A 68,301-nucleotide genomic window follows, 5' to 3' on the forward strand; every position below is an offset into this window, starting at 1 on the left:
GCTTACTGGACCCAGGACGACCTGTGACCAGAACAGCTGGGAAGGGGGGGTGGGGGCTTTGGGGCATCTCCACCTGGGATGCGCTGACACTGCAGGCCAGGGGTAGATCCAGGAGCAGCGCCAGGGTTTTTCCCGCCCTAGGCAGGGGTCCTTCCGCACTCCCGGTCTTTGGCGGCAAGTCTGCGGCGGGGGGTCCTGCCGCGCTCCTGGTCTTCAGGGCACTTCAGCGGTGGGTCTCGGAGCGAGCAAAGGACCCGCCGCAGAATTGCCACCAAAGACCCGGAGTGTGGAAGGACCCCACGCCGCAGAATTGCCGCCAAGTGCGGCAAAATGCCGCCTCCCAAATCCTGCTGCCCTAGGCGACCGCCTAGGTTGTCTAAATGGAAGCGTTGGCCCTGGGTAGACCCGGCCTTGTCTCCAATGGGGGTAGGGGCAGGCCCGGGGAGGGGAGAGCCAGGACACATGCAGGCAATTGCATCCAGCCTTCTGCACTGTCACTAACCACTCAGGACTCCTCTTTGGAACGTTCCCATTCAGTGAGTAATTTGGCAGGCTGCTAGGGAACGTGAGCGAGAAAAGGGAAGAGACATTTATAGCTTGGCCAGACCAGAATGGGGTTTCCTTGGACAAAGCAAAGACAGCTCCCTAACCTGGGGACCGTCTCCCAACCACGTTCCAAAGGTCTGTCACAATGGAACTATGCAGAGCTGCGTGCAGGCTCAGGCAGATGGCCCTGCCTTGGATCTGCTCTGTTCCCATGGGGAGAGGGGGAGGGCAGCTGCTGCTCCTGGAGCCCAAAGTCAAGCAACTTGTCCACATCCAAACAGCTGGTCAGTCGCTAATTGCAGTGCAGAACGGCGACAGCACACACACAGGAAGGCTCCTGCAAGCCCCACCATTCAGCACATGTACAACCAGTCAGGACAAAGCCATGGAGCACATCGCATTGGAGATAACCCAGCCCAATGGGACCTTGGGCATCTAATACTGGAGACAGCCCCTAGAAGACAGGGAGGTGAGGGAAGATGCTGCACCAGGGCACTTGCCTCCAACCCTGAGATCAGGCCAAAAGAGAGCAGCCCAGAAGCAAAGGGGGTCAACACACGACCTCATGGTAGAGGATTTTATTAGATAGTTCAAGCAAGAGCTTGGCTAGGCCAGGACACAGACATGCAGAGGACATGCCTCCAGGGGAGGTGGGGATGCATTTACTGCAAGATTTTTCCACACACTGCCAGTTGGACTTAGCAGAGTCTCAGTGGAGCATGGCTTCACCTCCTCACGAATACTGCATCTGAGCAGGACGTGTGACAACACACAGTAGAGACCGGAAAAGCCACATAGTCCAGCCCGGTCCCAGTGGGAGGGGACCGTGGAGTCAGACAGCACCGGGGCAATCCCAGGGGCTCATTCCTGGAGCGGGAATGCACTGTGCTCTCCAGCGGGTCAGCCCATCCCTCTCTCCAGAGGCTCCATAATCCTGCTGGCCCAGGTCCCACCATCCTCTCCTGGAGTGCTGCCAGCCAGTGCAAGGGCTCCATCTTCCTGCCTCTCTCGCTACCAATTCAAAACACCACAAGGTGAAACCCATCCTCTCAGTACCAAGCTTGCATGCCTGACACTGGCCTCAAACCCCTGCACTGCTCATGCAACACTGCACCTTTCTCTGGCATGTCCTAGCCGAGCAGCTCAAAGCACTTTACTCTTAACTCAGCCTCACCGCCCTCTCGTACAGGTGGGGAAACTGAGGCACAGCAAAGGGAAGGGACTTGCTCAAGCTAGTTTCCCTTTGAGCCTCTTCCCCAGAAGGGCTGTGAGGATTAGTTAACGAGCAGTGCAAAGCCCCCCCACCACCCTGAGAGAGCAGACAGCAGGTTACTCTATTTGCTGTTAACCCCCTGCATCATATCTGCAGCTCCCTTTGCCCAACATGCCTGGAGTTCTCCAAGGAGGGCAGTTGACCGCAGCCGTGCCAGTGCATCCCCGACAGCCCCTTGGTGGTGACTTGCATCCCCCCTCCCCTGGAGGTGTGTAAAGGTGTGTCGGGAGGGGGGGGTGTCCTTCCCCCACTCCAGGCCATGCTCCTCTCTCCCTCAATCCAGCTTGGGGGGCATGAAGTGCTGTCACTGCTGAGCTGCACGCAGGAGCCGCTCTTCATGCTTCTTCCGCATCCTCTCCTTGAAATCTTCCAGCTCCTTCCTCTGAGGCACAGACAGAGGGGAAGGGTCAGGGTCAGTAAGCATTACTGTTCACCTGCTTCATGCCCCCATAGCACAGCCCCACAGGTACCATCTCCCTCCCAGATCTCCTTAGAGCCAGATGCACAGCTGGTGGAGGCGTGAGAGATCCTGCTACCCTCTAGTGGTTAGAGGGTGACTCAAGAAATCAGCCCTGATGCTGCTGCAGCTAATGGAGCCAGGTTAGCATTAATCTCTTACTGGTGGGGAAGGAAGGACACACAGAGCCCCTCATGTTCATCCCAAACCTCCAGGGGCTGGACAAGTTGCTTCTTCAAACCCCAGATGAGTCCTGGGATGGGCTCAGACTGGGACAGCTACAGAGCACCTGGAGACACCAGATAACTTCCTGGTCGCGCACCACAGCTGGGGAAGGGTCGAAGCAGCTGGGTCTTTGCCAGACAATGCTCTGAAGGCAATGGGGAGGAGAGCTCTATCCTTCTGCTCTGCTAGAGACAACCTATCCCAGCAAGGCCTTGCAGGTGATGGCACATGGCTGCGTGTCACCTAGGGGTGTAGATGCAACCCCCCAATGGCTGTTAATCCCAATGACCTGCAGTGGGCAGGATAGCTGATGTCACGCGAGAGAGGGGCTCAGCAAAGCCTCCACAGCTGGGACATGTCCTCAGCAAGGTTCATGGGGGGGCAGTACACTCACCTGGTGGTCATCATCAGGTGGGTAGATCTCCCTCTGTGGAAACAGAAATGCAGGCACCTGTGAGGATTACCAGCTGGGGGGGTGCCAGGGCCAGTCTTACCCAGCAGGGGAGCTAGTGCCATTACTGGCACAGATGACAAGGAGAAATGGATGCAACAGACCCTGCTGGGATGTCTGCCATCTCCACCCCCCTTAGCAACAGCTCCTAGGCAGGTCTCTCGCCTATCAGAGGTGGGGAAGGAGCAGGGCATGGCAAACCAAGCCAATGCAGCTGTTTGGTCAGCTCTAGAAAATGCCCTCTACAGATGTCACTTCCAACTCCTCCCCATGAGCTCTGACTGAACCCCTCCGTTGTTCTAACCACTAGCCCACACTACCCTCCTAGAGCTGGAAACAACCCGAGAGTCCTCCCCTCACAGTACCTGCATGAATCACTAGCTTGCACTCTCCTCTCAGAGCAGAACACCATGCTCACCTTCCTTTTGATGACATATTCTTCGAAGTACTCTGCTTGGTTGGAGATCCAGAACATGGCAACAGGGAAGGACAAATACAGAACCATCTGCAGAGGAAGAGAGGAGAGGGGGAACATGTGGCCCAAATTAAGGGGAACACTGAATTGAGCTTAAACAAGGATGGCCTTGCATGAAATCCCAGGTACTACACAGCCCAATTAAGCAAAGCTCCTGCAAAGCACATGGCAGTGATGAACTCAGTGCAGCTTCACTTCAGCTATGTCCACACTACAGACTCTAGGCCAGCATAGCTCCAAGCGTAGATGGAACATACAGCGACAGGACTTTTTCTGCTGGTGTTGGAACACCAACTCCCCAGACAACATTAGCTCTGCTGACAGAGGTGCTCTTCCATCGACATAGCTGCCTCTACATTGGGGGTTTTGTGGGCATAGCTCTGTCACTGGGGGCTATGGGTTTTTTCACATCCCTGACTGACATAGCTATGCCAGTGTAAGTTGTAAGTGCAGACCAGACCTTAGCTTTGATCAAGCCACATTAAAATGGATTGGTCCAGGAACTGTGTGTGCATGGGTCTTTTCTTTTAAAGTCTCTTCCTTTCCTCTGGGCCCATGCAATAGCTAATGATAGCTTAGACATCTGCTTATATGATCCTCACACGTGTCTGGACCAACAGCATTTTGCAAGGCTATTGCCAAAGCATTTTCCCCTTAGGAGGAAGGACCTGGCTGTATGTTTTTTACGGAGACATTTTATACAGTTGCTGAACAGTGCCTTAACATTTCGTGAGCTGAAAATGGAGCAAATTGAGAGAGCATGGGGGAATCCCCATAAACCTGCTGCCACCAAGCGAACCCACTGCAATGCCACCCAATCCTCGGGGCCATGATGGTGGAGTCCCATCCCTCTCCTACCACAAAGGCACACCACCCCTAGGGAAAAGGGGTGGGGTGGGAAGAATTCCTCCACCCTCCTGTTGAGCTGCCCAATGTCTCAGGCCATGCTGAATCCTGCCACTCTACTAATGGGCTGCCCCAGCTTCAAGGCTGCCACTGAGTATTTGCTTTGACCCGCGGGCCTGTCTGCTGCTTCTCTGGGATGCCCTCTAGTGGGGATTTTCCATTTTAATGTTTTAACCTCCTCCGTCCCCTGCCCCAGCAACAGGGGCAAGTAGCCAGCCCTGGACTCTCCTTCCCTTCAGAGGCTCTCAATGCTGGCCCCTTGGCTCCAACTAGTCAGGTCTTTCTATGGCACCCATCACCCTGGTACCAGGACACCCCAGCCAAGCACCAATGAGCCCCGCCCCCAACCATAGACCCCCCCCCCCCACTTGCTCCAGCCCCATCATGTTCCCTAAAGGGCTTCTCTGCCGCTACTACGACTGTAGCAGCCCCCTCCCCCAGCCTCTCTGCGCCTCCCAGGGTCCGTTTCTGCCACTGACCCGAAACACCTCCAGTTTCACCCCCATCCTGTCTGCTATGCCCCGGCTACTCTTCCGCCCTCCCTCTCTCAGGGCCTCACTGGCCGCTAGCGTCCGCTCTCCCACACCGCAACAAACGCGATGCTGATTGGTCAAGGAGCAGCATCAGCTTCGGTCATTGGTGAAGAACTCGGCGAGGAGGGGGCCCCCCTCCCCGATTGCCGGAGTAAAGATGGCGTCTGGCCGGAAATGGCCCCTGAAGGTGGCGCTTCACCGGAAGTGCGGCCCTCTTAGCCAATAGGCGGTTTCCCCGCGAGAGGGCAGCGCCCTGACACGGAGAGAGCGCGCCGCGCCGTGTGCGTCATCGCCGCGCGCCGGGGCCTGGCGGTGTCTGTGTGTGGGGGGGGCGCAGGGTCTGGTGTAGCCGCGATGCCGGCGCTGGAGGAGACGCCGGTGGCCGCCGGCGAGGGGAAGCCGGACCTCTTCTTCGTGAGTGCCCGGCCGTGCCATGTCCTCTCAGGCCACCGTAGCCTACAGCGCCCCGCCCTTGGGTTCCCTCTAACTCACCCCAGACCCCCGTGGCCAGGGAGCCCCGCCTCTTAGACCCAGCCCCGCCCCCTTCCTCCCCATGGACCCAGCGCGCCCCCTCCCCCCCCTACGTGCTGCCTCCCATAGACTCAGACCTGCCCCCTACCAGCCTGGGGCCCGTTGTCCGCCTCCCCCTGTGCGAGGTCACACCGGGCAGAGCTCTGGGTTTGCACAGTTGGGCCCTAGAAAACTCAGGGACCCTCAAGTCTACATGCCTGTCAGTGCCAGGTGCTGGAGCAACTCTTGTGCCATGATTCCTCGCCCAGGCCTCAGCCCTGGAGCTGTGATGCAAGGGTGGGCCCCACACTGCAAGAAGGATGTGGAAAAATTGGAAAGAGTCCAGCGGAGGGCAACAAAAATGATTAGGGGTCTGGAGCACATGACTTGTGAGGAGAGGCTGAGAGAACTGGGATTGTTTAGTCTGCAGAAGAGAAGAATGAGGGGGGATTTGATAGCAGCCTTCAACTACCTGAAGGGGGGGTTCCAAAGAGGATGGAGCTCGGCTGTTCTCAGTGGTGGCAGATGACAGAACAAGGAGCAATGGCCTCAAGTTGCAGTGGGGGAGGTCCAGGTTGGATATCAGGAAAAACTATTTCACTAGGAGGGTGGTGAAACACTGGAATGGGTTACCTAGGGAGGTGGTGGAGTCTCCTTCCTTGGAGGTTTTTAAGGCCTGGCTTGACAAAGCCCTGGCTGGGATGATTTAGTTGGGAATTGGTCCTGCTTTGAGCATGGGGTTGGACTAGATGACCTCTTGAGGTCCCTTCCAACTCTGATATTCTATGATTCTATGACATCTCAGCTTGGCTCTCTGTCTGGTTTTAATGGTACCCTCCAATACCAAGCTAGTGTGTGTGCAGTTCTGAGCAACTCTGCAATAACAACCAGTGTACAGGTACAGCCCTAGTTTTCCTTAGCAACCCTGTAGTGACAAGACAACATTTGCAAAGCCCTGGCCCTTCTAGGCAATCCTACAATAATAAACCAGTACGTTTACATCCCCAGCCCCATGTTAACAAAACAGGCTGCCAGCCTGGAGGAAGCAAACACTGAATGAGGAAACAGGTTGTAATAAACAGAGGAAAATGAGTTTTAAAAGTTTGGATTCCCTTGGTGGTTTCCCTACTAAACAGACTCTGAGTTTCAGAAGCGGTGCTGCTAGTGCCTGGAGATTCCTGGGCATAAAGGAGAGGCCTGGGCTCTGCCTCTAACCCCTTCCCCTCCCACATGCAGGAGGAGGAGGATCTGCAGTACGAGGAAGAAATCCTGCGCAACCCCTTTTCTGTCAAGTGCTGGATCCGCTACATTGAGTTCAAGCAGAACGCTCCCCGGCATGTGCTGAACCTGATCTACGAGAGAGCCCTCAAGGAGCTGCCAGGCAGGTATGTGGCTGGGAGCGAAGACATGGAGAACTCTTTGGGCATGTCTATGTTGCAGTAAGAGGTATGACAGCAGCATGTGTTGACACGCCGGACCTAGCGAGCTTGATAACAATGTCAATGAAGCTAGTCGCTCAAATACGTACCCGGGCTTGTGGGCTCACTTGTACAACCCGCGCTGCTGTTGTTCAAGCTCACTAGATGGAAGGTAGCTTCTCTGTTGACGCATTCTGCAGTCACACCTTTGATCGCAGTTGTAGACATACCCTTTAGGAGCTCACAACTACTGTGATCTCATGTGGGAAGCACTACAGAGAAGTGCAGGTGCACTGGATATGGGCAGCTCCCGGCTACCACATGCCTAGCCTCTCCCAGCAGGAGGCTCTGTGAGGGCCAGGACAGGAGCGCAGGCTACAGAAACCTCTGGTAGTGACAACTCCATGGTGTTTGCAGTTACAAGCTGTGGTACAACTACCTTAAGCAGCGCCGGAAGCAGGTGAAGAACAGGTGTGTGACTGACCCCGGCCATGAGGAGGTGAACAACTGCCATGAACGTGCCCTCGTCTTCATGCACAAGGTATGGGGAGGCCCGGGACAGATGAGTGGCAAAGCCACTGGGCTTGATGGTGGTAGATGAAGGCTCCCTGGTGAGGGCAGGGTTGTTGGAGGCTTTCTGCATAGCCCTGACCCCAACCATGGACAGCCCCTGCCCCAGGCTCTGGCCGCCCTTGTAGATCACCCAGCCATGGACCCCTTGTGTCCTGGACCTCATCACCAACCATGAACTCCTCCCACACCTTAGACCCCTGCCTGCCTGCTCTGAGTCCCATGTGTCTCCAGAATGGGCATAGCCTGGGCTTCCGCAGGGCCAGCTCCCCCATGCCATCACTAGCCAGCTTGCAGCGGCACTGACCAGGTCTCATTGTGCTCAGCTTGCTAATGGGCTGGGGGCCAGCAGGAAGCTGCCGTGGACACAGCAAGCTCATTTTATGTAACCCCACTGGTGGCTGTCAGTCACTTCTGGCCTCGGGCTGGGTTGGAACCAGCAATTTCAAGGCACAAGGCTCTGTAGGGTTCTCTTGAGGATTCACCCCTAGGGCCTTGTCTGCTCATTGCTCTGGCTAGAATGAAACAAACAGGAGGGGAAATCCAAATACCAGGTGAGGTACCCACGTTGTCCGGGACAGGGCTTCCCCCCTTAGGGAGAAGGGGGTTTTGTCTTTAGGGACAGCAATGCCATAGCATGGCAGTATAACCATGATGGGAGGAGTCGGGCCCTGCCCGTGGTCCTGCTCTAGTAAGCAATCCTATCTCTTGAACTGGCAGATGCCTCGGATCTGGCTAGATTACTGCCAGTTCCTCATGGACCAGTGCCGGATCACCCGCACGCGCAGGACCTTTGACCGGGCGCTCCGGGCGCTGCCCATCACACAGCACCATCGCATCTGGCCCCTCTACCTGAAGTTTGTGCGCTTGTACCCCCTGCCCGAGACGGCTGTGCGAGTCTACCGCAGGTACCTGAAGGTAAGGGCGCCAGCCTCCCTGATCTTTGCTCTTTGCTGAGCTGCCCCTCTTCGAACGGTCTCCTCTGGGTTTGCCTGTCTCTGCACAGTGGATCCGCAACATTGGAACAAAGGCCTTGGAGCTTCTGCTCCTCATAGGGTCAAAATCCAGCCCTAACCCCGCCCACAGCTGCAGGGTGTATTGCAATGGAGGCAAACGGATTGGAGGGGATGGCTGAGTGACCTGCCTAGGGTTAAGCAGGGAGGCTGAGCCAGAGCAAGGAATTGAACCCGTGTCTCCCGATCCCAGGTTAGCACCCAAACTTCTGCACTGTCCTTCCACTTGTCCCTGCCCCAGCTAGCTGTGGTACCTCAGGCAAATCACTTCCCCTATCTGTGCCTCAGTTTCCCTTCACATGGGGGGGCCTAGTGAACTGTAAAGTGCTTGGAGATGAGGGGGGCAGTGTTAACCTGCAAAAGCATGGGGGGGATTACCCGTTTAGCTGCCACGTGGGCATCACTGGAAATGCTGTACTTTTTATCTGTGTAATGGTGATGTTAGTGTCTGTGCCAGAATCTCCCTGCTCTAGGGCTAGGGCCTTGTGAGGGGCAGGGGATGCTGGGTTGCCTTTAGTCATAAGGCTGCCAGACTGTGTCAGGCCTAGCTACAACTAACCTAGTATCCCATCTCCGACAGTGGCCTGAGCTAGCGCTGTGGGGGAGTGTACAGAACAGGGCAATTATGGAGTGATCCACTGCGGTCTACCACTCCCAGCTCCTGGTAGCCCATGGTTTAGGGTCACCACGACCGTGGGGTTGCGTCCCGGACCATCTTGGCTAATAGACACCAATGAACCTATCCTCCATGAACTTTTTGGGAGCCCAGTTCCCTGGCTGGGATGATTTAGTTGGGGGTTGGACTAGATGACTTCCTGAGGTCCCTTCCCACCCTGATCTTCTCTGATTCTATGTTCATCCCCGTGGTGTGTGCTGCAGTTGAGCCCCGAGAACGCCGAGGAGTACATTGAATACCTGCGCTCCATTGACCGGCTGGACGAGGCTGCCCTCCGCCTTGCCACAGTGGTCAATGACGAGAGGTTCGTCTCAAAGGAGGGGAAATCCAACTACCAGGTGAGGTGCCCATGATGCCGGGACGAGGCTTCCTTCCTGAGGGGGCAGCTGTGCCAGTCATCCACCCCATTGCTCATAGCCCCTCCCTTTAAGGATGGTTTGTGCCTCAGCCCCTTTGCCAGTCCCCCAGAGCACTGTCCCCACGCAGGGTCTCTCACATCCTGGAATGTGCCAGTTGGGGCAGCAGGAGTGAATAGTGGGGCTGGGCACCAGACCTCAGCCTGGAGCCTGGGCCCACAGTGTTAGGAAGTGGAGGGGATGGGCTAATTTGTGCAAACCAAGCCCAGGGCAGGAACTGGAGTAGCCCTCATGGTGTGTGCTCCCACAAGGGCACAGTAGTCGTGGGGGACGGGCTAGATGGGCCTCAGGGCCTGGGAGCACCTGGTGGGTGCTGAGTGGCCTGTGTAGCCTTGCCCTGCTGCCTGATGTCTCATCTCCCCTCCAGCTGTGGCACGAGCTATGTGACCTCATCTCCCAGAACCCTGACAAGGTGAAGTCCCTCAATGTTGGGGCCATCATTCGCGGAGGCCTGACCCGCTTCACCGACCAGCTGGGCAAGCTCTGGTGCTCCCTGGCCGACTACTACATCCGCAGCGGGCACTTTGAGAAGGTACCTTGGGGGGTGGGCGAGGCCAGCATTGGGAGCTCGTAGGGATGGGCACTGTTCCATGCAGACTGCTCTGTGAGTGGCACTAGCTGCTGACAAAGGCTTTCCCATTGCGAGGGGCAGCTGGTGTTTAATCTGGTGGGCGCAGGGGTTAAAAGTCCTGGGGAAGCAACAACCCAGGAGGTTGCATGGCTGGGTGCAGCGGGGGCCCCCAAAGGGTTAGTGAATCATGCGAGGAGAGGACAGAGAAACCAGGTGTGGTGGAGTGGGAGAGAGAAGAAGGAAGTCTCCACCTGAGGCTTGGATCCAGGAGCTGCATGGGAGAAGGCGCTCTCTCCAGCCACAGCCATTAGAGCCACACCGAAGCTGGGGCTGGGTGACTCATGGAGGGGAAGTTACGGGAGCCAGGGATGGTTGAACTGAATCTAAGAGGGGTTTTGAAACACGATGGGTGACGTTTGAACTGGATCCTGAAATGGGGGGAGGGGGCCTGGGGAACTGGGAGGGAGGTGCTGGGGGAGGGTACTGCAAAGACCAGAGCAGTCTGGTGGGGGAGGAGGGAAAGGGAAGCAGGCTGGGGGAACTCCTCACAGCCCTCTTCCCCTGCCCCCCACGGAGCTTCCCTGGCTGCAGAGGGATGGTGGGGGGCTGTGAGGAGTTCCAGCCCAGCAGGGATGCAGGGTGTCTGAGTTCACCGCCCCAATATGGAAAGCAGCTGGGCTTCCCTGCTCACTCAGGCACTGGGGTAGCTCCTGTTTGTCTAGCCAGTCTCATCTGGCAGGAGCCCAAAGCACATCTTTGGAGGGATCGTTGCCCTGGTTCTGGGTGTGCCTGCCTCTGGGGTGGAATATGACAGGGGTTAAAGAGCGCACAGAACACTACGTGGTCACTGATAAGCCCATGATGTGTTTCTCAGCTTTGAGGATATTTGTACTAGCCTTCTAAAATATATTTACGTAAATATCTAGGGCCTCCACTAGCAATGGCTTTGCCAAGTTCATATACTGAATAGTCACCTTGTGAGCATTTACTTTAATACATGGCCTGACTTTGGTTCACAGCCTCTGGTTCAAGCCTTAAATTTTTTTGCACCAGGCCCAATGCTCCAGGCTCTTTCTTTACTACAAACAGTTGCTGCACCCCACCCCAGGAGCAGCCACATCTCAGTACCGGGCAAGGGACCAAACAGCCCCGACATTTCACCCCCACAGGTGGCTGCATCTCAGCGCCAGGCAAGGGATCCCTGTATAAACTGTCCCCCATACTCCACCCCATAGATAGCGCTGAGATGCAGCCGGGCAAGGGCCCTTTAAGGCTTATCAGGGTGGAGGGGCGATAGCTCCCATTTCTCTCCTGGGAGCTGGCTTGGGGGGCTCTTGTGGGGCAGGGAGCGTGTGGCCCTGCTCACGGTGCCGTGTGTCTCAGGCCCGGGACGTGTACGAGGAGGCCATCCAGACGGTGATGACGGTGCGAGATTTCACCCAGGTGTTTGACAGCTATGCCCAGTTCGAGGAGAGCATGATTGCAGCCAAGATGGAGACCACCTCTGAGCTGGGGCAGGAGGAGGAGGGTGAGTGGGGGGCTGGGCCCTGCCTGCGAGTAACATGCAGCGCTCCCCAGCAGGGATTGGCTGGTCCAGGGAGGCAGAGCCCCAAGTGGGGCCCTGGGGGGTAAGGGGGTAATGCTGATTTCTGCAGTTACAGCACTTACACCAGGGCTGCATTTGGCCTCCAGACTCTGGCAGCTGATTGCTCTTCATGGGAAGCACAAATGAGCGCTCGGAAGGGGTGGAGAATAGTAAGACCCTGCTAAGCCCAGTGGGTAGAGCTGGGAGTCGGGACTCCTGGGTTCGAGTCCCAGCTCTGGGAGGGGAGTGGGGAGCTGGGACTCAGGACTCCTGGGGTCACGTCTCTGTGCTTCTGTTCCCCTGTGTAAGACAGGGATAACTAGTCCTTCCCCTTGGCGTTTCCTGGGGTCTGAGGCTGGAGGTGCATGTGCCTTGATTCCTGTCTGTGCACGTTCTAATATAAGAGGGGGTAGAAATGGGAGCTATTAAACCCCTTCCCCTCCACTCCGCCGCCTGCTCCCCCACCCCTGGCTTGGAGGGCTGCAGTGTCCTTTCACTCCAGGTCCGATCCAGTGCTGGTGGCTCATGGCATGCTGGGTCTGAGGCAGGTCACAGACAGGGCAGGGTGCTGGGTGGTTGGTTTGTGGCCCAGAGTAGGGTGGGAGGAGTTGTCCTAGGAGGCCGGGGGTTCTTGGTGAGGGGGAGAGCTGGGGTGTCTAGTCTCTGGCAGTGTATCAGCTTGTCGCCCCCCTGCTGTGGGGGGCCCAGGCCCGGCAGGGACACTGGGGCAGTGGCTAATCTGCCTGTGCCTCTCCCCACTACAGATGATGTGGACCTGGAACTGCGCCTGGCTCGCTTTGAGCAGCTGATCACACGGCGCCCCCTGCTGCTCAACAGCGTGCTGCTGCGCCAGAACCCCCACAACGTCCACGAGTGGCACAAGCGCGTGAAGCTCTACGAGGGCAAACCCCGAGAGGTAGGGCCAGCTCATCCCCCGGGGGAGCATGCAGGGGCCATCCCCCTGGGGCTCTGCCTTGTCATCCCAGTGACGACCACCCCACCCCCCGTGGCATCCTGGGGGAGTTGGGAGATGGGCAGAGATGCAGCTGCCTCTGGGGCATGGGGAACGAGGGAGCTGTTTATACAGGGACTCCTCATCTGGTGCTGAGATGCAGCTGCCTCTGGGGTGGGACAAATTTCCCCTGCTAATCAGTGCTGCACGAGGCTGATGCACGCTGTAGTGTGATGGACTTGGGGCGCAGGATTGAGCAGCATGGCTTGGTATGGGTTCATGGCTCAGGGAGTGGCTGAGACACCAGGTATGTGGTCTGCGGAGCTCTGAAAAGTCCAGCCTGGCATGGCTGAGCCCTCTGGTGGGATTTGCTTGGGAAATAGCCCCAGGGAGAGGCTGGTAAGTGGTTTGGGTGAGTCAGGACACCTGAGTTCCCTGTACTACCACGCACTCCCTGTTCTCTCTGGCAAGTGGCACCGTTGTTCTGTACCTTGGTTTCCCTGTCTCTAAGATGAGGGTGGTCACTGCGTCCTTGGGAAGCGGCGGGGCTGAGAGTTGCTGGCTATGCAGTGTGCTGGGCTGCCCAAGAGGGCGCTGTAGTGGGGGGTGCAGGGCTGGTGTGCTATACAGAGGTAGGCTGTGCAGCTGGCACTGCCCTGGGCCCTCCTGCCCCAGGCGGGGTCAGTGCATTTCCCAGCTATGCACGTCTCCCTCACTGTGCCTGTTCACCCCGACCTGAGCCCAGTGGATTCACGGGATCAGTGCTACGGCCCCAGCTTTGGAACAGTCCCTCGGAGGAGCCTTCCCTTGTGCCAGACCCCCTCAAGCTGTCATGCTTCCTCCAGGGTGAGCCCCATGGCTTCACTGCCTCTGAAGCTTGGGCCTTGGGGTTTCCGCACCCCTGTGTCACCCCACGAGCTCCGTTCAGTGAGTCCCACCGGGACAGACCCCATGGGGGATTCATGACCTCACACAGCGTTGTCAGAACAGTCGGGGTTATCAGTCACCCTGAAGGCAGCATGGGGAGTCCGTGGTCAGCACTGAGATTAAAGCACAGACCCTCCTGCTCAGCCCAGAGCCCAGCCGAGCTGGAGCGAGCCCCTTTGTTCAGGCTCTATCTGACCCTCCATCAACCTTGCTCAACCCCAAGCGAGAGCCCCCGACTCCTTCCAGCAGCCAGCCCTGGTCCCCCACCTCAGACCTTGGCAATCCTTTGATCTCCAGCTGGGGGGCTGCTGTTCAGCTTCCCTAAGGAGAGGTGGGGAAGTCCCTCCCTGGGTCCTTGGGTGCTAGGTGTCAACGGCCTAGAATTGGGAGTTCCCATTGACTTCTCAGATGCTCCACTGCTATGGGGAATAAGGCCCCGGCAGCTAGGCAGCACCTCCAGCCGTCTCCTAGCCTGCCCCGAGAGCAACCAGGCTCTTTCCACTCGGTGGGAAACTGAGACAGGAGCAGGACTCACAAACTATTCCCACTTCGTCCCATCTGGCAGTGGGTGTAAGTGGCTGTGCAAGGAGTGGGGCAGCAAGGACTTGTCTTGTCTTTGGGCATGTGTCCAGAGCATTAGAACAGCTGGGGCACAGGGAATGGCTACAGGCACCGGTTCTGATCTGGCTGGGGCAGGGGATGAGGGTGCGGGGCCGTGTCGCAGGTTCTGATCCAGGCTCGAGCCCGGGGCATGGGGCCCGGGTTCCAATCCAGGCTGGGAATGACTGAAAGCTGCTCCCATTGCATGACTGTGCGGTGTGGGCAGATTTCGGTCCATTTCCTCATCACTGGGTTCTGTGAGATCACCAGGGAGACTCACTTGCCCCAGTGAGGAGCCAAGGGAAACAGAACTCCACCCTCACCCCTAGAGAGCGCCCCTCTGGGGCAGGGGGAGGGGCTGCACGGGCCCTGCTGTAGCAGCTCTGTTGGCAAAGGCCTTCAGCAGAGCATTCCCTTCTCCCGCTGGGTCCACCACTGGCGCCCACCTGCCCCCACAGATCATCAACACCTACACGGAGGCCGTGCAGACCGTGGACCCCTTCAAGGCCACCGGCAAGACACACACACTCTGGGTCTCCTTCGCCAAGTTCTATGAGGATAATGGGCAGATTGAGGACGTGAGTGTTGCTGTGGGCGCGGAGTGAGAACGGCCAAGAGAAGCTACCACTCTCCATGCCCTGGGCCAGGGGACTCATCGGGAGGTTGGGGTGCGGGGTGGTAGGCCCCTCATCCTGAGGCATCCCCCAAGAGGGCTCATGTTCCCAGCAGTGGCTGCTAGTGGGGGTTAAACTGGGCAGGAGCATCGGCCAAGCACCTGGAGAGAGATGCCAACCATGGGGGGCCAGGGCAGAGGGGTCTGTGAGGGAGGGTTTCTGCCTGGCTGGGTGACCTGTGTCTGGGCCCCTGCCGGAGCCTGGGGGAGGGAATGGGCCGAGCTCCTGCCACAGCTCCGGGGAGCGGGCTGGCCTGGGGCTGGAGGGGGGCGGGGGTCAGCTTGTGCTCCCTCTGATTCTGCCTCCCTCCCCTTCCCCAGGCCAGGACCATATTTGAGAAAGCCACCAAGGTGAACTTCAAGCAGGTGGACGACCTGGCCTGCGTGTGGTGCGAGTACGGGGAGATGGAGCTGCGCCATGAGAACTATGACCAGGCCCTGCGCATCCTCCGGGTGAGCCCAGCCCTGCTGGGCATGGGGGGGGGGTGGGAGTGGCAATGTGGGGTACGAGGGCAAGTATGAGGGCAAGCACCAGGCAACCATCCCTCCGGCTGCTGGAGAGTCCTGGGTGGGTAGAGGAGAGAGGAACATCTTAAGGGTAAGGCCCAGGCTCCACGGTTCCACTCCCAGCTCTGAGAGGGATGGGGATTGGGTGGGGGGGAGCGGGAGCAGAACTCAGGAGTCCTGGTTCCTAGCTTTGGGAGGGGTGTGGGGGGGTCTAATGGTTAGAATGGGGGTGGGAGGGGCAGGAACCAGGACTCCTGGGTTCCACTTCCAGCTGTGGAAGGGGCAGGCGGTCTAGTGGTTTGAGTGTGGGCCATGCTTTGCTGGGGACACAGTGAGTGATGGTGAGAAGCTGCCTGCGCGGTGCCTGCCAGGGGATGTCATGGATCCCTGAATCGCCCTGCCCACTCGGCTTGCTGCTGGCAGTGAAATCCTGGGCACAGGGTTCGCTGCCCCCACTGAGCGCCCTCCTCTCTTGCCCCACAGAAAGCCACGGCCATCCCAGCCAAGAAAGCAGAGTACTTCGATGCCTCAGAGCCCGTCCAGAACCGTGTGTACAAGTCCCTCAAGGTCTGGTCCATGCTGGCCGACCTGGAAGAGAGCCTGGGCACCTTCAAGGTGAGGATACCCACCCTTGTCAGGGGCCAGGTCCCGAGGGGGGTCACGGAGCCGGGCCCTAGCTGCTATCCGGCAGAGGAACTGGGGGAGAGAGGGGGTGGACTCCACTGAGGATGGTGCCAGGCTCAGCCTGCACCCGCCCCTGCCCATCCTGATGGGTCACCTGGATCCCTGCAGCATGCCAGCCCTTACTGTAATCCACCTAATACTGCTGCCGGCCTGGTCTTCTCTCCTAGTCCACCAAAGCGGTGTACGACCGCATCCTGGACCTGCGCATCGCCACGCCCCAGATCATCATCAACTATGCCCTCTTCCTGGAGGAGCACACCTACTTCGAGGAGAGCTTCAAGGTGCCGGGGAGCTCCGTTGTTAAGGGCAAGGGAGGGTGGGACTTAGCTGGGCTCCAAGAAGCAGAGTTGGGGTGGGGGGGGAGGTACTGGTGGGCAGGGCTAGCAGAGAGCCCCTGATTGGCAGGTGTTTGCCCAGTGAGGGAGGGGCTGCAGATCTGGCTGGGTCAAAAGGGCTCTGAGGTGGCGCCGTGGGAATTAAAGGGTTAATGTGCAGATCTGGGGTGGGGGATGCGATTGCTCCCAGAGGGGTCATGGAAGTGCCCCCAGTTGCTGCCAGGCGTGAGGGCTCCAGGGGGGACCCAGGCAGCCATGCTCACACTCCTCCCTCGGCAGGCCTACGAGAGGGGCATCTCCCTGTTCCGCTGGCCCAACGTGTACGACATTTGGAACACCTACCTGACCAAGTTCATCGACCGCTATGGTGGCAAGAAGCTGGAGCGTGCCCGCGACCTCTTCGAGCAGGCACTGGACGGCTGCCCCCAGAAATATGCCAAGAGTATGTTGAGGGGGTGGGGGGAAGTGTTCTCTGGCTCCCAGATATGAGGGCATCCTGGCATCAACTGCCATGTGGCGCTGTCTGGCCAGCATTCCAACCGCACTGGTGCCCAGTCCTGTCTCCAAGCTGAGGGGAGCCCTGGCGGATGGGATACTGAAGTGGGGAGCCCAGCCCCACTGGGCCCTGTAGCTCCATGTGGACTTGGGCACAGACTGTTGTGTGGCAGAGGGCCTGAGACTCTGGGCAGTGGCAGGGCCAGCGCCCCCATATGCAGCCCCCCTGCCAGCCAGCTTTGCCTCTACCCCAGTGGTGCTGCGGGTTTCTGATTTGATTCCGAGTTACAGGGACATCAGGCCACAGGGTACTAGGGCCCTCAGTCGTACCCTGTGCCAGCCGGCCCCTGACTCACCCTGTCCCCACAGCCATCTACCTGTTGTATGCCAAGCTGGAGGAGGAGTTCGGGCTGGCGCGGCATGCCATGGCGGTGTATGAGCGGGCCACGCGGGCCGTGCAGCCCTCGGAGCAGTACGAGATGTACAACATCTACATCAAGCGGGCGGCCGAGATCTACGGGGTCACCCACACCCGCAGCATCTATGAGAAGGCCATTGAGGTGAGGTGAGGTAGGGGGCAGGGCTGGTGGAGCTTTCCCTCCCCCCCCTCACACGTGGGCCTAGAGCAGTGCCCCCACACCAGTGTGCCAGTGCATTGGGCTGTCCTAGGCCCCTTCCTGCCATTCAGTAGCAGAAACCCCTCCCAGCCTCCTGCACCCACATCCCATGGGCCAGTGCTGAGGAGCCCCGGACCCATCCAGCAGGCAGTGAGAGGCATGGGCTGGCTGAGGTCCCAGCGCTGGAGGGTAGCAGGGGCGCTCGGGCGGCAGAGATGGGCACAGACAGCACTGGGCCGAGCCCCAAACACCCCTGGCACTCTGCAGCCCAAGGCTGTGAAGCCACGAACCCAGGATCTTGGCGGGAGGAAGGGGGGAGAGGCCAGTTCTGAGCTGCAGCCTGCAGGGAGCACACTGCATGGCATCCTGACTCCCCCACCCAGGGGTGGGGCCGGGGGCATGGCAGCGCATACTGTGAGGTCCATCTGTCCATCCATCCCCCCCCCCAGGGTGAGATGGGGGTGGGGCTGGTGGGATTCAGGGCACTCTCTCCCAGGTGCTGTCAGACGAGCACGCCCGCGAGATGTGCCAGCGCTTTGCCGACATGGAATGCAAGCTGGGTGAGATTGACCGGGCCCGGGCCATCTACTCCTACTGCTCGCAGATCTGTGACCCCCGGGTAAGGGCCCTGGGCAAATGTGGGTTGGCAGAGTAAGCCTGGGGGTGGGATTGTCCCCTACAGTCTGGTCCCTGACACTACCCTCCTCAGGCTGTCCAGCCAGGTGGGCTTTGGGCCCTGCTAGAGGGGTCAGTTGCCCTGGAGGAGGCTGGGAGATGGCCAGTGCCACACTCACTCCTGGAGCTGGCAGTGGAGGACTCGACCCTTGACCCCCCTCCCCACTTGGCGCTACAGTGATCTGGGGTGCCCACCCTGTGCCCCCTCCCCCCTGGCTATGGTGGGGATGCAGCAGTGCTGGACATGGGCCTCCTGCCAGACGAGAACCAGGGTGGGTGGGGGTGTCTCGCTGTGACTGCTGGAACCTGTAGCCCTGGAGTGAGTGGGGAGGGGCTTGACTGTGATAGGGCCCCTATAAATGGGTGCAGGGCTCCCCCTCTTCCCTTTTCTGGGCATTACTGCCAAATCCCCAGCCCCAGGACAGCCCTGGGCTAAGTCTGGCTCTTTAGGGGTGGGGCTCCCTGAGGCCCCACCCACACTGGGGGCAAGTCTTGCAGACCATGGAGCTAGAGGGGTGGTGGTTTAGTACCCCAGGAGTGGCCCAGCATCCTGCCCCCATCTCCAGTAAGCTTGAGCCCTGGGGGAAGATGGCCTCTGAGCTGGGTGGGGGTGGTCTAGTAGCAGTTACTGGCATGAGGGGATGGGTAGGGCAGGCCATGGGGGTGGGCACCACAAGGCTCACTCCCGTTGTCCACCCCCACCCCCCAGACCACAGGCTCCTTCTGGCAGACGTGGAAGGACTTTGAGATCCGGCACGGGAACGAAGACACAATCCGGGAGATGCTGCGCATCAAACGCAGCGTCCAGGCCACCTACAACACCCAGGTCAACTTCATGGCCTCGCAGATGCTCAAAGTCTCCAGCAATGCCACGGGCACCGGTAAGCAACCCCTGCATATGGTGGGAGCCTTGGGGGCACCTGTATCCCACCCCGAGGGCGCCCTGGCATTCACCCTGCTGTCTGGTTCCAGTGTCAGACCTGGCGCCGGGGCAGAGTGGCATGGATGACATGAAGCTGCTGGAGCAGCGGGCAGAGCAGCTGGCGGCCGAGGCAGAGCGGGACAAACCCCGGGCCAAGGAGAAGATCCTCTTTGTCAGGTCTGTAGACATAGGGCAGCTTGTGGTGACTACACCTGCCATCGTTCATGCTGGGGCTCGGCTCCCCTGCCTTATAGCCAACAATAGCTCTGATGTGCCCCTTGCCCAGGGCCCAGTGTGCCAGGGCAGCCTGGGGCTGAAAGCTAGGCTGGCTTCTCACCAGCTGAGCCCGTAACCCCCAACCACCCTCCCTGCTTGGCGCTGCCCTCATCCCTTCCCTGCTGGCTGGGGCTGGCACCCACGGCATAGCCAGCCATAGCCCCCCGCACACTGGGGGGAGCCTGTCCTAGGCCTAAACTCCTGTGGGGAGCTGTGGTTGGGGGTGGGCACAGTGGGGGCCCAAGACTGTTTCTGGAGCAGCTGGCGTAAGGAGGACTTGCTCACTCCCCTCCCCCCCGCTATGTTGGCAGGAGCGATGCGTCACGCAGCGAGCTGGCCGCACTCTCCAGGCAAGCGAACCCTGACGAGATCGACATTGACGAGGAGGAGGAGGACGGGGGTGAGAGCGAGGAGAATGAGCCTGATGGTAAGGGGGGGGGGGGGGGAGATGCGCAGTTGTGGCTGGGGGAGGGGCCTAGTGTAGCTGGATACGTCCTGCCCCTCAGGCTGAGGATGGGCAGGGTCTGGCTCCTGGCTGGAGGCGGGTGCCCCTGGGTGCTGGCTCACCACTGACTCACCCTCCCCTTCTCCCTGCAGAGGTGCAGCTGGAGCAGCAGAGTGTCCCCTCAGCTGTGTTCGGGGGGCTGAAGACAGACTGAACTGGAACTGGGGGCAGCCAGTGGGCACCATGGAGCCTGCTCCCCTCCTGGACTGTGGGCAGAGGGGTCTGGACTTTGACTGATCCCCTAGAGCATGGGCTGAGTGTCCATCCCCCTGGGGCTGGCTGGAGCCATGCCCTGTCCCTCACCCAGGGGAACACTGCTGCCCTAGTTCTTCTGGGGCTGTAGGCCAAGCAGGCTCCCTGAGTTCTGGGCTCCCTCTCCCCCTTGGGCTGTGGGGCCCTGGCTCCTAGGAGGGAGGGGGTAGGGTGGGGTAGGGCTGTGCCATCCAGGCAGGGGAGGACCCTGCTCAGGGCCATTGGCGGGAGGGTGTGGAGCCAGCCTGCCCACCCCTCCCCCATGAAGCACTTTGGGAGCCTGGCTTGTTAAGAGGGGAGGGAGCCAGTCCTGGATCTGGGCTGCACCAGCTAGTGAGTGGGGTAAACCATGTGCTTGGTGCTCTTCCCCCACTGCTGGCATGGCTGGGGCATGGGTGGCCACACCTCTGGCTCTGGTGCAGGGAGCGGGGGAGTACCCCCCCAAAGGGGCTCCTGTGTCTGAGGCAGGGTGTTTTACTATAAATGTTTCTTTTTCTAACCCTCGCTGGGCTCTCATTGCTCAGGGCACAGCTCCAGGCAGTGGGCCGCCACCCCCCAGCACTCTGGCCTCTCTTCTCCTCCCCGCCCTGTGCTGGGCAGGGACAAGGCGTCAGTTCACCCTGGGTCAGGTGGCTCCAGCAGCTCAAGCCTGCAGGGCCAGAGCCTGGGCTTGCCTTGGGGGAGGCCTACCCCCCCCCTGCACAATGCTATTGTAGGGCAGGGCTGGGGAAGAGGGACCTGTTCTGGCCAGGCCTAGCCCTCAGTGCAGGAGGGATGATGTGTGTGTGTGTGGGGGGGTTGGAACTGAGCAGCAGCCCAGGCACCTTTGAGTATTAGGGTTAAACATGCTGGTCAGGCACCAGTTCTTCGCCGCCCCCCCCCCCCCACCACCAGCTGATACAGGGTGAGGCTGTATCAGAGCAGTTCTTGCTGCCGTGTGTGTGTGTGTGTGTGTGTGTGTGTGTGTGGGAGAGGGGGGGGGGGTGTAGAGTCACTGCAGCCCAGGAGCCCCCCCCCAAACAGCATATTCCACATGCAGCCCTTAGTCCCTGCTCTAAGTGCCAGCAAAGGCTTGGCCTGCAGCATCTGGGAGGGGTGGGGAAGAAGTTTGTTTTTCCATCATAAAACCACAAGGAAAAATTTTCCATGTAGGATTCAACTGAAAGCAGAGGCTGCCCTTGGAGTCCTGATCCCAGGGCCCCTGCTCTGCCCTACTTGACTCACCCTTCCCCAAGCTGGGCCTAGCACCCAGGCTCCTTGACACCCAGCTCTCCTGTGCACTGGGGCAGCAGGGGGAGGCTGGTGGCCTGGGTATCTGCTGCTCTTCTGATGAGGAACCAGGCAGAGACAGAAGCTTGTTTAAAGTTACTTTATTAAGTGACAGGGTGAGGGCCCTGCCAGCTCATTACAGCATTGCCCAGACCTCCCACCCCAGAGGGGTTATCACCTGACCAGGCCCAGCTCCCCTTCCCCCTGTTCCAGCCAGCCCCCTAAAAGGGAGCAGGCCCCAACCAGGGGCACAGGCAGCGGCCACCTGGGCTAGGAGGGGTGGGGGAGCCATGGGCACTGGGAGTCCTGCTCCCTGGGGCAGCTACAGGTGGGCTCAGGCCATGTCCCCTCCTCCCCCCCAGGACCCATGGTGCCTAGTCCTGTGCCCAGCACCCTTCCTGCAAGGGGAAAAATTCAACACAGAATTCGATTGTGGTAGAAGCTCAGAAGATACAAAATAGACAAGACATGAAGGAAGAGACAGACACCCCCCACCTCCACCACCTCCACCCACTATCCCTCCCCCACCCCACTTATCAAATGCAACTCACTATATACAAATCATTGCAAAATCATTTAAATAGCTCAATCTCTGTATAGTTATGTATAATGTACACAGCCCAGGGGCCAGGCCCTGATCCACACCTCATGGAGGGAGGGGGAGAGACATGCCCCTGGGGTGCAGTCTGACATTCAGATGGTGGGGTGGGGCCCAGACAGCAGAGTAGCCAGCCTAGGGGCAGGGCCAGACCTTACCAAGTCAGTTCTCTCCCCTGTGCCCTTTGACCCCATAGTTTATTAGTGTATTTGGCAGTTCCCAGGATAAGCCCTTGCTGGGCCCTGCCTGGGCACACAGCCGGGGCACAGGGGTCCTGCAGCAGCAGCTGTATGAAGGATTAGCTCAGCTCAAAGAGGCCAGGAGAGGTTATTTAGGGGTGCCTGGCTTCTTAGGGGTGCCTGGCTTCTTGGTCTGCCAGAGGTGGCCCTGGATGGTGATGGCATCGACGCTCATGGACATGGTCTTGGCAGGGATCTGGGTGAAGCGCTTGCGGTCCGAGTTGTACTTATAGATGCCTTCGATCATGGCCTGGCTGATGGTGCGGGGACCATAGCCCGTCAAGCGCGTCAGCTCCTCCGTCTCCCCTGCCGGTGTGTAGAGTGCCCGGAACTGGCAGCTGGAGTCTCGGAACAGGATCAGGAAGTGATGGGCCTTGCTCTTTTCCATCTCCTGGGGAGCAGGGGAGGGATTAGAGACCAGACAAGCCCTCAGCCCTATAACACAAGAGGCCCCTCCCCTTTCGCCCCCCAGCCATACCCCCATGGGGCCATCTCTTCAGCCAAAAGGTGCACCCAGTCACCTCCTGCTCTGGGATGGGGGAAGTAAGGGCCCCCCCCCCCCTCACCTCCAGGATCTTGTTCTTGTGGGGCTCGTTGACGCGGCCAGCCAGGCAGCAGTGTGACAGCGCATTGTGGATGATGTGCTTGTTGGACTTGGCGCTTGGCTCTTTATACAGCTTGGGCCCTGCCAGGGAGAGTTGGTTAGAGCTAGATCCAGTGACCTAGGAACTGCCCCACCAGGCTCTGCCCCCAGGGGACCTCCCACTGGGCTCCAGCCAGTCAGACCAGCCCAGGCAGTTCTAATCAATGTCCATGGGGATGGAGGTGGCAGCTAGAGGTGTTGGGGAGAGGGGTGTCTCAGGGATGGGGCAGGCAGCAGGCAGGTGAGAGGCTGGGTGGGGACGGGGTCTCAGACATTGTGACAAAGTGGGAACTTTTTTTATGAATCCTATGTGCCTCAGTTTCCCGTGTATTTTGCATGGGGGGGGGGAGGACTGTTTGCTCTTAGGGCAGGCTAAGAGACAGAGGTCAGAGTGGCACAGAGCCACTGAGCACAGACCCCAGCTCAAAAACAAAAAGCATTTGGGGAGGGGGGCGGAGCATTGGCTCCCACTTGGGAGCCAAGGAAGGTCAGACAGAGTCTGAATGTCAGGGCTTGGCCAGGCTCAGGGCTTCACCCATCATTGCTCTGGGTTGGCCTAAGGACTTCCCAGGCTGGGGTCCAGGTGCCTAAGAAACCCGACTGTTCTGACAACGCTGGGGGACTGGCCCTGTCACCCGGGCTGAGGGGAGTCGGGCCCTGTGGAGTGGACGGGTCTGTCTCAGCTGGACTCGCTGGGCAGGGCTCACGGGGTGAAGCCCAGCAGGTCAGTCTCAGGAGGTGGGAGGCCATGTGGCCTGTCAGGGTCTGGCACAGCAAAGGGCTTCCTCCCAGAGACTTCCCCAGCTGGGGCCCTGGCCTCTGGGTACTCAGGGATGGAAGTAGGGGCAGTGGAGGCAGAGCAGGAGAGGGAAGGGGGTCTCACCCATTTACTCAGGGATGGAGGCTGGAGAGGAGGCAGTGAAGGCAGGGCAAGGATCTTACCCATGTACTCTGGATGGAGACAGGGTGGGGGGGCAGCAGTGGATCTCACCCATGTACTTGGGGCTGGAGGAGCAGTAGAAGTGGGGGGAGGCGGGACGGGGGGGGTGCGTCTCACCCACGTACTCTGGCACAGAGGAGGGACAGGGTAGGATGGTGGTGGTGGGTCTCACCTGTGTACTCTGGGCTGGAGGAAGGGTGTGCTCTAAGACAGAGGGGGAGGCGGGGTCTCACCTGTGTACTCAGGCACAGAGGCAGGCGACGAGGCAGTAGATGCATTCTCCCAGTCCCGCTCACGGCTCTGGCTGCCCAGCAGCCGGCTGGGGGACATGAGGCCTGAGGGGGAGGCGGCTCTGTGGGGCAGGGGGGCAGTTAGAGATGGGGCAGGAGTTCCAATGCAGGGGCCAGTCAGACTCACCCTCCAGCTCCCTGGGAGTCACCCCCCCACCCCAAACCTTCCATCTCCATCACTGCCCCCCCCAGGAGACTCCACCGCCCCCCCCCCCCCCCCCCCAAGAAAGGAGGAAGGACTCCAGGGATGGCCCCAGGCCAGCCCCCCAGCCTGGAGCTTTCCCTGCCAATGGGAGCCATGCTGCTTTCTCCCCTTGCTACAGGCCCCTAGGAGGAGCCAGGATGAACCCCCCTCCCAGTATCTAAAGTGGCAGAATTGGGGGGGAGGGGGCAGGGCGGAGCATGGAGAAGCACAGGGGGTTACTTGCCCAGCTCCCCCTCCCCCCCATGCTCTCACCTGGAGGGTCTCTTGACAGTCAGCGAGTTCCCAGGCTCGTTGGCCACGGTGGAGAGGGACAGGGTCGACTGGGAGTACACCTTGCTGAGCCTGGATCCTTGGGGGGGGGGGCAGAGAGCTCAGTCAGACAGCGCCCAAAACATCCCCCCCCAGCCCGCCAAACAGGCACCTCCCTGCCAAAGTTAAGTCAGACTCGACTCCTGGGCCTTCCAGGTCCTGGAGTAGGTAGTTCGGCTGCGTGAGCTGGGCAAGGGGTGGCTCCCATGAACCCACCTCCCCCTACCCCCACTGTCCATGAACCACCCTCTCCCCTCAGCCGTACCGAGGAGCCCCTTGACCGGGCTGCGGGCCAGGGCCGAGTCGTCACAGAACACCGTCTTGGGCCGTCCCTTCTTGAGGGCGCGCACCGTGGTTGGCTTCTGCCGCAGCACCTTGTCCAGGTCCTCCATGAGCTTCAGCTGGTGGCGCCGCAGGTACTCCTGGCGTGTGAAGTCACCGCGCCGCGGGCTTGCTTCCTCCTCCGGCCGTGGGTGCTCCTCTGTCTGCAGCCTGGCACAGGGAGTATGGCCATGAGGGGCTGGGCTCTGCCCCAAAGCCCCACAGCCAGCCCTGCTGTAGGGCTCCCTGAACCCCCCCTCCCCCACCTGGCACCACCCCAGTGCTGTTCAGACCAGCCCCCCACCCACCCACTCCTGGGTGCCTGTAGACCTGGGCTCCACCCCACTGTGGCCCAGCCCCCCCCCCCCCCCCGGCACCACCCGGTCATGCACTCCCCCTGGGTGTCATCCTGGCACCTGCCTCCACCCACCTGACATGGGCTCCTTCCCTGACACTGCCCCTGCTCCTCAACTCCCCCCTGCCCACCTGGCTGCCTCCTCCTTCTGCTCCTTCTCAGCCTCCAGCCACTGCTTGCGCTGCCTCGCCTCCTCATTGCGCCGCTGCTGGCGCTCCAGCAGGCTGGCCCGTTTCTGGGCCATCTCGTCCTCCGGCTTCTCGTCATCCTGGGCAGGGACAGAGCTAGTGAGCAGGGAGGGCCGGGGTCTGCAGGTAACAGTGATGGGTGGTATGTGGGCACACAGCAGCCCCTGGGACAACAGGCACCAGGCACAGAGGGCAGCACTGGACATGGGGTGCTGCCACAGCTCCAGGGAGGGTAGGCACATCCCCATGAAGCCAGAACAAGTCTCTAGTGCATCCTGGGTATCCCACCACTCCCACCCACTTGCCAGCTCCACTGGCCTCAGCATCAGCCCCAGGGGCCCCAGAAAGCCACACAGCTGAGGGCAGGGTCCAGCTATCCCAGCCCATGGCCAAGCCGGGCCACGGCCCGGCTGCTTCAGAGGGAGGGGCAGGAAGCCACCCTGCTCAGGGGCAAATACTGACCATCCAGGCCTGTAACAGCAGTGGTGTTACCCAGACCAATATCTAACCCTCAGAGCCAGCTAAGCGCCTGCCCTGGGCACTATCCTGAGGCAAGGAGTTCCCCAGGGGAATGTGTCATTTCCTAGGCAGTCCTACAGCTATGGCTTGCGAGAGCTGGACGGCAGCATGAGGCCCAGATCCCTTGGCTGCTCTCAGGTCAGTTAATCCCCTGCAGTGTCCCCCATGCAGCCCCAGCATGTGGGAGTTAAGCAAAAAAAGACAATAACTAGACCCAGATCCAAAGATTCTAAGGTGCCCAACTCCCATGGACCCTACACCCGCATCCCTCCACAATGTGTTCTAGGCAATAGTCCAGGGATTCTCAAACTGGGGGTTGGGACCCCTCAAGGGGTCATGAGCTGTCAGCCTCCACCCCAACCCCGCTTTGCCTCCATCATTTATAATGGTGTTAAACATATAAAGAAGTGTTCATAGTTTATAAGGAGGGGGGGGTCCTTACTCAGAGGCTTGCCATGTGAAAGGGGTCACCAGGACAAAACTTTCACAACCACTGCAATAGTCTGATCGTGGCAGAATCCAAAAGGGTTAGCTAACATCCCATAGCACTGCCCCCACATGGCCCACTGGGACAGGAGCGACCCCCAGCCCAGCCACCAGTCAACGCCACAGCACCAGAAGGGCAGGACTGCATCCCAGCCAGCCCCCTGCTGCAGACCCTAGGGGAGGAGCTGCTCAGAGGAGGCACCTGGGGCAGGCAGGGAGCCAAAAACAGCAGCCCCAGGATTTCCCTAGAGGAACGAGCTGGCTGTGACCCAAGAGAGCCCAAGGGGAGGGGGAGGGAACCCCACAGAAGCCTGAACCAGCAAGTCTCCCGGTGCTGGGGACAGCACCCCTAGAGGGGAAAGGCCCCATGTGCCATTCCTGACACAGCCGGCCAGAGCAGTAGGGAGCGGGGCAGACTGACCTGGGAAGGTCATCTAGTTTTACGGGGACTGTCTGCATGGGGAATGGGAGAGCAGGGGGTGACTTTACTTGAGGGACAATACCTGAGCCAGGAGGGGGATGGGGTCAGGTAACACCTTTGCCCAGAAAACTGAACAAAGGCTGGAGGAGAAGCCAGGGGGAGAGTGGAAGGAAACGGCTGCAGGGGAGTTTCAGTTTGAAGCTGGCTGGAAAAATGGAGGGAACCCCCCAGGGTTGGGGTCTAAGCTCCCTGCCCCCCAGAGGGACCTGGCCGAGGGGTCCTGGTTGTACCCACAAGCTCTGCTTAGGACTGCGTTCCTGTCGTCTAATAAGCCTTCGGTTTTACTGGCTGGCTGAGAGTCACGGTGAATCGCAGGAAGAGGGGGATGCAGGACCCTAACTCCCCCCGACACTCCATGACAGCCCCCTAGAGGGGAAAGGCCCTGTGTCCCATTCCCTGCTCCCCCCTCCCCAGAGAGGAGCACTCCCAACCCAGGGCTTCTGTGACAATGGCAGGTTGCTGTCCTGAGTGGCTCTGGCAGGCAGCCCAGTGATGGGCCATGGGAGGGGTACCCTGGGGCAGCGGGGATGTGTGGCTCTGTCCATGTGGCCTAGCTCTCACCTTGAAAAAGAATCCCAGGCCAGCCCGTGGCTCCGCATCCATCACCTCGGTCAGCGACTCCTCCAGCGAGTCGTCCCCGTCACCCTCCTCAGCCTGGAGGCTGGACAGTGGGATCTCAATGAGGCTGCTCCGCCGCTCGCCCGGCGAGGACACATCACTGGTGCCGTCCCCAGACACCCGGGCACTGCCCATCCCGCCCTGCGGCACCACGGAAGCCACAGGGCGCAGGTTGCCCTGGGTCTCCAGCTCAGGGAACTCAAGCGTCTGCTCCGGCCCAGCTACCTCCTCCGAGAAGTGGATGGAGGAACGGGTCTGCATGGGCACCTGGCTGGGCGAGAACTTGCGCAGGTGGGGCAGGGTGTCCACGTTGTGGGGAGGCGTCAGCACCCGCGTCAGGGGAGGCAGCTTCAGCTCCACAGGCCGGGCATGCTTGGGACTCTTGGGGGGCGTGGGGGCAGCCTTCTTGGGGGCTGGCTGGGGCGAGCGGGGCGCAGCGGGGACGGGGGGCTTACGGGAGGGGGAAGGTGAGGGCGAAGAGGACGAGAGCTCCACGGAGCGGGGTGGCACGAATTCCCGGCTGGCCCGTGGGGTGGGGCCCTTGGGGGCCGGGATGACCCAGGCCTGGCTGGGCTTCTTCTCCTGGAGCAGGCGCTGCTGCTGCTGGCTCAGGCGGTGCATGTCCAGCTGCAGGGAGCTCAGCGCCGTGTTCAGCTTGGCCACGGCCCGGTTGTAATCGCCCAGGTTCTCGTCCAGTGGGGCCCCCTTGATCTCCGGCGAGAACGTCACCTGCTTCTCCAGGCGGCCCTGGCCTGGCCCCTCCTCCTCAGCCTGCACCTGCAGGCTGCCCCCGTCCTCCTCTGCCTCCAGCCGGGCCAGCCGCTCCTCCAGCGACAGCTTGGCCTCCCCCTCCTCCTCCTCCTCCTCCCCCCCCTCCCTGCGTTTGAGCTGCAGGAAGGCGCTCTTGCCCAGACGCTGGCGGTGCTTGGCAAAGATGGCCTCGATGCGCTTCTTCTGCGCCTCAATGGCGCGGCGCTTCTCCTCCAGCCGGGCACCCAGCTGGCTCATCTCGGAGCTCAGGGCAGGGCTGCGGCCAGGACTGTCCTCAGGGGGCACGAGGCCTGCCTCCGAGCTCTCACCGGTGCTCTTCTGCAAGGCCTTGCCCTCAGGGGCCGCCAGCTTCTTCTTGCGCTCGGCGAAGCTGGTCATGCGCACGCCAGCACCTGAGGAGCCTGCGCTGTCGGGCTGGGAGCTCAGCGAGCTCAGGCCCGAGGAGGTGTCGTCCTTGGTGCCAGGCAGGCGGGCAGGGTCCTCAGCGTCCGAGTCCAAGCTGCCGTCCCCGGGGGGGGTGGGGCCCTCAGCACGCCCGTTGGGGGGCCCACTGTGGAAGCGGTAGACAGCCAGCGCTGGCGGGGGCTCTGGCGCCTGGGTGGGCTTGGTTGGCTCTGGCGAATGCAGGTAGAAGCCGTCGGCCGCCCCCTCGGGGTGCAGGCGCTCGCTGCTGTGGATGATCTGCAGGGCCTCCTCAATGGTGGGCAGGTCGGGGTACCCGTCCGCCAGCCCGTTCTCCACGGGGGGGCCCTCGCGCTCCACAACCCCCTTGGCAGACAGCGCCACCTTGTGCACTGTCCGGTGTGGAGCCAACAGCCCATTGGGGGCCTCGTCCTTGGCCAGCCGCTGGGCAGCGTCCTCGGGGAGGGGGCCAGGGGAGCGGGCCAAGCGGGTGGGCACAGGTGCCAAGCTGTCCGAGCTGATGGAGCGCAGCATGCCCACGGGGTTCCCCATCACGATGTCCACGTCACTGTCCAGCCCAAAGGGGATGCTAAATGACACGGCCTGCGACAGCGGATGGCTGCAGGGAAAGGAGGGGTGAGGGGCTGGCCAGAGACAGGCCCTGCCCCCAGAAAGGGATGGGCCCCACGTTACCATGCCCACCCCAGAGTGGAACAGGCCCTGCCCTCTGCACAGATCACAGAGGACTGCGAGGACAGCAGGGGGCCAGGGTCTGGCTATGGAGAAACAACCCCTCCCCAGGCCACATGTGCCAGCTCTGGCCCCTGCACAGAGCTGGGGGTGGGGTGGGATGGGCTGGGCTGAGCTGGGGGAAGGCTCCACCTCCCGTATCCCCATCCCCACCCCTACCAAGGGTTAGGGCCCAACACCCAGCTCCTGGCCCAGCCCCCACACTTGCGATGCTCCCCACCCACTCAGCCCCTTCCTGCCTCACCTCAGCTGTTTCTTGCTCCAGGGTTTGCCAAATCCGCCCTCCACATGGGACATTGAGGTAGAGTGGTGCATGGAACCTGGGGCACAGAGCTATGGTCACACAGAACCCCCCAGACAGCCTGGAGCCCCCAAGCCCTTGGGACCTCACATCAGCCCCCTGCTGCAATAGCCCAGAGCATCCCAACCCTCAGAACCCCACCCTCTCAGATGGCCCATAGCCCCCAACCCAAAACCATCTAGGGACCTCACAGAATGGCTCAGACCCACCCCAACACCTTGGGACCCCAGCCTGCCAGCCCTCTAGGATGACTCAGATCCATCCACCCCAGCCCCCACCCCAGAAGCATCCACCCCCGATCCACCCCATGCCCCCCCTAGAATAAGCCAGAACTGTCCCCAGCCCCCTCCAGGATGGTTTGGGGCAGGGACTGGGTCTATAGGGACCTGGGCTGAGGGCGTTACAATGCCTCTCTCTACACCCTTATGTGCCATGGGGCAGCACAGGGACCTGGATGCCAACTCAAGGGGTTAGGGCCAGATCAAGCTAGGTGAGCCTTGGAGGTCCCCCATTTTTTCCCCTATGGGGGCTCTGAAGCTCCTAGCTAGGGACTCTCACAGACAGCAGGCATCGGTCAGGGGAGCGTACCCCCAGCTAAGGTCAGACCAGGCCTGAACCCCACACAGCCCCAGCAATAGCTGGAGCCTTCCCCGACCCCCAGGGCCAGTGCAAGGATATTTTGCGCCCTAGGCAAAACTTCCACCTTGCGCCTCCCCTCCCCCGGAACATCGCTTATTATAAAAAACTTTCAAAAATGAATACAGTGGAGTCACATCTTACGCAGAGGTTAGGTTCTAAGGTCAGCGCGTAAGAGGAAAATCACGTATAGTGAAAGTTACCATAAAGTACAGTACACACAGCATGCACTAGAACAGGGCTTCTCAACCTACGGCAGGCAAGCCGATTTTTTTTTTAAATGGCAGGCTGCAGGATCCGGTGAACGGAACCCCAGGCCGGCGGACGGAACCCTGGGTTCACCCAGGCCGGCAGCAGTCTGAGCGGAGCTGCCGGTCTGGGGTTCCGTCTGCCGGCTCCTGCCAGCTGGGGTCCCGGCCGCCAGCCCGCTCAGTGAACAGAACCCAGGCCGGCGAGCTCAGCAGCGGCCGGGGCCCGTAGCTTGCAATAAAAAGGCTTGCATGCCACCTTTGGTAGGTTGAGGACCCCGGTTCTAGGGTATACTGTACTTTACGGTAATTTTCACTATATGTGATTTTCCTCTTACGTGCTGACCTTAGAACCTAACCCCCATGTAAGATGTGACTCCACTGTAGCGTAAAAAAAAAAATGGGAGGCACCGCTTTTTGGCACCCCCAAATCTTGGTGCCGCCTAGTGGTTACACTGGCCCTGCCGACCCCCATCCCCCGTGGAGGGCAGGGCATCTCACCTAGCGAGCCTCTGAGCGGGGACTGCGGCTGCCCGCCTGGCAGGAGCGGGTGTAGGAAGCTGAACACCGGGGAACCACTGCAAGAGAGACCACACATGAGGCTGGAGCACATTAGATCACACCTGAGCCACAGGTGCCAGCTCAGCACCACCTGGCCCCAGAGGAGACATCTGAGCAGCACCCATAGGCACCCTGTGCCAGCCCACCAGCGGGCTCCTGGCTTTGGGTATGGCGAACATGGTGTATCCCACTGCTGGGGATGTCGTCACACAGGCATTCACCAGGGGGAGCTCTGCCTGGGTCGCAGCCTAGCAGGGGCAGTGATTTGGGGCGGAAGTCAGCCAGACTCAGACTGGATTTTACAAACTAATTTCATTCCAGTTCTGCCCTGGCAGGAAGTTAACTAAATGAAGCTCTGGTCAGGATGGCAGGGAGAGCCGTGATTCATAAGCCAGGACTCCTGGGTCCTGGAATGGAGTGGGGGCTAGTGGTTAGAGCAGGAGTGGGGAGTCAGGACTCCTGGGTTCGATCCCCAGCTCTGGGAGGGCTCTGCCAGGAACTCCCACAGCTGTTTTGAGCCAATATCCTGTTCTGAGGAGACCCAGGTTGAGGAACAAAAACCCACTTAATTGGAAAAAAAAATCCAATTGTTTGGAGGGGGGGAGGGGGAGAAGAGGGTGTTTTCTTTTGGGGGAGGGGCAGTCCAGTCTCACAACCCCACTGAACGTTTCTCTTCCTGGGTGGAGGAGGAAACTGCCTCCGTATCAATCCCCCCCCCCCCCCCCCCACACACACACTTTCCTCCTCCCCAATCATGATACACTCGCTGCCCCCAGAGGGGGGGACAAACCAATGGCTGCAGGAGTCCCCTAGTGGGTCACAGCTGATCCTGCCCAGGCCCTATTTAAGCTGGCAGGCGAGTCATGGCATTAGTACGAGCCCAGCCTGGGCCTGGAAAACAGCATCCTAGCAGAGACTCCAGCCCCCCAGCACAGCCCAGAGGAACCTCCCGAGCTCCAAGGGGGTGAAGAGAGGTCAGGCTCCACAATACCTCCGAGACCCACCAGCTTTATGGAAGAGTCATCAAGAGCTCAGCAGGAGAGAATGACCCAGTGCTACCAGTCCAGTCAGACAGAAGTGACCTGGTGAGAGCGCCCCCTAGTGCCACACTGGGGCCAGCACTGACTGCCAGGGGAAAGCGCCCCCTGCAACGCCCCCTAGTGCCGCACAGATTGCCAGGGGAGAGCACCCCCTAGTGCCGCACTGGGGCCAGCACTGACTGCCAGGGGAGAGCACCCCCTGCCCCTCACTCACTAGCTCCTAGGGTACCACAGCAAGACCTGCCCACCATGCCAGGCGGCAGGGGTGCCAAGACTCACCTATTGCTGTTCCCACTGGTGGGTGTCAGGGAGTCGCTCATTGAAGGCGGATCTGGAAGGCAGGCAGGGAGCATGAGTCTCTGCCCCCAGCCACTCCTGGGGGACGGGCATGGGTGGCATCCGCCCAGGCCAGGCTGCCAGCCCCACAACCCCAACCTGAACAGCAGCCAAGGTCCTTCAAAGGGCTTCGCCAACACAGGGCCTTTGTTCTGGGGCTGGGCTGAGCCAGCTCCCAGCATGCTCCACTCCCACTCCTCCCCCGCCCCGACCTTGGCCAGGGAGCAGCAGCCACAGCCCGGACAAGGTGGCTGGAAGGGAGCGGGGGGGAAGGAAGTTCCCCATGGCTGGGGGATGCAATGAACCCCCCACATCTTCCAGGAGCAGTCAGCAGGATATCCTAAGCTGGACCCCAGGCAGGAGATATCTGCCCTTTTCAGACAGGGCTCCCCAGCCCCCCCGTACCCAACTGTGATCGGGGGGGGTACAGTGCCAGCCAAAGGGGAGAGATTAGAGGCACCTTTGCCCCAGGGTGATGTCTGGAGGAGACGAGACACCATCCCCCCAGACTTAGCCTGGCCCAGCAGGGACTGACAGGGCCCCCTGGTACCTTTGAGTCCCCTCAGCTCCTTGGGGCGCACAAAGTCCGGCTTGAGCACCTCGAAGCACAGGAAGAGCTCAGCCAGGAACACCCCAATGTTGATCTGCAGGGGGGGCAGAATAGCTGTTCACATGTGCCAAAGAGGCCAAAGCAATAAGATTCCCCCCCCTAGCCAGGAGAGAGAGAGGATGGACTCCCCATTCCCCCCCTCCCCACAGGGGTGTGCAGACCAGGAGGAGCAGGGTGCCCCCCCCCCCCAGACCAAGGCAACCGTGAGCACAGCAGGGACTCCAGGGCTGGGGGCACCAGTCCCGGGCCCAGCCCAGAAGGGGCCCTTTGTGCCAGGCTGCACAGCCCCAATTAGCGCAGCCGGAGGCGCCGGCCAAGGCCTCATTAGGACCAAGCTGGGCTGTTCCGCCAGGCTGGCTAATCCGCACCCTTCTGCCTCAGTGGAGAGCAAGGGGCGCAGGTGGGGGGGCTGCAGTCAGAGAGCTGGGCAGAGCCCCCCGTCCCTAGAAAGCCAGAGCCCAGGGCTTTATGGTTATGTTTAACCTGGCCCCAAAGTTCGCACCAGTATAGGAGGGGTGTCCTGCCAGGGTGAGTCCGAACCAGCCACCCCACTGCACGCAAGTACCCATGGCTCCCTTCAATGAGCTCCATCCCCCCGCCCCAAGCTCCCACACCAGCTGGAGCAAGTCTCCCTTGCACAGGGCACTGCCCACATGCTGGGGGCACCTTGGCTCAGGCCTCCCCAACCCCAACCCCACTCACCCTCAGCACTGGGGGCACATAGAGCAGGTCCTCCAAAGCCAGGGGGCAGCAGCTGCCCAGGTACTCTGTGCAGAATTCCTGGATGAGCTGCAGGTTGTAGAGGCTGTCGGCCACCGACATGGTCTCCTTCAGGCACACGTCTGCAGGGAGTGGGGCATGAGTGCTGCCCTGGGGACTGCCCCCCAGACCCACCCTCCCCCTCCTGGCCCCAGGGACTGCCCTGCCCGACCTGCCCCTCCCCAGCCAGGCTCCCCACCCCTCCCCCTCCCAGCCCCAGGACTGCCCCACGCAGCCAGCACAGCCCCCAGGCTCCCAACCCATCACTGCCTGGCACCCCATCCTTAGTCCAGCCCCACATTTGAACTCACCCTCCAGACGCACCACATCAGGGCAGTAATAGTGGATGGTGGCGGCGATGGCACCCCCGTTGGCCAAGTCCTTCATGCCCAGGACGGGTGTGAAGCAGGGCGTCTGTTTGGGCAGCACCTTGTCCTTCCGGTACCGGATCTGCCCAGAGCAGAGAGAGAGGGGGGTGAAGAGCTGGAGGGTGCCCCCCCACGGGGCGGGGGGGGGGGGGATTGCAAAGCCAGTGGCATTGCAGGCTCCTCCGCTCTACCCACCACCCTCTCAGGTCAGAGGCCCTCAACTGTCCAGTGACCCTGCCCCCTCCCATCACTCCAGCTGTCCCCAGCATGCTAGCTACAGACCCCCTATTCTCCCAGCCCCCACCCCCCACAGGGGTCTCTATGGCTCAGCAGACCAGTAGTGCCCCCATTCACACCCAGCCTTGGGTTCCCTCTTCCAGGGCTCTTCTTCCCCGTGCCCCCAGCACCCCATTGAGAAAGGTCCACTCATCCCAGAACAGCTCCCCCTCCCATATGGGGCATCGGGAAAAGGCTTCGTGCTGGGAGGGACCAGGCTCCCTCAGGGCAGGGGGGCTGTGGCTGGGGTCCCACGGGGCAGAGCAGCCAGGATGAGCTGTGACCTGGGGATGCTACCCCCCCCCCCCCCCGCAGCACACAGCACCCCCTGCCCATCATGGGGAGGAAGGCGTTTGGGGGCAGCTCAACACAATAGCCCTGCCCCTGAGTCTAGGGCTGCCCTACTGCCCCACAGGCCTGGCATGGAGGGAGGAAAGCAGGAAAGACAAGCCGGGGGCCCCCACTCTGGGCCAGGCCCCCCTGCACTGAGAGGCCCCAGCTGGGTGAACAGGACACCCCTTCCCGTCCTGCCCTCAGGTCACGACAACACTCGCCACTCGAGCACAGGAGACGAGACGACAGCCAGCAGCCCGGCGCAGGGACAGGCACACAGAGCCGAGCAGGGCAGGAGCGTGCAACTACAGCAGGGGAGGGGCACATCCAACAGACAGACGGCCAGCGGGCCAGACAGACAGCCTTGCGAAGGCATGAAAAAAAGGAGGACCAAAAAAAAAAAAAAAAAAGTTATGGGATGCCCTGTTATTCCTGCTGCAATGAGCCCCTGGCAGGGGCTGGGGAGGGAGAGCTCCCCCACCCCAGCAACATTGCATGGGGAATCCCTGCCCCCTCCAACACACCACAGCCTAGACGCTGCAGGACCCCAACAGAAGGGGGTCAGGAGACCCTATCGGAATGGGGGGAGGGCAGTCTGGTCCAGGAGCCACCAGCTGCTCCATTACAGCCCAGCGGCCCCATGGGCCTGTGAACCAGACTCCCCCACCTCCCTGACATAGGCTGGGGGTGCCAATCCATCCTGTGCTGCTCCCTTGCAACGGCATCCCCGCTGGTGGAAAGCAGAGTCCATGGGGCTTACCGTTCCCTAGCAGGGGTGGTGATGGACACTTCAGCCAAACACACGGCTGCCCGTCCCCAGCTTGGGGCAGCTCCTCCGGGGGTGTCCATCACCTGGGCCACCCCATATCTAACCTGGGGAGGGAGGCACAGTGGTGTGTATGCTGGCACAGGGAATCAAACCTGGGACCTTCAGAACTAGGAGGGACCCCCTGTCAAGACGCAAGCTCTTGGCCACTGGGTGGGCTGCGGCCACTAGATGGCACCATGACGCTAGGCCTGTGCAAACACCCTATCGCTGCCCAGGGGCAGCCTTTGGGGGACAAAGCTTCCTTAGCATAGACTATTACATGTGACTCTATTGTATCCTGCAAAGTCAGGGGGGGAGACACATAGTGGAGCACAGACCTATGAAAAGTTGGGGGGAGCAAACCAAGATCTGGGGGAGCTGCCCCTATTGCCCCATAGCAAGTGATGCCCCTGTCATTCAGGCCAACCCATCAGGCCCGGAGGCCACTGCACTTCCAAGCTTTTCAGCGTGGGCAGGGCCTGCTGCTGGGGGCAGGGGCATTGCAGGAGGAATAACCAGCCCCCCCGGGCAGGGGATGGAACACAACAAAAACAAACTCAGTGGGTGCGGCAGGCACGCAGCAGCGGGCACAGCAGGGCACAGGCACTGAGTGATACGTTACCACAGGAGGTTTACTCCCCGACTCCTTCAAACAAAAAGCGATGGCATGCTGGATGCAACAGCAAAGGAAAGAGAAAGCCTGGTCAATGCGGGGGCCCAGCGGCTGCTGGAGAGAGCGCCACAGGGAGGGAGCTGCTGCCTGGCCAGGCCTGTGGGGGGCGCCACTCTACAGCCCTTCCCTCTGGGGCACTGCCTTCTGAGCCTGCCCCAGGGTGGCCCTCTCCTAACATGCAGCTGGGGTCCCTGCAAAGATGCCTCCCTATAGCCCAACTAACCCAGTGCTAACCTAACCCTGGGGGGTGGGGACCCTCCTGCTTGTAGCCTGGACCCCAGAGCACTGGAGGCCCTAACCCCTAGAGGGGGATAAGAGCAAGAAAAGAGAAGGGGGGAAATGTGTCATGTGACCAGCATGCTGCTTTTGATTGGCTGTCTGACTCCCCCTCTCCTGGGTCTCTTAGCTCATTACTGAACCCAACTCTCCCCAGTGCAGCCATAGGGTCCGTTTTGGGGGTCACAGGCTGGACAGTCCTATGTACCCTTACCTGACCCTCCCCCCACATGGATCCTGAACCTGGCAAGAACCAGGCAATGCCCCTCCCTTCCCAGCCACCAGGAGGGGATTCACCCCCCACCCCGCTCAGCGGAGCAGATGCCACAGACCTGTGTGTAAGAAGCTAAGAGACTGAAGAAGGGGATACATGGGGCGGCGGCGGGGGGGGGGAGGGAGAGGGAAGGAGGAGTTGTGAGCAAAGGATGCTGGGATGCATTCACCACCATCTGCTGGCCTCTAGCGATAGGCACCACCCGCCACCCCCCAGCAGAAATCCCCCACAATGGGGTCTGACAGGGCATCTTCTGGTCTGAGCCCAGCAGACTCACCACCCAAGAGAGCCCCACCTAGACCATTGAGGATGCTGCCTTCCACCCCCAAGGGACAGGATGGCATCCAGGGGACTCAGCCTCCTCCACACACACACCCTTCTCTCCCCCCCCCTCCCCCCCATGAGCCAAGCCCAGGGGTGGAGAAGGAATGGCCTCCCTACAGCAGGCACCCTCCCACAATGCTCTGGGCCATCACCCCTTCCAGAGTAGGAACTTCCCTTAGTGCTGGGGCCTCTCCTCATCACCCCTCACAGGGGCTCTTCCTCCACCCCCCACAGTGCCCTGGGACCTGCCCCTCTTCACCACCACCCACACAGGGGCCACCCTTCCCACAGTGCTCTGGGGCCTGCCCTCCCCAGGGTTCTGGGACCTCCCCCTACCCCAGGGGCCATCCTTCGCACAGTGCCCTGGGGCCACACATACCCCACAGTACCCTAGCGCCTCTCCCTACCTCTCCTCCCACCCCCCACAGGGGCCATCCTTCTAACAGTGTCCTGGGGCCTGCCACCTCCCTCTCCCCTCCCCGGGGCCATCCTTCCCACAGTGCTCTGGGGCCCCCCCAACATCCTTTGCTCGGGGTGGGGTGGGGGTCTCCTGGCATGCAGACCCACAGCCAGCAGCGCTGGCATGACATGGCCCCGGCCACCAGAGTTGGCTCAGGGGAGGGGAGAGTAAATAAACCACCCACTTACAGGAACCAGTTTCCAGTACCACCTGGTGGGACACTGATGCGGAGGAAGGAGAAAGGCCACAGGAAGGAGGAGAGAGAGAGACGCAGAAGAGAAGAGTCACACAGCGAACCTCCATGGGCCCGCGGGCAGCCACACAGGGGTCACGCCAGCTGCCCCAGGGCAGCACTGCAGCAGGGGACGGCAAACTACATACCCAGCTCTGGGGGAGGGGCGCTCCGGTCCCCTGAGTGCAGGAGGAATGCATGGAAATGCCCCCCCACCTCTGCTCACCCCCAGGCACGGAGCTGCCCCTTGCTCACCCAGCAGCCACCAGGGCAGCACTGGGAGCCAGAGAGCGCTGCCCAGAGGGGGAAGCATGGGGTGGGAGGGAAGCACGTGGGGGCAGCAGCTAGACTGGGACCCATCACCCCCAGGAGGTCAGAGCACACAGAATCCCTCCCGCCCCCCCCCCCCCCCCCCCCCAAACACACACACACACACACACACAAGCACAGGGGACATTCAGCAGCAGACTTGAGGATGGACAGTGGGGGAGGAGGGCCCTCCCACAACAGGGCAGGTGTCTCCTGGGGATAGGTTCGTCCATGGCCTCCAGGGACCAGCCACAGCCCCTCCCTGAAGGAGTTCATGCTACCAAGCCCCGGGAATACCCCATGGCCCCAGCACACCACCCGCCATGGTGCAGTGGCCCTGCCCACTCACCCTGCTTTGAATTAGAGGGCCCCACACAAACCCCCTCGTTCCCCCATAGGAAGACCTCCGCACAGTGCTAGACAGACCCACCTTGGGGCCGCTTGCTGGGGACTGGCCCTGGCCCTCTGTGCCAGGCGCTGGCTGCTGCGAGCCCTCACGCTCTGTGCTCTCCTGCAGCTTGCGGTTCACCTGTGGGGGACAGGGACAGGGACAGGTTAGTCTGTGCTGGGGCAGGGAGAGCCCCCCAGCCTGGAGAGAGCCCCTCCCCCACTGCTGCAGGAAGAGGGCAGCTCGGCATGGGCTTGAGGGCCAGAGTCTCTAGGGTGGCAGGAGACCACTCCCTGTGTCAGATGGGGGCTCCCACTCAGAGCAGTGTCTGGGGAACAAGCATCCCAAAGCTAGAGGGCACCAGGGGCCATGGCTCCCCCCACAGTTCCCCCAACATCCCACCATCGTACCGTGTCCACCCAGCAGAGGAGCTTCTGCTCCCAGGAGCTGGCGCCAAGGTCGGTGCCAGGGGGGGCACTCAGTGAGTGGGTGGATTCCACAGCAAAGGCTATCATCAGGGAGTCGATCACTGCCAGGTGTGCGCCCTGCAAGGAGAATGGACCATCAGACACTGCCCCTGAGACCCCATCACCAGCCCCGCCCCCCCCCCATGCTACCCTGCCCCAGCTTCCCATGGAGAGACAGGACTGTCAGACACATCCTCACCTGCCATGCATCCCAACCCCATGACCCAGTCCAGAGAGCACACCCTATGCCAGGCCCACACCTGGGCCCAACCCAGAGATTCCCCCACATGCCCTGCCACAAGAAGGGACTGACACTCCCCCACCCCCCGCCATCAACCCTGCACCCCAGACACCCCTCACCGCCCACTGACAACACCCTGCAGGGAGAAGGGACCATCAGACACCACACTCACCAGATACACCCCCAACACACACCCCTGCCAACCCTGTGCCTTGGCAAAACCTAGAGACCCCCACAGGCCCTGTGGGGAAAAAGGTCTGTCAGGCACTGCCCTTTGCAGCCTCACTCCCCTCAACTCCATGGCCTTGCCCAGCCTAGAGACCCCACCCCGCAAAGAGCCACTGCCAACCCCACACCAGCCAAGACACTCATCCCCATGAACCCAAACAGCCTGATGCCCGCCCTCCCATGGGCACAAGACCCCTGATTTACACCCGCCTGGGGCACCGGGGCGGGGGCAAAGAGGGTTTTGGGTGAACACATGAGAGGTACCCCCCACCCCCTGCCACAGAAGCCACCCTTGGCCCCAACACTGGCACGCTGCAGGCTCAGCTTGGCCAGCGAGTTGTCAGCCCAGGCCCTTGGTATTTGAACGGGCCCTGCACCAGGCTTATCGCTAGCCACAGGGCCTCCATTCCCCAGTTAGGGCAGCCCCCAAGGTTCACCCCATAGGCACTGCCCACAGTCAGAGAGCAGGACATGCACCCCAGCCCAGGGAGGGGAGCAAACAAATACTCTTAAGAGCCAGAGGGAGGGAGCCCCATATTCTCTCCCCCCCGCCCCCCGCCAGGGCCAGGACCAGGGCTGGGAGCAGCCAAGGATACCTGCAGCCACAGGCCTCAAGGTGCCTGCAGAGGGGCTGGGGGCCTCTGACAAGTCAGCACCAAGGGTCAGGAAGGCTCAAGAGAGGAGAGCGAGAGGGTTAATGGCCCCAAGCCAGCTGGGTCCATACAGATACTAGAGCTCCAGGGCATTGCTGTCGGGCTCAGCCCAGACGTGGACCTCAGTGCTGGGGCAGGGCCTGCAGGTAACCCATGCCATGGCAGCACCAGGCCCACTGAACTTAGGCTGTAGGGCCTGGCACCACGACAAGCTTACATACCTTGGGGAAGGCAATGGCAGCTCTGAGGGAGCAAGGCCTAATGGTTACAGCAGGAGACTGGCACCAGGACGCCTAGGTTCCATTCCCAGCTCTTAGAGTAGTAGGGTCCAGTGGTTTGAGCAGGGGAGTCAAGACTGGGTTCTGCCCCTGACTGGCTGTGTCCCCTCAGGCAAACCCTTTCAGCCTCCGTGCCTCAGTTTCCCCCTCATCAACTAGTGACTCTTTCCCCTCCCCAGGAGAGTGACATGCCCAGCCCGACTAGGTGAGACTTCCACCAGGCCCCCTCAGAGTGGGGCGACTTCCCCATAACCTGGCAGGGACTGATCAAGACATGCATCCACCCCACCCCCTCCCCTCATTGGAGCACAGGGAACCTGGGGCTACATTCTCAGGAGCTGATGGTGAAAGCAGAGCCCGGGGTGAGGGGCAGGGCTGAGGGCAACAGGGCTCCCCAGCACCATGGGGCTGTTGGACGAGCCAGCTGGAGCCATTAATATGAACCTGTGAGAGTGAGGGGGTGGGAGGGCAGGGCCCCACCAGGGCTGGGCTGACAGGGTCCCAGGGTTCATGCCAGTGCCACTTCCTCTGCCTGAGGTCTCCCATGTGCCCCAGGAGCAGGGTCCCAGCCCCCTCTGCTCTGCCGGACAAGGGTAATAGGATCCTCCCACAAGCCAATTATCCCTGCACAGATCCCCTGGCATCCCATTGTGGCTAATGTTTAACCCGATTAGTGCAGCTCCGACCCTGGTACCAGAGCTCCCAGCTCCTCTCCCTCCCCAGCCTGGGAGGGATCCGGCTGGCTGTTGCCTAACACAGCAGCTCGTCAATCATTAACACGAGCCCATCCCCCATAGGCCAGGCACGGGCACCAGCCTGGGTGTGACAGAGGCCCCGATGGCAGGGCCCACACCAAGCCTAGAGACTCCAGTGTGCATTGGGCTCCCCTCTTCCTATCTGGACAGATCGTATGGCCCTCATCCCCCACCCGGGGGGGGGGGGGGGGGCAGGGGTGGATCCCAGACACAGGAGGCAGCTCAAGTCAAGGTCCCTGGAGAACTGTGTCAGACGGAGCCTGCCCTGAAACCCCCAGCTGGGGGAAGAATCCCAAATTCGCCAGGCCTGGGCTGTGCAGGGGCAAATTAGGGGTGTTATGCCAGTATCGCCTAAGGAGCTGCCTAGGGCAGAACCACGGGGCATGGGACAGGCAGTGGGGAGCACAAGGAGCACTCGCTTTCCTGAAGAAGGCAGCCCAAGAAGGGTTTCTTGTGTGTATCCGGGGGTTAGGCTCTCCGCTTTCCCTGGCCTAGACTGACTGGGGCGGGCGGGGGGGAGAAGAAGGGGCTTTTCTGACAGGGATTTGGACTGGAGGAAACACCAGCTGGGTAACAGAGATCAACCCCAGTTAGCCTGCAGAACTGCCTGCCACTGGATCTCCAGGAGGGTCCGAGAAGGAGCCAGATGTTTTCCATCCGCAGTGGGACAGTGTCAGCTCCATTAGCTGGGGGAGATACTCACAAAGGTCATAAACTTTCACACCCACTTAAGGCAATTCCAGCCCCAACCTCCGGCTGAGTCCCCAACAGGGAGAGAATTTCCTCCCATGCAAGATGTAAAGAGCCCCCTGCCAATGAGGGGTCTGTCACTGGCCAGCAGCAGCCACCAGGGACCAGAGGCACGATTGCTGTGGCAGAGGTGGAGAGTCTGCGCTAGAAGGACACGCTGATCAGCCCTCACAGCCAGGGCCACTGGGCCAATGCCCTCTCTAGCCTCGGCTACGCAGTGGGGGAGGGGATGACAGACCAGTGCAGTCTTGCTGGGCAGACGGGCCCCTCCAGCCCTGTGGGATTTAGAGATGGGGATTACAGTACCATGGCAGCAGGGGCCTGGCAAGGCTCCCGCGAGGATGGGGAGCAGTGCCTGCTCGGACAGCGATGGGGAGCCAGGCCAGGGTGCAGGGACCTGGGGCAGCCTGGCCAGCTGGCACAGCAGCTGGCATTGAAGGGAGTCATTCTCCCTCCCCACAGCCACGGAGCCAAAGCCAGGCAGGACTGGGACACTCTTGGCAGGTTCATGCCCTGATAGCGCCCCTAGAGGCTGGGCTAGACAGCTGGGAACCGCAGCCGTCCGCCTCCCCAAAAGTCCCCTGCCAGGAAGCCCAGCCCGAAGGGCAAGGGAGCCCTGCCCCGAGCTGCCCACTCCTGGGAGGCAGGGCTGAAGCAGGCTCCTCCAGCCCATACTCCATCACCCCTCCCTCCCAGCGGGGCTGCTCCCTACTGCCCCATCCCAGCAATCAGCCCAGCCTGGCTATCGACCCTGCGCCGCAACTGGGCACCCCCGCGGGGTCTGTGGAGCAGCCCTGCTGGGAGGGGGAAGCCAAAAAGGGCCCAGTGTCCCCCTGCCCATACCCCAGCTCTCCCAGGGTGCCCACCCCCATCTGCAGGGGTTGCAGGTCCCAGAAGCATCAGGCCTCGAGACAGGCACCAGGAGCCCAGGACTTGGTGCCGCCACTGAGCACCACCCATACCCTCCCAGGGCAGCCCAGCTACCAAGGAACCCTGCTGGGGGCACACGGGAGATTCCCCCCCCCCCCGCCTCCACCTAGAGCTGTGTGTGGCCCAGAGAACTGGGTTGTGCCCTCACCGTGCCCTGCATGGACGCTCCCCCCGGGGCTCTGAACCAGCCGTGGCTCTCTATATATAGCATACACACCCCACTCCCAGCCTGAACCAGAGCCCTACAGCCAGATCACCAGGGCAGCATTAATAGCAATCCGAGAGCAGCTCACCACGCCAACAGCTGGGCCCCCGACCGCCCCACACAGGCGGGTTTCTAATCTCCAGGCTACAGGAGCATACCCCCTCCCCGCAAGATCACCCCTGGATTTAAGCAGGCTGGCGAGACCCTCCCCCCACAGCCTCTGGGACTTATCCAGCCCAGACAGCAGCTGCTCCCAGCAGAGCTGACCTGACTTCCCAGAGCCCCTGGCTAGTGCCACCTTGGGGCCCCCAGTCAGGAGCCCTGTGCTCTCACACACACACACCTCCAGACAGCAGCCCCCTCTACCTTTTACACCTGGACACCCAGCAACTTGGCCCAGCCTGAGGAGGGGAGGGGGCCCCTCTCTGGGTTTGAAAGTTCCCCCCCTCAGCACACACAGCAGGCAGGGCCCCCAGCTCAGCACCCAGCCTGCAGATAGGTCCCTCCCCGCCCCCCCCCGCCACCCCCATGGTGGTTCAGGTGTCAGCCAGGATCCCAGCTCGTAAAGGCCCCACCCTGACGCCAATGCACTTCCCAGACCTGTGCCCAGTGCCTGCAGGGGGAGGCGGCAGCCAGGATGGGCAGAGAGGGGGGGCAGACCTGCCTAATCCAGGGTGCCTGCTCCCTCCCACCAAAAAATGCATCAGCCTCCCCCAGTGCTGGGCTCATGCCCTTCCCCATAAGAAGCCTACTCCAAGGGGCACCACATCTCCCACTCCCTGCCCTGGCAGCATCTGCCCCTTCCAATGCCCAGCCTGGGCCCCAAGCACCCTCCAGCCTCAGCCAGCCAAGGCCCCACTGGGCACCTCCCACAACCATGCACTGTCCTGGGTGTCCAGGCACCTGCCACCACAGGACACTCCGCAGCAGAGGCTCCCTCTCCACACAATACATAGAAAAATCCCTGGAGAGGACATACCCGCACACAGGGAGACACCCCAGGGGCAAGGGGCAGTCTGGAAGCTGCCCCCCCCCCAGGCTCTTTGGAGGACCCTAGACAGACACCCCCCCCCCACATTACTGCACTGGAACATGCACCCCTGAAGCAGTCACCAGACAGTCCCTCCACCCTGGCCCTTACCATCTTGATGGGTTTCTGGCGCAGGTCGGCCTCCTTGACGGCCTTGTCCTGGTAGGTGGGGGCCAGGCCACGGCGCCCCAGCAGCGCCAGCAGGGCAGCGTTGTCCTTGGGGGCGGACGCGGCCGCATCGTCAGGGGGCAGCACCTGGCGGCAGGCCCGGCAGTAAATGTCTGAGGAGAGCAGCAGGCGTGTCACGGGCGGCTTGATGTGCTCCTGCTCGTATTGGTCTGTGTAGAAGGGGTCGCGCAGCTCCTCCGGCACGTTCTCTGCAAGAAGAAGGGGGTGAGGAGCTGCTGAGGGGCCCCTCACTCACCCAAAATCCCCACAGATCTCCCATGGCTCCCCATTCACCCAGAACACCTCACTAACTATCCCCCAACAGCCCCTAACAGCTCCCCCATGTCCCAAATGGTCCACCCCATTCACAGCCTCTTGAATCCCCATGGCCTCTCTCTTCCCCCACCCCAATTCCCATGGCCCTCTTTCCCTCCAGAGTCCCACTCTGAGCCCTCCACTCACCAAGCCCCAAAACTCCCCCCAGGATACATTCCCCCTATAGGGACTCTGGAGAAGGAACCGATTTCCTCCATCACTCAGTGCTAGAAAAGGGGACCCCCAGCCCCTGTGGGGCCCCACAGCAGCAAACCTGGCTCCCACCCTGATTCCCAGCTCCCAGACAGGAGCTGCCCCCGCCCCCCACATGGCGCCTGTACAGACACGTCCTGGGGTATGAGAAGCAGGGGCCGACATGTCTTCCCATGGGCCATGGCCCTGCTGCCTCCCTCGCCCAGAGCTGCCAGGCATCAGGTGGAGGCGGATGGAGCCGACAGGGTTCCCAGGCATGGGGAGGGGCGAGCAGGTGCATCAGGATGGGGGGGGGTCACTCCCGGGGGCAGGAGGGGCATAGCAGCCAGCATGAGACAGAGCACAGGGGGATGATCCCAACTATCGCAACCCCCCAGAGCGCACCCACACCCCAGCCAGCCCCTCCAGCAACAGGGAGCCCCAGGACAACCAGAGTTTTTGGCTTCCCCTCAAACAGCAGCCAGGAGAGACTGCAGACAGACAGCCCAGCTCCCCCCCACCCCCACGTCTATGGCCTGGCAAGGGCCCTGTCCCACTCCAGCCCCACCCCCCACCACTGCCCATGGACTGGTGAAGGCCCTGTCCCATGGTAGCCAGGCACTCAGTAGCTCTGGGGTAGCTGGCTGGGCCACAGCCCAGCTTGGGTTTGTGCTGGGACCACACAAACATGGCCTCCAGGGCTTGGAGCTGGAACAGGGAGGGTCCCAGCTGTGGCCCATCCAGGTTCCTTCATTCCCTAGCCCTGGGGGATCCCTGCACTGGCGCCTGGGAGCCCAGAATCCTCCCAGCCCTCTCTGCCCCTCATCCCAATCCCTCAGAGAGCAGTGCTGACAGGACCAGCCAGGGCTCAGAGCCTCCCACCCAGCCGCTTCCCCTCCATGACTCTCCATATCTCATCCCCTGCACAATAGCCATTGACCTCCTTCCCCTCCATTAACCCCTGCCGTGCCAGCCCACTCCCACCCCCATGTAGTTGACCCCTGTGCTGTGGCAGGGAAGAAGAAGGGTGGGTCACTAACCAGAGACCTCATAGCTACACAAGACCTCCCATCCTAGTGTCACCTGCCTCCCCAGCATGGCCTCCAACCTCTCTCAGTGCACTGCGTCCGAGCGCAGAGATGATGCGATGCGGCAGACTGGCTGAGGTGGAACCCACTCCACACCCTGCCAGACCGGGTCCCTGCCCAACTACAGGAGAATCCCCACTAGCAGTGCAGGGGCAATGACACCACTGGGCTGATCCAGCCCTCCCACTGCCAGTCCAGTCACCGCAAGGTGGGCTCCGCCAAGACTGAGACAGGCTCAGCTGGGACCCAGTGACAGGCAGCACACTCTCCCAGGAGGGGCTGAGACCCACTTCCCTGCGCTGGTCCAGCCTCCCACTTTGCTCCCCCAGGGGGGGGGGGGGGGGGAGGGGGGAGGGGAAATAAGTTCAACTCTAACACTTCCATGTGCTGCCATCTTGAATCTCACTATGGCAGGCCATGAGGGAGTCAAGAGCTCCCAGCCATTGCTGAGGGGTGGCTGGAGGCACCAATTCCAGAGTCTTGTGCCACCCCATCCCCAACAGCAGGACTGAGCCAGCACCCCTAGCCCCTCCTAGCAGAGTGCCCCGGACGGCAGGCAGAAGCGGCAGCCAGTCACCTTCTTAGGAGGCCCCACAGCTGCTAGGAACAATTCCTTTGCACCAGCCTGATCTGGGGCACTTTGGGGTGCCCCCCCTTGCTGGCCATGGAGCTGGTACAATGCCCCCCCCCCCCCACACACACACACACACACACCCATGCAGCACTCGGGGGTTAGTCTTTGCCATGATGGCACATGCATTCCAGGTGCTCCTGACTGGAACCCCTGCCCACTCTGCCATGGGCACCCCCAGTGCAGGCACCACCTGGCTCCCCACACCATGAGTTACCCCCCTCCCCCCAAGAGATGGGGTGCCAGGATCTCTCACACCTCCTGCAACGTAATCCCCAGGCAGGAGCCATTACGGTGGAAGGGAAACCGGCCAGGCCGGCTGCTCCTGGCCCTGGGCCCAGCCCCAGCAGACTTGTTGGTGTTACCCCACAGCCCCACACTGGGAACTCGCAGGACAGATCCTGGAGCCAGGGGAACTTACCTGGGGGTACAGTTTCCAGGGAGGCAGCACCTCAAGCCCCATCCCCTTCTGGGGGGGGCTGCTGGTGGAGAGCATCAGGGAGGGGGCTCACCTCACTCACCCCAGGCTAACCAAGGTGCAGAGGGAATTCAGCCAGAACAGAGCCATTGGGATTAATGGAACCTGGGTGCAGAGGTCACTGTGCCAGCCCCCCGCCACCGATGGCTACTGGGGCAGGGGAATCACAGCTGGGCGCAGAGACACCAGCCCCATACTAGGGGGAAATGGGACTGATCAATAACCCAGATAGTGCCACAGCTCCCACCAGCTTTAGCAGGTTGTTCTCAATAGGGCAGTATGGGAGCCAGGACTCCTGGGTTCCATTGCCAGCTCTGGGAGGGGAGTGGGATCTAATGGGTTAGAGCAGGGGAGCTGGGTATCAGGACTCCTGGGTTCTCTCCCTGGCTCTGCCCCACTTACTGCTAATGACCCCGACATTTATGTCCAAGGTAACATAAGGGGGGCAGGGCACAAACACCCCTTACAGTCCCCTCTCCCGCCCACACAAAGGGGCAGGAAGGGATGGGTCCTCTTGCTGCTGTTTTCTATGCAGAAAGGATGTAAAACATGAGATTTGTGCATCAGCTCCCACACCGCCACGCACATGCACGCGCACACACACACACACACGGGGGGGGGGGGACATTCCTGAGCGGGGAGAGCGCCCCCCACCCCCAGGGAACAGGTGGAGCAGCCCACACGGCTGAGTCAGCATCACCTGACAGCAGAGTCCCTGCTGCACACGGGACTTGCGGCTCCAGCACGGAGACACCACACCCCCCGTGGCACCATGCCCACGACATCCGCCCGCCCCTCCAGCGCCCTACGCTGGGAACAGCCAGATCCCAGGACGGGGTGGGGGTAGTGTGGGTGCAGACACCCCAGCCCCCCGGGCATAGCTACGTGGCCCCGGCTTAGCACATCGGGGCCCAGCTCCGCTACACATCACACGCCCCAGCAGTATCTCTGCTCTGGAGCAAGGAGCTGTGTGCGGGACTGACAGGAGGAAGGAGCAGACTGGGATTAAGGGGCCCTGGCTGGGATAGCGGGGGGCTGCACTGGTTCCCAAGCAGCTCCTGATGTTTGAGATTGGCAGATCCCAGCTCAGGGGGGCAGAGTGGTGACGGGCAGTCTCGGGGAAGGAGACCAGGCCTGGGACAGCCACAGCAATATGCCCTGACACACGGCCCCTGGGACCCCACTGAGGCTGGGTGAGTGGCAGGAATCAACACAAAGGGCCTGCGTGACAGAGCTGGGGGGCTGGAGTGCGCAGCCCTGCTCCTGCCCCTTGGGGTGACTGGCCAGTAGTTCCCTATGCTGACCTCAGCAGGAACCCACTAGCTGCGGGGCTCCAATAACAGCCCCCAAGAGATCAGTGCGGAGCTGCCAACAGCAGCAGAGAAACAAGGGCCCAAACCTGGGGAGTCAGGACTCCTGGGTTCTCTGGGAGCCCTGCCCCCTGCCACCAGGGCAGCTGCCACATCCCACCCCAGAAGCGGCTGCCTCCCTGCCCCGGGAGCTCCATGCTGGTGCTACCAGCCCTGGCGACACAAGCCAATGAGCTAATCCCAGCCCGCTGCTTGAGCCGCTTATCTGGGCAAGGCTGTGAGGAGAACGCGGCAGCGCTGGGTGGGCGCCAGGCCTCCCTCGCCCCCGGGGAGCCTGCCCGGCTTTATCTCGGATAAGCACAGCTGGGAAGCAGCCCCTCCCCCAGCCTGCCATGCGTACAGAGGGGAGCCACGCACATTCAGCTGCCCAGAGGTGGGAGCTGGGGAACTGGGCCTGGCACTGCCCTCACCCCACACAGAGCACTCCCTGCACCCCAAACACCCGCTCTCTGCTGCGGTGGGCAGAACTGCTCTGAGCAGCGGGAGGGAATCCTGGAGGGAGGCCGGGGGGTGTGAAGGGAACAGTCTCCAAGGCCCCAACATCTCTCAGGCACCAACCCAGGGCACACTAGCCTCATCTGCAGAGTCCCCAGGCTGGGCCAGCCTGCAGTGGGAGCTGGGACCAGGGCACGGTGCCACCCGGCCTCCTGGAGACCATGAGGCAGGGACACAGTCCCCAGTGTGTGCCCGGAGCTGGGCCCAGCCCCTGGGGCCTGATGTCAGGGATCCCTGCAGAGCCTCCACCCGGCTCCCACAGCTGGAGGAGGCTGATAGGCTCCAAGGCCAGAAGGGACCACTGTGATCATCCAGACTGACCTCCCGGATAGCCTGCCCGGTTCATTCCCCCGCAGGCTAGAGCAGGGTGGAAAGAGAAAGGGCCAGTCTTGCTATAACAGCCAGCAGCAACAGAGAATCCCCCACGCCCCGGGGGAGCTGGTCCCTCCCTGGTAAAAACATGCACCTTATTCCCAGGCTGAACTTGTCCCGCTTCAGCCTGGCTCGGGGCAGGCCTTTGTCTCCTAGACGATGAGCCCCTCGGCCAACAGCGGTTCCCCACATAAGAACTCAAGACTGGGATCAAGTCACCCCCCTTAACCTTCTCATTGTTTAACTAAATTGAACTCCTAGAGTCTATCACCACTGGGCACCCCCTGAGGCTCCCCTCACATGGGGCAGGAGGCACTGTCACAAGCAGACACCCACAGACTGGTCTTCCCCCCTCCCCCGGCTCACCCTAGCTCCAAAGCGCTGGGACCTGCAGCCACCACCGCAGCATATCTCCATCACCAAATAAGAGCCCATGCTGTGCACGCCAACAGGCAGAGCTGCACAGGACACGAAGGCCCCTGCACGCACCCTCCCAGCAACTCAGGGCCAGCCCCTGGCCATGTCCTGGAGATGGCAGCCCATGTTCCTGCTCCAGAGGTGCCAATGCCTCACGTGCAGCCAGGCCCAGAGAAAGGCCCCAATCCTGGGGCCGTGAGCATTGCTGCCAAGGGGGATTCTTGACCTACATGTTGCCCCCATCTCCACAGGCAGGCTCCAGGGAAGGGCACAGACCGTACTGAATCCCATGCCCAGCTGCTGGCCTGGTCACTCATAGGGCATGCCACTGGCAGGGAGACCCACACAGCACCTGCACCCAGGACATGCCACCAGCTTCATGGTGGGAACGCTTGCACACTCATCCAATCAGGCAATGGGAATACTATTGTGTGACTTTCCCGACCAATCAGCCAACACCGCTTCAGCAGCGTGCGCAGCCAGGGGCCCCAAACACAAGCACAGACCGGACTGGCTGGTAACGTGGCACCGAGCGGGATGGGCACGGCACAGCCTCCATGCCCTAGCCAGGAAAGCAGCAGCCTCCCACAGGGCACCAGCAGCCCCTTTCATTCTCCCCAGCACCCAAGAGGCCCCTATCCCACCTCACCCACCATCATCAGGCGAGTCCTTGGGTGCTGAAATGGGGATAATGGTAACTGACTGGGAGACCAGCACAGAGGGGGTGTTTAGACACATGCCTAACTCCCAACCCCCCCACTCTAACCCACTAGACAATGCCCTGCCCCCACCACACCAGCCAGAACACCTCCCAGCACAGCTTCCCCATGAGATGCCAGCTTCTCCGCCCCACAGGAGGCATATGCAGGTGCCGGAGGAACCACGGCACGAGACCGGGGGCCTGCACAGATGCACATGATGTGAAACACCCAGCCGCTTGGCAGGAGCCAGGCTTGAAACTCAGCTGCAAGGGAGGGACATGGCCCCTGGAGACAACGGGTCCCAACACGCCGTGCCACATGATGGCTGAGGGCCAGGTGCAGCAGGGCCTGCTGGGGCCTGTAGTCCATGCAGCACATGAGTGTCTGGAACGATGTTAGCTGAGGTAAGAAAGGGGCACATCCCTCCTGACTCCAGTGTATTAGGGCATCAGCTGAGCCTCAGTGACGGGGGAGGAGATCAGGAAGGAAATCTCCCAAGCTGGGATGGGCTGGCACAGTCCAGACATGGGCCTGGGGAAGGAGAAGTCACCCCCTGCCCCCACCTCCCAGCAGGGCCTGCTCAGAGCTGGGAGCTCAGGCTGCAGGAACCAGCAGGCTGTGCTAGGAGTGGGGGCAGCAGCTGGGAACCAAGAACTGGAGGTGGCTCCAGCAAATAGGAGGTGTGGGCAACCGGAGGCAGAGGGCACAGTGACCGTGGAGGCCCAGGGGTTAAGGCAGCACCAGGACTAATTGAGAGCTGTTGCACATGGCTTATATTTTTCTCTAATCCTGGCTGGTTAGCCGAGTGGCTCTCCATTCCTCCACCCGCCCACAAGGAGGTCATTGCCAAGAAGCCAGCACCCTGTAGCCCCCTAGAGCCAGCAGCCTGGGGCAGGGGATTGCTGGGAGACAAGGCTGACAGGGCCTGTCTACACTAGGCAAGGAGAAGCTGCAACAAGCCACTCCATGCAGTGCCTGCACAGCTGTCCCCAGTGGGGTCCCAGGCCAGCTCCAAATAAGGGGACTGCCCATCCCTAATGGGGCAAGACAGTCCTGTACATTTCAAGTCCTGGCCCTGGGCTAAATGACTCTTGGATAGCATTTATCCCAGATTCCCTGTGGAACCGCTCTGCACCTGCCTGATGCTCGGGGGCCAGCACCAGCCTCTTCCTGGTGGGGTGAAGGACCTGAGGTGGGTTTTTGCCCCACATTGCCATGAGGCCTCACCCCCTGCTCCTCCTCTTCCCCCCCCAGAGGCCCCATTCTTGGCCAGGCCAGAAGCCAGAGTTGGGCAGTAGTAAAAGCCACTCAGGGAGTCTGGGCCACTGTGGGGAGCCCCAGACCCTGCACCTGGGGGAGGGACATGGGCCCAGAGCCTCCCTAGTAGAGAAGGGCAGCACCTCCCATTGGGGAGGTACCCTGAGCCCTGCTCCCCATTGGAGATCCAGGATCCCAGAATGCACTGCTGCAGCCATTGCCAGGGCACTGGGACATCACAAGGGAATGAAGGACCATTGGGATCTCCTGTACAGCACAGGCCAGAGACCTGTCCCAAGCTAATTCCTAGAGCAGAGCTTTGAGAAAAAACTCCAATCTTCATCTCAAAATAGTCAGTGACGGAGAATCCACCACAACCCCCCGTAAACTGTGCCGACAGCTAGTTACTCACACCATTAAAAACGTACACCTTCCCTCCACCCTCAGTGTGTCTAGCTTCAACTTCCACTCTTTGGATTGGGTTAGACCTTTGTCTGCAAGGCTGAAGAGCCCAGTATTAAATAGTTTTGCCCATGCAGATTCTTGTAGACTGTAATCAAATCACCCCTTCACCTTCTCTTTGTTAAGCTGAATGGAGTGACAGACTCAAGGGCAGCTTTCTAATCCTTTAATCATTCTCGTGGCTCTTCTCGGACCCCTCTCCAATTTACAAACATCCATCTTGAATTGTGGGCACCAGAGCTGGACACAGGATTCCAGTGCCAAACGGAGGTAAAAATAACCTCTCAACTCCTCCTCAAGATTCCCATTTATGCATCCCAGGATCGCATTAGCCTTTTTGGCCACAGCATCACACTGGGGGCTCATGTTCAGCAGATAATTCACCACAACCCCCAGTCACTGGTTCCCAGAGCCCCTATCCTGTAAGTCTGGCCTATGCTCTTTGTCCCTAGATGCCTACGTTTACATTTCACCAGTTTAAAAGGCGGATATTTCTGTGCGCCCAGTTTACCAAGCAATCCAGAATCGCTCTGAATCAGTGACCTGTCTTCACTGACGAGTAGCAGCCCTGGGATGAGGGAGTCAGGGGCTACCTCTCCCGCACCACGGCCCTTCTCCAGGTTGGGCAAGGCAGAGACAACAAAGGGTCAGCAGACCCCAGCCATAGATACCATGCTGGGGTAGCCACAGGGGCAGTGGGAGCTTTCCTCCACTGGCCTCTGTCCCTTTGCACTGAGAAGGTACTCAGAAGTCCCTGTTCCCACCCCCAAAGGAGCTAGACAATGTGGAGGAGGGGGATGTGGGTTACAGAGATACTCACCTCCATTGTCAGTGCCCCAAATGGACTGGCTCATGCCATAGTCTCCCTGCGCCCCGCCCCCATCACCCCCGTCCCTCCAGCAGGTGCGAGAGCCTCCCTCAGCACAGCTCTCTAGAGCGGCTCAGCAGGAACCACCCCCGCAGACAGTGTGCGTGTGTGTGTGTGTGGGGTGTGTGTGTGTGTGGACAACAGGCATCAAGGGATGCAGCTCGATTAGGCAGTCCAAGGGTCAGTGTGATTGGGGCAGACTGGCTCTGGGGTGGGACATGCGCACATACCCAGGCACCCTCCCCTGGCAATCCCAGCCTGCCCAGATCGCAGCTGAAACTGGCTTGCTTCCCTTCCCAGCCTTCCCACCACAGGAATCCAGCAGCCAGGAGTCCCCGCCCCTGCCCAAATCACCAGGTTTGAACATGGCGTTGGAGCAGCTGGGCCAGGATCCTGTCAGGACTCGTCTGGTGCTGGTGCTGCTGCCTGTGTTGACAGCAACATGCCAACAACTTGTGTTCCAGGCCTGGTCCCTGCAGGCCCCGCTGTCCCCCAGGGGGGCTGTGCTAGCACAGGCCACACTCCTGCCCCAGCAGGGGAGTTCCAGGATGCAGAAAGGGTCTTGCAACGCCTGTGACATTTCTGAACAGCCGCCTCGGCGCAGCCGGAGAGTTTGCAGGTGCTGATGGGAATCTCTGTAGTTCTAACAGGCAGGAACCCTTGTAGGGGCTACCACTGGAGCCTGGCCCATTGAGCCATGCTTAATTGAAAGAGTGGTGAGAACAGTTTTGGCCTTTGGGGCCCAGTGGCTCCAGCTCCGCACTGGGAGTCAGGATTGCAGGGTTCAATTTGCAGCTCTGCTATTGACCTGCTGTGCAGCTGCCCTCTGTGCCTCAGTTTCCCCTCCACATTTTACTTACTGGGAGCTCTTTGGTGCACAGACTGTCTCTTATTAGGGATCCATGCGGTCCTGGGCCCAACGGGACCCCTTAATTGCAGCTGGGGGAGCCCACGCAGTAGCCAGCACAACAGCTCTCCCCACACCCCCAGGCAGAACCTGCAGGCACTCCCGTCATAGAGCCCAACAGTGGCTACCAGGGCCTTGCGTACCCACCACCCAGCACCACTGGTTACACCCAGTCCCGGTCTGTAGCGCTGATGGGACCTGACTCACTCCACAGCCAGCCCAAAACCCATCCAGGCCTCAGCGCTGTCTGCATTCCAGCGCTGGAGCACGCAGAGCGGGCGCCGTGCGTGTGTTCCCAGCTCAGGTCGGCAGGGCTGCCGGCAGGTGTCGGCATTGCCAGGGCTGAAGAGAAGCTGCTTTCCCAGCAGGGCCCTGGACTCTGAACCTGGCACTGCCCCACCAGGGCCACCCTGGCCTGGGTCCAAAGCAGATGACGCAGCCTCCCTGCTTGGGCTGTTTGTGTGTGACACAGAAGGGCAGGGACGGGGGAACCTGTTCTCAGCTGGGCCCCCTCCCTCGCTCCACGTACAGCACTAGGCTGGCAAACTCTGCACCCTGCCCTGACCCTACTGTCATCAACTCTATCCCTGTAACACCCAGCTGGGGCAGAACCTGCCTTCACTTCCTCTGAACTGCCGAGCCTCACCCCAGAGCCAGCTGCATTCTAGAAGCCAGTGAGTAACTCCCGCACAGAGCGGGCCACAGGCCTCTAGCTCTTCGTTGTCCCATGGCCTTGGCAGCGCTCACTCCTGACAGGGAAGGGCCCACGCAGAGCACCAGCCCTTAGTCCACAAGCATTCGCCTTGGCTGCAGTTCTGCCTTCAAGCCCTCCCACATTACTTCCAGGTCAGCAGTCTCAGCCAAACGGCTCCCCTCCCCCCAGGCTGGCTGCTAGTAAGTGGGGCTTCCCTCCCTCATCACCAGGCTGTGCCTACGACACAGGGCTCTTAGCACCCACCCCAACGGGGATGCACTGCCCCACTACCGGCTCCTTCTGCCACGCCTCCCATTCCCAGCCACACAGCACTAGGAGGGGAAAGGAATTCCCCCACCAGCCAGCATGTGGAGGGTGTTTGGGGGCCCCCCACCCCATCCTGTGTGAAACAGCTGCTCCCAGCCAGACATCTGGGGAGGATCAGAGGCCAGGCAGAGGCAGGAGAGCCCCACAGCTGGCTGGGAACCGGGGATGTCAGGAGCTCAGGGGAATGGGGCATGGGGAGCAAGGTAGAAGACACTGTTCTGGGGGGCTGAAGGAACAGAGAGCCCCGAATGGGAAGGTTCACTCACTCCTTTCTACCACCACCCAAATTGATCCCCAGGCCTCTTGGAACATCAGGTCAGACTGAGCTTGGTGCGGGACCCTACAGACAGAGAAGGAGGGAGACCATATTGGGCAACTGATCCCAGTCCCATTGTTAGGCCTAGGGCCTCCTCATAGGCCTGGGGGCAGCATGCTGCCCTGCCAAAGGGGCACAGGGGGAGGTGGTGGTGGTGCTGAGTAAGGACAGGGGAAGCCCAAACACTCTGGATCTAGGAGCCCCCCCCCCCCACACACACACACACACACACCCACACCCAGCGCATGAGGCCTAACCCCACTGATGAGACGGGACAATTTGGGTTCTCCATGACGCTCCCACCCAGAGGGGACCCCTCCTCATCCCAGATTCAGTCTCTGGGCCCCACAGGCAATGTCTGCAGTCACTCCTCACTCAGAAGGTCTGGCCAGCCCAGGCTTTGTTGAGCTGCACATCCCAGGGCAGGTGCCAGCACTAGCCAGGTGCCCTGGGCATGGGGACACACCCTGGAAGGCTGGCAAGCCAACTGCCTCCCCGTGGGGCCACATCAGCAGCTAACGCAGGCTAGCAGAAGCCCCATTGCTGGAGGCAGCGGCCCAGAGCAATGAGGACAATTCCCTCCTCCTTTGGGCTTTTCCAGCTCCAGCGTCATCACACAGAGATAAAGGTCTGACAGCGACACCTGCCAAGGCCATCGGACACAGCCAGTATCACAGCCTGGCAGGGCGGGGCACCAGCCAGCTGCCCACGGCCCTGGGCGCGCAGCAGCAGCAAGTAGAGGGTTAAAGCAGTGTGAGCTCACCTAGCCAAGCACACACGTCACCACACAGCTCCCACCACCCAGGCCCTGCCACTGCAACAAAAGGGCCTCGGCGGGAGACAATACAGAGGAGCCCAAGGGCTGAAGACTAAGGCGCTGGGCACAGCAGCCCCCTCTGCCCGTCCAAGATCAGACACAAACAGAGGAACAAACACGGCCCTCAATCAAAACCCTTTGCCCACCAGGTCCTTTCCACCCTGCCGCTCCGGGGAGAGAGACACCTGCCCACTCTGGGCCTCAGGGAGAGCCAGGCAGGGAGAGAAAAATACATGGAGATTAAATCCCAGCCCTTCTACATTCCCCTCTCTCCAATCACAGAGCAGGCCTGGGAACAGATTGCAGACAGGGCTGGGGTGGGGGGGAAGAGACCAGCACACAACCCCCTCCCACCCACTCCCCATCTTCCTGAATATTCAGGCAGCCCTTTCATATGTCACAGCTGCTGAGAGGGAGGGTCCGCACTGCAGGTGACAGACCCACACTTGCCGCCACCCCCCCCCCCCCCCACACACACACACACCACAGCCCTATCTCTGGTGCAGCACACCCCACCAGGGCCAGAAAAAGCCTCTCTGGGCACTGAGATGGAGGGCAAAACCCCCAGCCTATTGTTCGGACTGGGCGTTTACAGAGCCAGCCAGATGCCAGGCCAGACAACAGGAGCTCCCGGAAACAAGGGCCCTGCTAGGAAGAGGCATGGCAGGGTTATGGCGGTGGGGGAGGGGGGAGGGACCCCTATTTGCCCCCAGCTCAGAGCAGGCAGGTGAGTGGAGTTGGGGGAATTCCTCTGTTCCCTTCCCCACTCCCTCCAGCAACAAGAGACCCCATCACCCCCACTGCAGCAGTGAAGTGCTCTCCCACCACAAGAGACTACAGCTCATCTCTCCCCCCATAATCCGGGCTGCCCAGCCTCCCTCTTCCTCCTTCCAGCCTGTGATCGGGGCTCTTCTGGACCATACCTACCTCCACTCCATATAATCCAACCCCCTCTTATCTCCCTATCTTCCTATATCCTGGGCTTCCCCCTCCCAGGCCCCCGGAGCTTTCCGTACCTGCCCCCCAGCCCCGTATAATCCAGATCCCCCTCTTCTTCCCAGGTGCACCCCCCCCGTGTACCTACACTCCCTCTCCAGCACTCCCTCCGGCCCCCCAGCACTTACCCCCTCCAAGCCCCCTATAATGCAAAACCCCCGCCAGATCCCCAGGCCCCTCTAGCGCTACCTACCCCCCAGCCCGGTATAATCCCGACCCCCCCCTTCCTCACCCCTCCCCGGCCCCCCCTCGCGGTACCTCCCTTCGCCCCCCCGCGCCCGGCCTGCGGTACCTGCGCCCCCGTAGCCCTTGGCCAGCGCCCAGGCCAGGCTGGCGGCGCTGCGCGCCCGGGGGAAGTCATACTGATCCAGGGGCTTGATCTCGGGCACCAGGAAGCTTTTCCTCATCGCCGCGGCGGCAGCGGGGGCGGCGGCCACCATGGCCCGGCCCAGCGGCTCAGCAGCCCCGCTCCATGGGGAAGGGGGCCGGCGCCCCGCCCGCTGCTAATGCACAAGCGGCCGGCGGCGAGCGCATCCCCGGCGCGTCTCCTCCTCCGGCCCCAGCCGTGGCGGCTCCCAGGTGGCGAGTCCAGCGCCCGCCCCCCATGTGATCCCGGCGGCTGTCACTCAGCGCAGGGGGCGGGGCTCGCGGCCAGGTAATTGCCCAAGGTGGGGCGGGGGCAAATGCGAGGGGGGCTCCCTCCTTGGAGCTCGTGCAGCCGCCCCCCGCCTGGTGCCAGCACCTGGCCGCACTGGGGCGAAAGGCTGGGAGCCAGCCGGGGGGCTCTGCAAGCTCATCACCCCGCCCCCAGCAATGGGGGGCTCTTGCAGAACCAGCCACTCAGCTCCCCCACACATACAGGGAGATGGACGCACCCGACCCCCATTGCTGCTGTCTGCTCTGCACATGTTGGGAAGAAAAAAGCCACTTCATTCTGCTGGGAAGAGACACAAAGGGGCTGCGGGCGGGGAACAGCTCCAAGGCGCTGCGGCCTCGGGCTGGGCTGGGCTGGGCCCTCGCCTCGGGATGTGTGTGAGAGAGAGAGAGAGATCCCCTTACGCTCCCGCCCCCGTGTGTTTGTGTGTGAGAGAGAGCGATCCCCCTACACTCCTTCCCTGTGAGAGAGAGATCCCCCATGCTCCCCCCATGTGTGTGTAAGAGAGATCCCCCGTGCTCCCCCCATGTGTGTGTAAGAGAGATTCCCCCGTGCTCCCCTTTGTATCTGAGAATGAGAGATCCCATGCACTTCCATAGGCAGTGTTTGTGAAATCCCCCTATGCCCCCATGTTTGTGTGTGTTTCTGTGATTCCCCCTACACTCTCCATCTGTGTGTATATTCCCAATATGTGTGTGTGACCCTCCCCATGTATGTGTGACTGCCCCCCCTCCCCTCGGTTCCCCTGTGTGTCTTAGGGTGACCAGTCAGCAAATGTGAAAAATCTAGATGGGGGGTGGGAGGTAATAGGAGCCTATATAAGAAAAAGACCCAAAAATCGGGACTGTTCCTATAAAATCGTGACATCTAGTCACCCTAGTGTGTCTGTGAGGTACCCCTACACTCTCTCCATCACTGTGGGGCATGGGGGTGTTGTGTCACACTAGTGCACACTCAGCCTGGCCTGCCTGCAGGTCCCGAGGGCCCGTGTGTTACATGAAGCACTCAGACAGTGACTGCAGGGCTGGGGCCTTGCTGAATATGGTGTGGAAATATGCCCCATGCAAAATAGCTGAGCTGGGCTGAGCTGCCCTGCAGGGAGCTGTGTGCCAGCTCCATTCCACACACACGCACCCCGACACATACACCTGGGGAGCAGGACCAGGGATTGAAATCACTGCCGGGACCCCTCCCCTGACTGCCACATTCTACAGCAAGAAGAAAAACTGCACCGTCTTTAAATGCGCCGTCACATAGTAACCAGCACCCCGTGGGGCAGGGCTATACTAACCCAGCACCCCGTGGGGCAGGGCTATACTAACACAGCACCCCATGGGGCAGGGCTATAGAACCCAGCACCCCGTGGGGCAGGACTATAGAACCTAGCAGCCTGTGGGGCAGGGCTATACTAACCCAGCACCCCATGGGGCAGGACTATAGAACCTAGCACCCCGTGGGGCGGGGCTATACTAACACAGCACCCCATGGGGCAGGGCTATAGAACCCAGCACCCCGTGGGGCAGGGCTATACTAACACAGCACCCCGTGGGGCAGGGCTATTTTCCCCATTGCTCAGAGGAGTAAGCTACATAGCAAGGTGCTGCGCAGGGGACTGAGCCTGGCTCTCCAGCATTCAGGGCCAGGCCTTTGCCACATCTTCTCTGCACCGGTGGGGCTTGCAGGTGGGAGCATTCATTTGCCTGGAATTGGGTATCCGGCTCGGCTCCCCACCTGCCAAGCCCAGCGCTTATTTTATTTGTGTCTTCAGGTGTTTATTCCTTCACCCTGTGCCCAGGCTGTGAATTGGTGGCTGAGTGCAGTGCTGCAGGGCAAACACATGGGGTCAAACAAATGAACTCTCTAGTTGGCTAATGAAAAAACGGTCAAGGGGAACGGAAGCATCCGGATGCCCTCTCTCTGCTCTAATTACTGGACCCTCTCCCCTTACAAAGATGGGCTAGAACTCAGGAGTCCCAACTCCCTGCTCTAGCCACCGCTCCCCTCCCAGAGCCAGGGATAGAACCTAGGAGACCTGCAGCCCAGCCCTCTCTGCTCTATCCACTAGATCCCGCTCCTTCCCAGAGCTGGGAATAGAAGCCAGGAATTCTGGTTCTCATTAACCCCATTCTAACACAGTAGACATCACTCCCTTCCCAGAGCTGGGACTAGTCCTGATTCCGAGCTCCCACACGCTAACCACTAGACCGCACTCCCCTCCCAGTCCATGTCGTTATAATCCCTTTCAGGGGCCCAATCCTGCACCCCTGAACCAATGAGAGCCCAAGCAAGCTCTCTGCGGAGGATCCATCATCAAAGCACATGGGGGCCCGGTCTAGCATATACACCTCCCCTGGGAACAGCCTTGTTGTCTGCAGTGGGCAAGCAGCTCGACCTGGGTCATTTGTGGGCACTTACAGGATTGGGCCTGTCACATGCTCCCTTTGCTCCCCTGTGGAAAATAAAATGAAACTGGTGAACTGGGGTGGGGCAGCCCTCAGGGCCCCGAATAAGTGACTGGGAATGGGAAAGCTCCCAAGGCGAGGGCTCAGTTCGCGTCCATGAAGCACCTCCCAGAGCCACCGCCTCCCAGCTGTATTAAAACATATACAGCAGCCTCCAGCAGTGAAAGGCCTGATCTGCTTGCAGGAGCACATACACCAACACCTGTGTGGACACGCTTAATCCAGATTGGTCTAGCCGTCTGAATCAACTTCAGCTAAGCCACTCTAAGGGCCCGTCTACACTTAAAACCCTGCATTGATGCAGCTGTGCCGTGGTAGCTCTTTAATGAAGACATTCCACGCCACCAGAAGAGAGCTCTCCCGTCAGTGTAGTTAATCCACTTCCCCAAGAGGCGGTAGAAGTTTTCCTGACATACAGCTGTCTACACAGAGGGTTAGATTGATGTAACTATGTGGCTTAGGGGGGTGGATTCTTTATCCAACCTGTTCTTAAAAACCTCCAGTGATGGGGATTCACAATCTCCCTTTGAACCCTGTTCCAGAGCTTAATTACTCTTATAGTTAGAAAGTTTTTCCTAATATTGAACCTACATTTTTCTTGTTGCAGATTAAGCCCATTACATCTGTCCTACCTCCAGTGGACATGGAGAACAATTGATCACTGTCCCCTTTATAACAGCCCTTCACATATTTGAAGACTGCTATCAGGTTCCCCCTCACCCTTCTTTTCTTAAGACTAAATATGCCCAGTTTTTGTAACCTTTCCTCATACATCAGGCTTTCTAGACCTTTAATAATTTTTGTTGCTCTCCTCAGGACTGTCTCCAATTTGTCCACGTCATTCCAAAAGTGGGGCACCCAGAACTGGACACAGGACTCCTGCTGGGGCCTCCCCAGTGCCAAGTAGAGTGGGACAATTCCCTCCTATGTCTTATAAGGACATTCCTGTTAATACACCCCAGAATGATATTAGCCTTTTTAACAACTGCATCACGCTGTTGATTCATATTCAGTTTTTGAACCACTATAACCCCCAGATCCTTTGCAGTCGCAAAGCCACCTAGCCAGTTTTCCCCATACTGCAGTTGTGCATTTGATTTTTCCGTTCTAAGTGTAGTACTGTGCACGTGTCTTTATTGAATTTCATCTCGTTGATTTCAGACCAATTATCTAATTTTTCACGGTTGTTTTGAATTCTAATCCCCTCTTCCAAAGTGCTTGCAACCCCTCCCAGCTTGGTGTCATCCACACATTTTTAAGCATACTCCATTATCCAAGTCATTAATGAAAATAGTGACTAGTACCAGACCAAGGACTGACCCCTATGGGACCCCAGTAGACATGTCCTCTCAGTTTGACAGCGAACCATTGATAACTACTCTCTGAGTACAGTCTTTCAACCAGTTGTGCACCCACCTTACAGTAATTTCATCTAGACCATATTTCCTTAGTTTGCGTATGAGAATGTCATGTGGGACTCTGTCAAAAGCCTCACTAAAATCAAGATATATCACATCTACAGCTTTCCCCCTACCACTAGGCCAGAAACCCCATCAAAGAAGGAAATTAGTTTGGTTTGGCATGATTTGCTCTTGACAAATCCATTCTGGCTATCCCTTAACCCTACTATCCTCTAGGTGCTTAAAAACTGATTGTTTAATCATTTGTTCCAGTATCTTTCCAGGTATCGAAATTAGGCTGACTGGTCTATAATTCCTTGGGTCCTCTTGTTCCCCTTTTTAAAGATAGGTGCTATGTTTGCCCTTCTCCAGTCCTCTGGGACCTCACCCGTCCTCCTGGAGTTCTCGAAGATAATTGCTAACGGTTCTAAGATTGCTTCAGCTAGTTCCTGAAGTACCCTAGGATGACTTTCATCAGGGCCTGCCGACTTGAATACATCTAACTTGTCTACATTTTTTACCCTGTTCTTTCCCTATTTGGTTTGTGTTCCTTCCCCCTTGTTGTTAATATCAATTGTGTTGAGTATCTGGTCACCATTAACCATTTTAGTGAAGACTGAAAATAGACATTAAACACCTCAGCCTTCTTGATGTCACCAGTTATTAGCTCTCCTTCCCCACTAGGTAGAGGATTATGCCTTGAGCCTGAGGAACTGAGTAAAGGTGGGTGCCCTAGAGTGTGTGAGTAACAGAGAATTTTGCGCAGGTAACCAATTTGGTGGAGAATGCGGGCAGCCTAGGGTCTTTTGGACTGAACTGGTAGAGTCTAACACAGTAAATAATAGCAGACTACCTGTGCCTTCTGTCAGAAAGGGTCGCTACCTACCTGGCAGATTGACCACCCCAGAGCAACAAGAGAGAAAGGGAATGAAGAAAAGGAACCAGGAGGGGTGGGGGATAGTTGAGGAGCCCACCCTCTTTTCTAAACGGGTAGTGCAGGGGTAGGCACCCTATGGCATGCGTGCCGAAGGCGGCACGCAAGCTGATTTTCAGTGGCACTCACACTGCCCGGGTCCTGGCCACCCGTCCAGGGGGGCTCTGCATTTTAATTGAATTTTAAATTAAGCTTCTTAAACATTTTAAAAACCTTATTTACTTGACATACAACAATAGTTTAGTTCTATATTATAGACTTATAGAAAGAGACCTTCTAAAAACGTTCAAATGTATGACTGGCCCGCGAAACCTTAAATGAGAGTGAATAAATGAAGACTCGGCACACCACTTCTGAAAGGCTGCCGATCCCTGGGGTGGTGGGACAAAGCCTGCGCTCATGGGAAGGGACGGTTCAGTGAGGAAAGCAGGATCATCGGGCCCAGACAAGCAGGCAGGCAACAGATAAAGAGATTGGAAAATAGGTTGGGTGCCCTGAGGGTCATAGTGGCAGGAGTAAGGAAAGGGTAAGCACAGGCATGGGGAATTCAGATCCCTGGGACAATACTGGGAATGGTGATATCTGAGCTGATGAAGGTGTCATTTGGGGAAATAAACAAGTGATTTAAGGAAAGAGAGTGAGACGTTAACTACACAGGGGCTGGAGGGAATTGAACAGTTGAAAAATGTGAAAATGTTAAAGAGGGAAAGTCATGGCTGTAATAAGGGGCAGTCAGAGCCAGGAGAATGAGAAGAGATTCTGGATCCTTTTTGGGGGGGGGAGGCGGGGGGGGGACAAAATAGCAGATAAGAGCTGCAGTAAAAGAATAAGAAAAGAAAAACAGTGCTCCTCTAGAGCAACAGCAGGGGTGAGGTGCACAAAGAAGCAATGTTAGGAACATTGAGCCTTAAGGTGGCTCTGAGTCATCAGACTGTCACTTTGATAAGGGTACATGAAAACTCTGTGAGTACAAAAGAAATAGCGACATCCTATGTAAAACTTGATATGGCTAACCTAACGTTATAGAAGTTAAACTATGGAAGGAATACACCTTGTATGACATGTGCAGTGTAGATCGTAGAAGGGGTAAAAGAAATGCAAACAAAACATGCTACTGAATTAAAATCCTGCACGGGCTCCAAAAAGGAGGCACGATAGGTTGTGTTTCCTTTCTCAGATCGCTGTGGGTTTTGGAAGCAGGAGCTGAAAGTGAAAAGTAATCCGAACTCTGGTGGAAGTTAATTGTGTCCCTTTTAAGACCGAGTCTCTGAGCTGCTTTTTGGATCCAAAAACAAGGCAGAAAGCGTCTGTGTGGATGCAAATGACCTAGCTGATAGTGGAAGGAGAGAACTGCCCATAAATGGCAGCACAAAGGAACTACAAATAATAAATATACCTGGTCAGCAAACAAGCTACTTGTAAGCAAGAAGACTCAGATTATGGCCCTCCAGGAAAGGAAAGTGGGAAAACAAGTCAAGCCTGAGAATAAGAGGGACGGGTTAACCCTAAGTAGAAAAAAAAATTGTTTGTGTATGCACAGTGCTGAAATCTAAGGACAAATACAAAAGAGGTCTGCTGACATGCATGACACTCCTACCTCTTTAATTCACCCAAACCCCATGGATATAATTAAATTAAAGCCTATGCAAAGATTTCAAGAGGATATTGACCACACTGGTCTCAAAGACAAATTGTCTAAATAAAAGGCCTGGTACAAAAGGATACTTATAAACACCCATTTGTAATAGACTTGATGCTAATGTTATTGTTAATATTAACATTGGGATAAATTTAACATTAATGAGTAACCCTGTAACAATGCGTAATGTGTATGATTTTTGGAAAAAGCTTACCGTGTTCTTTCCCTATTTTGGCTTGTGTTCCTTCCCCCTTCTGCTTCTCAGTTATTACCTGTGAATAAACTTAAAGCTTGGCACAGCAGGAAAAACATTATAAACCTGATCTGCTGTATGAGAAGGGAAACTGAGGCACACCTAATGAATTTAATAACTGAACGGTGGGATAATTCACCCTAAACCCTTAAAAGGTAGAAGCCATTGAAACCTGGCCTGCCTATAGAACAAAAACACAGGAAAGTATGGGGGTAATTCCTTTCTTTTCATAGAATCATAGAAGATTAGTGTTGGAAGAGACCTCAGGAGGTCATCTAGTCCAACCCCCTGCTCAAAGCAGGACCAATTCCCAACTAAATCATCCCAGCCAGGGCTTTGTCAAGCCGGGCCTTAAAAACCTCTAAAACCACCACCTCCCTAGGTAACCCATTTCTGTGCTTCACCACCTTCCTAGTGAAATAGTTTTTCCTAATTTCCAACCTGGATCTCCCACACTGCAACTTGAGACCATTGCTCCTTGTTCTGTCATCTGCCATCACTGAGAACAACCTATCTCCATCCTCTTTGGAACCCCCCTTCAGGTAGTTGAAGGCTGCTATCAAATCCCCCGTCATTCTTCTCTTCTGCAGACTAAACAAGCCCAGTTCCCTCAGCCTCTCCTCGTAAGTCATGTGCCCCAGCCCCCTAATCATTTTCATTGCTCTCCGCTGGACTCTCTCCAATTTGTCCACATCCCTTCTGTAGTGGCGGACCCAAAACTGGACACAATACTCCAGATTTGGCCTCACCAGTGCCGAATAAAGGGGAATAATCACTTCTCTCAATCTGCTGGCAATGCTCCTACTAAGGCAGCCCAGTATGCCATTAGCCTTCTTGGCAACAAGGACGCACTGTTGACTCATATCCAGCTTCTCGTCCACTGTAATCCCCAGGTCCTTTTCTGCAGAACTGCCGCTTAGCCAGTCGGTCCCCAGCCTGTAGCGGTGCATGGGATTCTTCCTTCCTAAGTGCAGGACTCTGCACTTGTCCTTGTTGAACCTCATCAGATTTCTTTTAGCCCAATCATCCAATTTGTCTAGGTCACTCTGGACCCTACCCCTACCCTCCAGCGTATCTACATCTCTCCGCAGCTTAGTGTCATCCATGAACTTGCTGAGGGTGCAATCCATCCCATCATCCAGATCATTAATGAGGATGTTGAACAAAACCAGCCCCAGGACCGACCCCTGGGGCACTCCACTTGATACCAGCTGCCAACTAGACATGGAGCCATTGATCACTACTATTGAGCCTGACGATCTAGCCAGCTTTCTATCCACCTTCTAGTCCATTCATCCAATCCATACTTTTTTAACTTGCTGGCAAGAATACTGTGGGAGACGGTATCAAAAGCTTTGCTAAAGTCAAGATATATCACATCCATCACTTTCCCCATATCCAAAGAGCCAGTTCTCATCATAGAAGGCAATCAGGTTGATCAGACATGACTTGCTCTTGGTGAATCCATGTTGACTGTTCCTGATCATCTTCCTCTCCTCCAAGTGCTTCAAAATGGATTCCTTGAGGACCTGCTCCATGATTTTTCCAGGGACCAAGGTGAGGCTGACTGGTCTGTAGTTCCCCAGATTCTCCTTCTTCCCTTTTTTAAAGATGGGGACTATATTTGCCTTTTTCCAATCGTTTGGGACCTCCCCCGATCGCCACGAGTTTTCAAAGATAATGGCTCTGCAATCACATTAGCCAAATCCCTCAGCACCCTTGGATGCAGGGCCAGCTCCAGGCACCAGCATAGCAAGCAGGTGCCTGGGGTGGCCAATGAAGAGGGGGGCGGCACGTTCGGTGGCAATTCGGCGGTGGGGCCGTCACTCCCTCTCGGAGCGAAGGACCTGCCGCTGAATTGCTGCCATAGAATGAAGTGGCGGTAGAGCTGCCGCCAATCACGATCGCAGCTTTTTTTTTTGCTGCTTGGGGCGGCCAAAATGCTAGAGCTGGCCCTGCTTGGATGCATCAGATCCGGACCCATGGACTTGTGCATGTCCAGTTTTTCTAAATAATCCTTAACCTGTTCTTTCACCACTGAGGGCTGCTCACCTCCTCCCTATACTGTGCCGTCCAGGGCAGCAGTCTGGGAGCTGACCTTGTCTGTGAAGATCAAGGCAAAAAAAGGATTGAGTACTTCAGCTTTTTCCACATCATCTGTCTCTAGAGGTTGCCTCCCCCATTCAGTAAGGGTTCCACACTTTGCCTGCAATCAGCAAGGAAATTTGGAAAAGAAAGGAGTATTTTAAGCAATAGTCTGTCACCCTCCTCCCCAAAGTGGTAGAAAAATGTTCTTTTTGTCTTTCAGAACTTCAGGACAAGCTGGTACCAGCTGAAGAGCAACCCAGAATTCCAGGGATCTACTTTTGCAATGAAGATTATGTTTTGTGTTTTATGTTTTGTGTTGTTTGTCTTGTTGTTAGCATTGTTGTGTATTGTGTTTAAAAAAAGGATACTGCATTAGGCAGAAAAGGATTAATAAGTATTTTAACTGTATTTACAGAAAACAATGTTGCAGAAAAGCGGAGGTCAAGGAACGCCAGGCTGTTAACAGGGAAACATCCACAGGTGGCAAAGGCACATTTAAAGGCAGAATATGCATGGCACACAGGGTTTATCTGTGAGAATGGAAGGATGGACGTAAAAAAATTTGAAGTGCAAAGTGAAATTACCAAGGGAAAGAAGGGTATGTGAAAACATTGTTTACTGAAAAAAAATCAGTAATAATTGGCAAGTCTTAATCAACTTCCAGTATGTAAGGCCAGCTGAGTGCCCCTGGGTGTTGTATAAAATTAAATGTAAGGAAAGGAAGGCCATTACAACACCTTCCCTGATTACTATAAGGGGCAGTACAATAAAGGCCTAGTGACGGTATAGCTGCCCTAACAGTATCTTAATATGAACTACTGAAGGTTATTGGATTTGCCTGGCAGCCAGGAGGGTGGGTAGCCTAAAAAAGGCTCTCAAGGAGTGTATTGAAAACTGCTTTGGGTGAAACTGGATTAGGAGTTGGAGTACTGGATGCTACTAACAGAGCGGTAACGGCAAACAAACTAAATTGTTACAGGTTACAGCTGAAATACAAGACTCGGGAAAGTCCATCAGTGTCAAAGCCCTTGTCAAAATTAGGAATGGGGCAACAATTATTTTCTAAAATACTGCCAGACTGGCAACAGCAAGGTGAAAAGTATTTGTTACTTTTAGTAGGGACTATGGAATCAATATGAGAAAATGTGTCTTCAGCATTAGCCTGTACACAGGCCCAGGAAATAAATCAGCAATTGGTCATTCAAATATTCCGGGAAGGCATGCAAGGAAATTTGCCTTTGGAAATAAAAAAGTTGTTGGAAAATGTTACAGAAGGGGAGAGACAATGAATGGCATGGTGGAAATTGATAAATTTTACCCTAAATAAAGATCAAATGGTTCTACAAGCATACGTAGTAACTATACACCCCAGTCTCACTACTGGTATATATCCAGTGGTACCTGTGGCACTCCTGTTCTTTTTGCAGATACAGACTAACACAGCTGCTACTCTGAAACCTGTGGGAATCCAGTTAACAAAAACTTTGGTTATGTATTCCACTGATCATCATTCCTGGGCATATAAAAAAAACCAACAGTGGAAAACCACTGACATGTTTCAGTGTGTAGCCCATGAAAATTTGGGATATGTGGATGAGGATCAAAATTTACAAGAAAGAGGTGACTGTTTCTATGTTAAAGACAAAGGAACCCAAAGATGTACGTTTAATGTATTCACTAAACAAAAGTCAGCTGTTGTCTCTGCAGGAAGGAGATGTGTTTGTGGTAGACGTCATTGTCCAATGGTAGTAGTAGACGATAAGCAATTGTATTTTATGACTTATTTAGTTAATAGATGTTTTTGCAATATTACAAAGATTA

General features: G+C 59.0%; 3 protein-coding genes across 6 annotated transcripts; 1 reads left to right on the plus strand and 2 right to left on the minus strand.

The window, feature by feature from the left end:
- Positions 1-1,096: 1,096 nt before the first annotated feature.
- LOC128828183 (protein PET100 homolog, mitochondrial) lies at positions 1,097-4,920 on the minus strand. The gene is made up of 4 exons (XM_054012627.1): positions 4,813-4,920; positions 3,371-3,457; positions 2,896-2,928; positions 1,097-2,201 (listed from the first exon to the last, which is right to left on the minus strand). Exons 1-4 carry the CDS (start codon positions 4,837-4,839, stop codon positions 2,124-2,126), a joined length of 225 nt encoding a protein of 74 aa, XP_053868602.1. The 5' UTR covers positions 4,840-4,920; the 3' UTR covers positions 1,097-2,123.
- A 241-nt stretch (positions 4,921-5,161) lies between these two features.
- Positions 5,162-20,544, plus strand: XAB2 (XPA binding protein 2). The gene is made up of 19 exons (XM_054012605.1): positions 5,162-5,280; positions 6,613-6,761; positions 7,212-7,335; positions 8,085-8,282; positions 9,257-9,391; positions 9,837-10,001; positions 11,424-11,568; positions 12,390-12,541; positions 14,563-14,682; positions 15,099-15,230; positions 15,768-15,899; positions 16,136-16,249; positions 16,583-16,745; positions 17,168-17,358; positions 17,912-18,034; positions 18,800-18,971; positions 19,063-19,189; positions 19,600-19,715; positions 19,886-20,544. Exons 1-19 carry the CDS (start codon positions 5,221-5,223, stop codon positions 19,945-19,947), a joined length of 2,580 nt encoding a protein of 859 aa, XP_053868580.1. The 5' UTR covers positions 5,162-5,220; the 3' UTR covers positions 19,948-20,544.
- A 1,273-nt stretch (positions 20,545-21,817) lies between these two features.
- CAMSAP3 (calmodulin regulated spectrin associated protein family member 3) lies at positions 21,818-57,611 on the minus strand. 4 transcript variants are annotated; one of them, XM_054012597.1, is made up of 19 exons: positions 57,342-57,611; positions 44,290-44,555; positions 39,052-39,186; positions 38,684-38,782; positions 37,901-37,933; positions 36,328-36,375; positions 34,232-34,370; positions 33,864-34,003; positions 33,102-33,195; positions 32,495-32,546; positions 31,116-31,192; positions 29,674-29,749; positions 27,450-29,298; positions 25,346-25,482; positions 24,804-25,030; positions 24,482-24,578; positions 23,968-24,086; positions 22,718-22,836; positions 21,818-22,542 (listed from the first exon to the last, which is right to left on the minus strand). In XM_054012597.1, exons 1-19 carry the CDS (start codon positions 57,487-57,489, stop codon positions 22,240-22,242), a joined length of 4,158 nt encoding a protein of 1,385 aa, XP_053868572.1. In that variant the 5' UTR covers positions 57,490-57,611; the 3' UTR covers positions 21,818-22,239. The 4 variants fall into 4 exon arrangements, with proteins under 4 accessions (XP_053868572.1, XP_053868574.1, XP_053868575.1 ...); XM_054012599.1 differs by lacking the exon at positions 37,901-37,933; XM_054012600.1 differs by lacking the exon at positions 36,328-36,375.
- Positions 57,612-68,301: the final 10,690 nt, after the last annotated feature.

This window comes from Malaclemys terrapin, chromosome 23 (assembly GCF_027887155.1).
Source record: "Malaclemys terrapin pileata isolate rMalTer1 chromosome 23, rMalTer1.hap1, whole genome shotgun sequence".
Classification (NCBI taxonomy): Eukaryota; Metazoa; Chordata; order Testudines; family Emydidae; genus Malaclemys; species Malaclemys terrapin.

What these genes read in the sequence shown, in the direction of transcription:
- LOC128828183 (XM_054012627.1), bottom strand. Translation starts at nt 4,839, where the DNA reads ATGGGGGTGAAACTGGAGGTGTTTCGG. An exon ending in TGAAACTGGAGGTGTTTCGG is followed by an intron (nt 3,458 to 4,812) that starts GTCAGTGGCAGA and finishes CTTCCTCTGCAG; the next exon opens with ATGGTTCTGTATTTGTCCTT. An exon ending in AATATGTCATCAAAAGGAAG is followed by an intron (nt 2,929 to 3,370) that starts GTGAGCATGGTG and finishes CTGTTTCCACAG; the next exon opens with AGGGAGATCTACCCACCTGA.
- CAMSAP3 (XM_054012597.1), bottom strand. Translation starts at nt 57,489, where the DNA reads ATGGTGGCCGCCGCCCCCGCTGCCGCCGCGGCGATGAGGAAAAGCTTC. An exon ending in ACCAGTGGGAACAGCAATAG is followed by an intron (nt 31,193 to 32,494) that starts GTGAGTCTTGGC and finishes TCTCTCTTGCAG; the next exon opens with TGGTTCCCCGGTGTTCAGCT. An exon ending in TGGAGCAAGAAACAGCTGAG is followed by an intron (nt 29,299 to 29,673) that starts GTGAGGCAGGAA and finishes CTTTCCCTGCAG; the next exon opens with CCATCCGCTGTCGCAGGCCG.
- XAB2 (XM_054012605.1), top strand. Translation starts at nt 5,221, where the DNA reads ATGCCGGCGCTGGAGGAGACGCCGGTGGCCGCCGGCGAGGGGAAGCCG. An exon ending in CTCAAGGAGCTGCCAGGCAG is followed by an intron (nt 6,762 to 7,211) that starts GTATGTGGCTGG and finishes TGGTGTTTGCAG; the next exon opens with TTACAAGCTGTGGTACAACT. An exon ending in CGAGGAGAATGAGCCTGATG is followed by an intron (nt 19,716 to 19,885) that starts GTAAGGGGGGGG and finishes TTCTCCCTGCAG; the next exon opens with AGGTGCAGCTGGAGCAGCAG.